The 72089-nt window shown below is 31.0% G+C and overlaps 2 protein-coding genes across 2 annotated transcripts in view; one reads left to right on the top strand and one right to left on the bottom strand.

The window, feature by feature from the left end:
- LOC134708544 (homeobox protein Hox-B5-like) overlaps positions 1-3294 on the bottom strand; it is an 8962-nt gene extending 5668 nt beyond the window's left edge. Inside the window, exons 1-2 of the mRNA XM_063569175.1 lie at positions 3194-3294; positions 2303-3104 (exon numbers count right to left, since the gene is read on the bottom strand). Of these exons, the coding sequence (XP_063425245.1) occupies positions 2303-2891 (589 nt within the window). The 5' untranslated portion in view covers positions 2892-3104; positions 3194-3294. The remainder of the gene's footprint in view (positions 1-2302; positions 3105-3193) is intronic.
- A 62664-nt stretch (positions 3295-65958) lies between these two features.
- Positions 65959-68951, top strand: LOC134705592 (complement C1q-like protein 3). Its single transcript, XM_063564313.1, has 3 exons — positions 65959-66075; positions 68237-68302; positions 68554-68951. Exons 1-3 carry the CDS (start codon positions 66000-66002, stop codon positions 68949-68951), a joined length of 540 nt encoding a protein of 179 aa, XP_063420383.1. The 5' UTR covers positions 65959-65999.
- Positions 68952-72089: the final 3138 nt, after the last annotated feature.

Raw genomic sequence — 72089 nt, 5'->3', positions numbered from 1 at the left:
AAAAATGGATATCTATCATTACATTCGCTTTTATTTCATTTTGTTATATACTTCTAAATTAATGTATTTTTTTCAAGGTTTTCAGCGTTTGGTTTATTTCAAGATTTTGCATTTACCTTAACTAGCATTTTCTTTTTAATACAAAAAGAACTTACTGAAATATTATCCATATTAATATAAATATTTTGTGCGCATTTGTTTTTCTTAAAAATGAAAAGAATACCGCTTCTGATATTTTTTTCTATTCTCGAATATTTAATTTTATGACACATTAAAAACATATATACAGTAGAATTTATCTCATCTATTAGGAATTTGTTCAGGCATTAAATGTTTCCTTTTATAATTTTCAAACGTTTCATTTTTAGCCTCTACTGTGATAGAAAAAATACTATCAATGGGAAGTTTAAAAGATATTTGTAACAAAATGTTATTTTTTAAAGAAAATGACTCAGAAAATTTGGAATTAATAGAAAAAAAATGTACTTTAAAAACAGGAAATTGTTTTCTTTTCGGATGAATTTAAAGAGAAAACCCATATTTTCGTTTATCAGAGACAGCAAAGTTACAGAGAGAAAGAAAATGCTATTTTGAAACTTTCAACTCATGTGATTTTAAGCATGGTATTTAAACAATGAAGAACCATACATTATTTAAAGCATTGTATTTTAAGCATTTTAAACAGCTTATTGTGTCGATGTCTAGTTATTGATGTTTTCTCTGTTACGTTTTATTATTTATTTTAGCATAAAATTCAATCTAGATGCATCACCGTTCAATTGTGTAATCGCATTACACGGGATGAATCGCAATAAAATTCACAATACCTTAGCGTAGAAAATCACATAAATAACTGCTTTTAGAAGGAAAGGCTATGATTTAGACTTTCCATAGCCATAGGTCCCTTTCAAAGGTTAAGTCGTAAATAAGTCTACTTTATGATTATTTTACGGCTAAAGTGACCGTTATAGGACAGTTGACCAATGCATTTATTTGTACTCGTTTGTTCTATCTTCGCACCTCATAAACTTTATATAACGGTACAATTTATATGTATAAATATGTGTTATATCTTCCACGTTTAGCAAGAAATCTGCATAAAGGAATTTAGTAAACAAAAACAATGGAAATTTATAAAATACTTAAGCCCGTCTATGCAGATATACGTTTGAAAAAATAGAAAATAGAGTAAAACCTCTTTGTAAACATTTCAGCCCATGCTTCAAGCTGCTTAAAATTATGTTTTTTAATTTAAAAATCTATTTATAAAGCCTTATATTTTACTTTAGGTAGAAGGACATATTCGCAATCATTTCCTTGTTTTTAAAATCAGATATTTTTCTGTTTGTATTGAGTAGTTGGTTTGCTGTGTCACTGACGCAGATCCCTCAAATTGTTTTGTTTATTTTGCTTATTTCCCTAATATTCATACGATTATACTAACTACGTGTCACAAAACCGTCTACCTAAATTTATACCATGACTACAAATCTTACAGGGGTGCAATTTCTTTTCTCGTTTTCTTTTCAGTATTGAAAAAATTCATTTAATAATAATCAAAATATAAGTAAAACAACTTGTATTTCCTTTGGTCAATTTCCATTATATATTTTTTTTTGTATGAAATTTAAAATATATTTTCTTAAGAATCAAACATTTATGTATATTATGAAGTAGAGTTATTAATGGTTTTTTGTTAATAAACATAAGTCAGTGATCTGATAATAAAAGCTGTTACAAATATTATGCAAATGATAACTATTTATCAACAATATCTTTATTTTGTCTGTCTGTTTTAGTGCGTTATAAATATTTTTTTACGATTTCCTACAACTTTTATACCTTGTTTTAGAGAGATGTGATATACATCATGCATATATTTAACATTTTGTTTCAAGAAGATCAAAAGAAAAATATTTCCAAAATAGAAAGTGCAAACTTATATATGACTAGCAAAAACACAAAATCAAAAGAAACTAATTCGTTTTTCTGAAAAGATGATGAAAGATTGAATGATGTGTAAAACACTGAAGCGAGGCCGTTGAAGCCTTGTTTCACACTAGCTTATCGCGGTATTAGCGCTGCGGAAATAATTCTTTAGCCATTAAAATGAAACATTTAGTTGATTTACTGCTTTCCTCTAAGTCTTTGAATTTGACATAACATATTTATCAAGAAGTTCGAAAGCTGCTGGTTGCTCCATGTTGCATTAACTTTAATGCAGAAATAGAATTAAAATGTACCCCCAACAGAAAATATAACAAAAAAAATGAAATCTTAAATTGAAATTTTAATATATTACCTCCATTCATGGCTGCCCTCATCCATGGATAAACAGAAGACATCCCTTGAGTTGAAAGTCCATTCATTTGCACAGAATTTGAATTAAAATGTGGATGATGTGAAATGTCATGATGTCCCGAGACTGGGAGTTGGTGATGTTGGTGTCCGCCCGCATGTGTGTCCAATATAGGATAATTTGGTGGAGGTGTGGGAATGCAACTGTCCTCATTTTTTATACAATTAGGTCGATCATCCGGATATGACAAATTTTGTAAATTTTGTAGATGACTTAAATGGTTAAACGTATTCGTTGACTGATATGGAAACACGTTCCCACTACCTCCACTTTGAAAGTTTTGTGCTTTAGCTAAGTTCATAGGTTGGTTTGGCGGTGATGTTTCATGAAGTCTGTCGTACATAGAAGGATAACACTGATAGTTTCCTACTCCATAGGACGGATTTTCGTTTTCGTAACACATATTATTATAAGATGATGAATGAAAACTTCCAGTGTCCAAACTCTTTTCTGGTCGGTGGTAAAACATATCCGTAGGTCCGGAGTTAACCGGAACGTGTGCTGGTAAAATGTTATTGTAGTATGAACTCATATGTGTACAGTCTATTTTATCTTCTTAATGATTTGTGTTTGAACATTAAGGCAATCTATGACTTTCTAATATTTTTCAAATAGCCACCCCCACTAGCCGTCATACAAATTTCACTATTCAGAATGATGCATGTGACTTCTTGCTCCGACCAATCGAATTAATTCTCTGAAAGCACGTGATTAATGTCTTCTGCTATTCTGTCAATTGCTTAATCTGAAAATAAAATTTAAAATCAATGATTATTGGAGGATCATTTCAATAATATTCAAAATTGAGTGTATTTTATATTATATTTTACTTACAAGTTTTATGCAGTAGTTTGTCTTGTCAATCTCAATGTGTTATGATTGTATTTATGACCACAAATTATATTTATATTCACATATTTTGCCAGTAGGCAAACCTCATCATTTTCATGGTTCGTGAACACCACTCAACCGTGTCGTTATTGGAGAAGTCTAAACTAACAATATTTCCATTGAAATCATAATTCAATGAAAATATATATATGAATCAATATAAGGTGATCAAAAATGAATATTGTACATTTATACAAATCTAGAACAGGATACGTAAATTTCATACTATAATGGCTCAAATTTAAGTATTTTGAAAATGCACTTAAAAACCAATATCTAAATCACATTGCTTTCTTATACATAATGTTTTGAAACTGTTTTTGTCATCTTTTTGTTATTTAGGTCATATTTTTTTCTGAAGTTAAGCAAACATATGGCACCACATTATTTTTCATTTAATTCCCTATTTTCAATCATTTTACAAACGTTTATGATTTTTTTTATATGTTTCTTTGAAAATCATTGTATTTTCATTTGCGAAGGAATGATAACTATTAGTGATTGCAGTATGATATTTAATTTCAAAACAATCATTTAAACAATAAATTAATCGAGGAAAATTTATCGTAAATAGAATATAAATTTCGCATGAGAACGGTTGAAATGAAGTGTAAAATTATCAATGAAATTGTATTTCTACTTTCGTTTGTAGAATTTTAAATGATATGTGTTTTTTTCTTTCTTTCTTTCTCCATTTCACCTTGCCTCCTTTAGTAGGGCATATTTTAATAATTTTGATTTTAAAAATGCGAAGATTTTACTCCGAACTGATACAATGCCACTCATTTAGTCTCGTGCATACGTCTTGAGTCTTACGGTAAACCAGATAATGATGATGTACACCAAAATGCCATTTTGCATTAATTATTGATAATGAAGACGTCTGATCCTCATTTCTAATTTGTAGAAATAATTTGTAACCTCTACATAAACATAAAACAAAAGAAGAGAAAAGGAAAAATAAATTTTTGGACCTTTTTTTTCAGTCATAGCTCAATATTTACATTGAACGTTAAACAACCAACAATCAATCAATCGCGGTTTATTAAGCATTCAAAGTGTATTTTGTCCTTCAATTTACCGAATTTTCCCTTTTCGTAGTTCAATGACGATATAAACCATACTATTTGTGCATGTATTGTGTAATCCCCCCTTTTTCTGGTCTCTTATTTTTCCTTTTTAGATTTAATTATTATATGAATAAATATGAGAGGTAGGAAGCATTTGCTTCTTTATCCCTGTTCTATACATACTATATATAATGCTTACTTTCAGATCTCTCGCTAACTTTGGAAAAGGCATGTTGTCACGTATTTCAAACTTATATTTTGACAATGGCATATGCTTGTATTTTTGTATTTTTGGCTATCTAGAAACAATCTTATTGTTGAGATTTTACACTAATAAAATTACAAAGAAGCTAACAACGTTAAATATCGAAAAACTCGGCAGTTCTTCTCCTTTCTCTATTCATCTTTTATAAACAACATGCATAGCACAAAACTAATTTATTATCTAATGTTTGATGTGAAATGTACAAGAGCGATCTGCTGTTGTACATATCTTCTTTGGTTTGTACCCATCCGCTCTACCCTTCTTGAAAACATGGACAGAACAATTTTTCTCATTAATTATACATTTGTTTGTTTCTTTGAAGTGAATAAAACAAGGAGAATTACACATGGCTCAATTTAAAATGTTCGTTTCATTGAAAGAAATTAATTTGATAGATCTCTCGTCTATATAATGAATTTCATTACGAAACGAAATAGAGTATTTTGCTACTATCACGACATTTTTGGAAATTTATTATTAGTTTGTTTACAGATAATTTGTTGAAATTGAACCAAAATTCGAAGATTTGTATCATTATATTATCTATTAGTGTAATCTACCCATTCTGTTCGCTAATTTCAAAACATTACCAAAATTTATTTTTTTGGAAATATTATGTTCACGCTGTTTTTTCATATGTACCCAATAAGTATTTTATTACTTTTAATTATAATTTATATAATATTCACGATCATAATTTGAAAATTGTGCACAAACAATTATTTTTAATATACAAAAAAGAAATTATTATAAAAATTTCTGCAACTCAATGATAATTTATATTTACATAAAATGCGCACTTGAGTAGGAGAATGATAATCATAATTTTTATCAGTTTATTATTAATTATTATTTTATTGTCCTATAAATCTGTAAGGTGTAAATTGTTCACACTTTTTCTCTATCCTCCTGTCTTGCTCGCTGGTCACAAACGTATAGTAGCGGTATTTTTATTGCTGTGATTTTATTTCATTACATTTACGGATAATTATTATTTTATTGCTCAATAAACATGTAATGTCCCCCATGGGTGTACAAGTTGCAAACTTCACTAATTTCGTCTACTGTGTATTTTATTTGTGTATTTTATCAGTTTACATTACAACAATCGTTTTTCATCCGTTGACTTTCAGAAATTCGAGAAAGATGAAAGTAAAAGGTATCTTTTAAAATAAATTTTAAAGGTATAGAAATCTATTGCATTTTAATTAGAAATGTATTGCATTTTTAGTAATAGGAAATTATTAAAATCATTCTTTTAACAGGTAGGAAACAACAAAAACAATCTTTAAGGTGAAAATCAAACACACTTCGTTTCCAATTACTTCACACCAATTTTATTTATTTACTTAGTAATTTACCTATTTTCAAAATATTGAATAACATGAGATGTAAGATTAAAGCTGTGATCCTTCCGAAAGGCGAGGATTTTCACTCCTTTAATCAAAAGAAATAACACGTTAACAAAACGATCCTGTTTAGATTTGATTATCAACGGCTCTATCTATTTTATTTTTTCAATAGGATTACTCTAACCCTATAGACTTGTACCGATATTTCACAACAAGTTTTCCTTTCTGCGGTGAAAGGCGTTACAATACTTGAACAACAAGAAAATAAGATTGTGGATTTTGGATAATCGGTCCTTAACTCCCCTCTAGGTATTTTTTAGAATCCAATCATTTTGTCATCATCCATGTAATCGGGGTTATTCAAAAGAATTGTGTGATGTTTTAGCGGCTTGATACCTCCCAGATGAAAGGATTAGCACCACTCTATTTGATGTTTACATATATGTAAACATTCCCGTTAAGTAAATACAAAGTTGTCTTTAAAGATAAATAAAATAATGAAAATATATAATTGGAAAAACAGGTTTAGACACAAAATTAAAATAATAAGTCATGGAAATAAACAAATATTTTCTTTCCTTTTTTCTTCTGACTTTCTTTTTAATTGCAAAAGGTTCTGTTCAAAATTCGTACTGAAACCGATTAATTATTATACATAAATATGTTGGTTTTTTTTTTCATATTTTATCCTTCAAATACTGGAAAGATGTGAATGAATGTAAAATGTATATATATAAAAATGTATATCAAAATTAAAATTTAGTTATCTCCAATTTTTAAGATGCTCTAGCATACATGTACACATACACATACAAAAGGAACATATATTACCGATACAAAATTATTCCTCAATATCAAAACATACAACTAAATACCTTATTAACGTTCCTCTTATAACTAAATCTGTAGATATAATCCGAAAATAACTGAAATGGATATCACCTAGATTTAGTATGATTAGCTATACATTATAATCATCATTTACACAGAGTTGAAGAAAAATAACATTTACCTCACAAACCCCGTGTGTCCTTTACTATTAGTTAGAAACGATGGTCAAACGGTTTTATGTGTTCCCTTTTTATGAAAAATAAGAATTCATTTTATTGATATTCGAGCCTTAAATTATCACCAAAGAATATATTGGCCATTATGGGTCATAAGTCATAACGGAATGGGTCTCTATCAACGGAATTGCACTTAAGTGGTTTTCGGATAGATCTGCTTCAATCGTGCATTCTAAACTTTTTTGTGGACATTAAATTGTAAAATAAAATCCTTTTAACGAAAATGTATACAACGGGTAAGCTAATTTAAAACGGGTATTGAAAGAGAGAAAATGAAAAAAAATATATATTGTAAGATAAAACATGTATTTTGTTTGTATTATATGAAAATAATATCAATAATTATGCATTATGCTAAAAAAAAAGGGGGGGGGGGGTGATAGTTTTAAAAGTTTTAAAAGCACAGATATTATATGATATAAGTTCAGCATTTCATTTCACTATAATTTTCCATTTTATATGTGTTTGAATCAAACTAAATGCACTGTGTTTATGTTATTTATATGTTTTTATATTCGACCAAAAGCTAGTTTGTACTTATGCCGAATCAAAATAAAGTTTCGTATCTTATCTTATCGTACATTATTAAAATTATTTTCGCACTATATTTGTATTAATTCAATATTTATTCGTCTATTTATTTATTTATTTCTATGTGTATTTATTTATTCATTCATTATATTAATAAAGAAATAATAATAATAATAAGCAGTTATAAAGAAATAATCGTTTTCCATAGATTAAATATCTGAAAATTTAAAATTTTCTGCAATTTAATTGAATGTTGCAGAAAAAACAAATGCGTTGCATCATGGAGAGAAAATTATAAGAATTAAGCCCCCAACATGCTACTGAATAATCAGAAACACATTGTTTCTTTAATATTACTCAGATGAGGCTCCGATGCAAACCACAAAAAGCTGGAAATAAACTCCTTAAAAGAAGAGAAACTAATCTTATTCACGAAATAATTAATTAGTTTTGTCACAGTTTTAATTCGTGTCAGTAGTTTATTCGTCGGCGTGAGAAATATTCCGGATATGAAGAGCGATCCGTTGTTTGTTCTTTGAAATCAAACATCTGGAAGACTCTGACCAGCGACAGCAGAAGATAGATGTTTTTTCTGTCATTGTATTGGTCAACACATCGGCTGCAGATTAAACATAATGATCTTGATTGGTGTCATATCAAGATTGAGCAGTTTCTGAAGATCTTTGAATAAAACAAGTTACCAAGAAAATGAATCAACTAAGAAAAAGTTCAAAGAAATTAAAGAAATATCTTAGAACTTTTAAATATGCATTGATGAAATACAAAAAAATTAAATTAAAATCCTTGGTTTCCTCAATCTATGTAATAAGCAAATAAAGGTAGGAAAGAGAAACATAAACATTGAAGGAAATTATCCCTGTTTTAGTATTTATATAATTTATAATTGATATTTTAACAATCATTAAATTATGCATTCATCATTTCAAAAAAATCTTCATTTTGATTTATTTCCACATTTTTGCAAACAAACCAATAACAAATTATTGTTTCATCGTTTGTCCTGAATTAATCATAAACAATTTGCATATAAACAAATCTGATACGAATTTTGAAGAGATAATCCATATTGTAAAATATCATCGGAAATCAAGAATCTTCAAGGTTACAATAAGTCAAAATTGTTTACCTATATAGTGTTATCAAGTACACTACCTAAAAATCTCCGCTTACCCCATCGACAAAAACGTGTTCCTGCTCGGCAAGAATCTGTTTCATCAGTTCAAATCAGAAGCATTACCTCTAAATGGCGATGTGTAATGTGTTCCTAGCGGTAGATAAATGTCTTTTTCTTAATAGTTTGCAAACAGAGCGAATTCGATAAAAGAAATCGTTGGTCCTTCACGTACTTAGACAGATTCATAGAATTCTAGGTGCAACCAGGTGCGAGATGATTTCTCAATGAAAAAAAGCCAAAATATGTTTTTTGTAACTTTCAGATTGAAGAACAGTGATAACATTTAAAAAAAATATATTTTTTGATTTTGCTCTTCTCTCTTTTCATAATTCTTAAATAACAAGTTATAGTAGCATCCGTCGACTTTTTGTATGGCAAGAGTATTTGAAAATATTGAGCGAATCTCTCTGTGTGTGTGTGTTTGTGTGTATCATTTCATGTGTTATATATGTATTTTTATGTAGTCAAGTAGACAGAAATAAGACTAATTTAAATACTTTCTTTGCAAGTAATTGGTCGGGTGTCTATTTGTTTTGAAATAATAAAAGCTATTTGAATAACATAAATTTAAATATGATAAAACATTTTCAATCGACCTGTAAAACCTCACGTAAGGTTGAACATGTTTTTTATATCTTTAAATATATATACAAATAACTTAATTTAAAAAAAGCAATCTTATTCACCTTGGGACTTGTCAAGATTATACAATTGAAATTTCATACTATTTTTTTTTTTTATCTTATTGCAAAAATACATTTACCAAAGTTAAATGACGAAAAGCAAACACAAACACGTGCCTCCTTTAATAAAAGTGAAGACAGGACAACTTTACGAGAGCTGCAATGTCACAGAACAACGAGACTTGCTACATATATACTGACGACTATTCTCTTTAGAAGTTATCTCCCTTTTTTCAAAGTTCAGAGAACAGTGTTTCTTCAAACAAGCTTTCTATCCCGTTGAAATGCCGTGTTACTTGCTAAATGAGAATTATCGTTTGAAGATAGTCAAGTTCAATTTGATATTGGTTTTTTTTTAATTTACACACATTTCTCTTCATTGATGAATTTGTTTGAATGAATCGCCTAATTACTGCTTTTTCATTTAGAATTGTTTATTAATTTTTAATATCAAAACTGTGACGAACGTTTTTTTTCAGACACCTTTGAATTCAAATGAATCATAAAGGAGTATTTTTTTTTTCAATTTATTAAATCATCCGGCGTAGATGTTTTGATGTGAAAGCTGTATTAGGAACTGTTTTTACTAAATACCTGAGCTTAGTAAAAAAAGCAAGCACCAAACCGAAGCGTCTAAATTGATATTGAAAAAAAATATAAACTTGTTTGGAGTAAAAAGATAATGATACATAATGATTCTGCAATAACTAGCTAACGTGGAAAAAAATCGGTTTCGCATCCACTATAGAGATATCCCAAGGATTGACTTGATCATAGAAATATGGTACTCCATGGACTTTGTCAACCCAATGTCTAATAGAGGAAGAGAGAACAACCTCTGCAGATTAGAGAAGCCTATCAAAAACTCGTTGAGGTGTCAAGCTGTATATGTTGACTGTTGCAGTGAAACATATATATTAATGCCCATAAACAATATATCTTTTTTGTAAAGGCAGTCGAAATTCACTTTAATGCCCCTCAACTCATTTGGAAATAAAGAAAACTTGTTAATTTGTTGTTTTTCCTGAATCTGCATGGGCAATTTGTCACTATTGACGATAGGCAAATAATCTGTAAGTCTTTTTTTCTTTATACTTTATTCGCATCAGTTACATTTCGTATAGTACCATTACACATAATAGCATGATGGATCATGTAAGGACAGCCTGACATATTTATTTTCCAATTTTTTTTTTCAGAATGCAAAGTTTTTTCAAAAGCTGCTTGGACCCGTGTTCATATGAAATATAAATTATACTGAATGCACAATGAATACTCTATAAAGGGGAGTAACTCTATTATTAACAGAGAATATCTTTGTAATTCTCTCAGTTAACTTTCTTCCATGAACAGACAACATGAGAAGAAACATTATACCCTTTAGTCTTACGATGTGTACCCAACATGTGGAGCAGGATCTGCTAACCCTTCCGGAGTACCCGAGATCCACCCTAGTTTTGGGCGGGGTTCGTGTTGCTTAGTCGTTAGTTTTTTATGTGTCTTGTGTACTATTATTTGTCTGTTTGTCTTTTTATTTTTAGCCATGGCGTTTATTTTTAATCTATGAGTTTGACTATCCCTCTGGGACTTCGTCCCCCTTTTAGTCAAATAGCAAAATAAAATAGGTGTTAACCAATTGTATAATTTTTTTTTTGTGGACAGATGCTTAGTTGTTTTAATCTTTCGAAAATTCCTGCAGTGAGACTAAAGCGAAATGTTACGATGACCAGTTTTGTTTCTGTTTTATCTCAGTAAACAGTGTCAAAATAGTCGCAGTCCAAATTAAGTAACTTTTTCCTCCATATCAATTGGTTGGAAACTTTATTGCCTATACAACATCCCTTCCTCTTATTAAACTATGTTAAAACCCATTTTTTTTATAGGAAACTTTAAGACCTTACAAATTTGCACTCCTCTTTCTTTTCGCCATTTGAGTACGTTTGTTATACATTCATTTACAAAAACATATATAATATTTTTAAATTTTGGGAATTACGTTCTGGAAAGGAAAAGACACCCTTCGCCAATATTTGTTTTTTTTCTACATTTGCAAAGCAATGTGACATTAGGAGTGGGAATAAAGAGAATGTCAAAGAGGAAAAACTCCACCAAAGAGCAGAAAACCGCCGAAGTCCACAAATGATTCTTCAACGCAGCGAGAAAATCCCGCATACATTTAATTATTGTTTTGTTTCTTACGAGCATGGGCTGTGCTTATCATTGATAATCCCAATTGGTCCGTCATTAGTTAAGTTGATTCCCAAAAGTTACAACATTGTAAAGATATATATCTTATATATATATTTTCACACGAAGAAGTTAGAAAATGATACATATTTATGATCTTAGTTTATATATAATACTGTATAAAGTTCGATTTACAAGTTAACTACTGCAAAGCGGTATTATGGGGTACAATCAGTTCGAGAGTGGATTTTCAATGCTTTGCAGTTTAGTATTGTTCATTTTATTTCTTTCCAATAGTTGCTTTAGATACAAAAAAAGTGCATATGTAGTAAATCGGACAAGTTTAAAGTTAAAAATTAAATAACATAGCTATAATCACGTTCTCTGTTTTGGTTTGTTGTGCTTGCATCTGCTAAAAATGAAAGTCTAATAAAGCTTAGCGGAAATCAACTTCCAAAGCCTGTTATTTCTGTTGAGCTTTGAAAGTGTTTCACGTAAAGTAGAAATTAAACTCTAGAGAGATCTTAAATGGGAGCATTAGTCTAGCTCAAAACATTGCTAATACAGTACCAAATGCTTTGATATTGGTTTTTAATAGATTAGAAGTTTTTATGAAAGGATGTAGCTCTCTATGGCAAAGGCTGTCTGGTAGAGAGAATAGCAAATGTAGTTTATTGGTATGAGTTCTCTGTGTTATGAATGAGACCTTTTTGTTGTAATATATACAGCTCATCATAAATTTATATAGTGATATACAGGGTATAAATACACATTTCATACTTTCAATTTAATCTTTAACTGTTCCGTTTTAAATATAAATCTTGTGCAAATAATCTTGCATATTCATGACGAGAAAAAAAAGAATAAAAAGTCCCAAGGTACGTATTAAGTGGCATAGTTTGACAGGAATGAAAAGCAAGCACTCTAGATTCCAATTGGAGTAAGAGAGTATGCTGTACTAGGATAAACATTTATTGGGTTACAACAGACTACACAGGGATTCATTTGAAACGATTTGAGTAGTAACAAGTAATCGAACAGCGAGCTTCTTTAACGGTGAGCAATTTAAAGTTATTATAGAAGGTGCGGTATGAGTGCAAAAGAGACTACTAGCCATCCAAGTAATTATTTGTAAAAGGAACAATTATAGTTCAAAATACAACCTTCAACACAGAGCCTTGGCTCACACCGAACAACAAGCTATAATTGGGCCCTAAAATACTAGTGTAAAACCATTCAAACATGAAAACTAACAATCAGATCTACATATGAAATGAGAAACAAAAACACTTATGAACCACAGCAACAAACCACAACAACTGAACAACACGTAACTGACTTAGAATAGGTTCAAACAAATGCAGCAGGTTTAAACGTTTAAACAGGAGTAAACCTTCACCTTCCATGAAACAGCAGTATGCCATCATAACATGACACACTATGACATTATTTCTAAACGAGACATCGACTTTGAATGGCCCATTTCGACTGGAGGTGACTGTGTATATAAACATCCAACAGCAAAACGAACGTTTCTTGTAAAACATCGAGTGTTCTGACATAATCTAATGACTGACAGTATGTGTTAATACCAGTCAATTCTAGGTAAACTTTACTTGACAGAAGTTTAAATCTCATTAAGCCATTAATATTCAAAAGACCCGAGTGAATCGCATGGACTCTAAAAAGGAATGTGTGGATTTGGCTAGCGTGCACGATCGGTAAAAGCAGAAAGCATTTCTCTAATCTTAAGACTTAAGACTGCGAAAACTCGCCTCTTATGAGTTCAAACATGCACAGACACATAGTACATGTAGTATCGGTCAACCAATTCGTGATGGTGACCGCAACTGGAATGACCATTATGTTATTTCGACAGAAAACCGTCAACCACCCTAACCCCCTAAACAATAAAATGACATAAGATATTAATATTGTGAAAGTGCTGCCGCTCACAAACCAAACATTTATAAACTATAAAATCTTTTCATTTACTTTTGTATATAATTTTATCTACGAAACTTTGCTGTAGACCGTCATAGAAATATTATAAATCTTGAAGACGAAACAGGTAAAATAGACATAGTTTGTGATACCAGTTTATTATTTTCTAATTAAAGCTATCGCTATTATTTTTGACAATCTTTTGTTAGAAAATTAAATTTATCACATGTGTACCTTGCCCAAAAGACTCATCAGTGACGCTCGAATCGAAAAATGTTTTAAAGGCTAAATAGAGTACAAAGTAAAAGAGCATTGAGGACCAAACATTTCCTAAAATTTTTGCCAAAAACAGGTACGGTAATCTATTCCTGAGGTAGAAAAGCCTTATTTTTTTCAAAAATTCAAAGTTTTGTTAACAGTTATTAAATACATATATTTCTGTTAGGAATTTCAATTTTAAGTTTAAATGTGCTCTGCAGATGGAACACCACAACGAAATAAAACCTAGCACGAGCAAGCAGCCAATAGCATGTAAATGCTTTTAGTGAAAGTAATTATTCAATTATAAATCTTTTGTATGAAAAAAAGACTACTATTAAAACACACAAAACATTAATCACAAATGCCACTTGGTAATAACTATTGTATCAAGATCATCATATATATGTGCATACGTATTGCATGCAATGCTAATAGAACTTTAAAGTGAAATTTAATATGCAGTACTTTTTGCTGCATCATGTAATATGCCCGTTTTCATTTTTTTTTGGTTTTTAGATTTAATCAAAGCCAAGATATTAATGAAAATTGCTGTAAATTGTATTCTTACGAACCAATTTGATTCGATAATTAATTGATAAACGTTTCTGTAGACGGATGGTTGCTATGTACTGCAAAAAATGTATAAAATGTATACAATATTAGAGGCATGTATAGCATTGGTCTCTGAGAAGAATAATTTTTAAAAATCTATGAACTTAAGGTTCAAACACTGAACCCAGGGCAACACACTCTCTTACCGGCATACAGTTTAGTTCCCGTATAAGATAATTTTGAAATTTATGTTGACAAATAAATGCACCTGGTTGATTATTTATTTTTATTTTGACCACGACTATTAACTTTGCAGTATATCAAGTCTTGATAGGGGAAATTTATGTTTGCCTACCATTTGTAAATCATATTCTAGACATTAAATATGTACGTAGAGTGGAGAAGAAGATATAAAGATGCACACTCATATGTCATCGCGACGCTCTACTTGTAATACACGACATAAATGTTGCACATAGTAAATTATTAACTCCAAATTAACTTCATATTAATTTATAGACTTTTGTATCCTTGGGGATCAAACAGAGGATGTTTAAATCTTTTACCTACGTTTATTCATTGATAATAAGTTGTCCCTTAGGCAATTGAAAAAGCATGTTTTACAATTCAATTACACATTGATAAATTGAATTTTTTTTAACAATACAGCTATAATTCTTGAAGTGAAAATTATCTGATATAAATATATACCCTTTGCGTACCCCAAACAGACCAAAAACAAAGGAATGACCATAAACAATATTGGTAATTGAAACATGCACGCGCCAGTCGCGAGGCAGGTTTAAGGACATTAGTTACCTGCGCAAAGTGCATGTCATAACGTCAATCACTGTGTTAAATCCGGAACCAACAAGTCTACTATCGGACATGGACAGGTCCATACTACAACGTAAATCATATTTGAACATATGTAATGTCCAGTGTACTTCTTTGTCGGCCAAAGTTTCAGTTTGTGCGGCATGTCCTTTCGCGGATATAAGACATAAAAATGAAAGGTTGTCAACATTAAATGAACACGTTAAAACAAGGCGGTTTAGTTGACCAAGTTAGTCCTTACTAAGTTTGTCAAATTTATAATTATTATTGTGAAGTTTTGATTGTTGTGTTTGATTGTCTTCTATTATTGATACGTCAGTGTATATGATTAATCAAGTTTACCGTTAGTCTGTTGGACTGTATTTACAGCTACGATATTTTCCTTAAATAAGATGTAATTTATAAATGTAGAATGATTTCATACGAAAAGCCAAATTTCCGTTTATTAATCGTAAATATATGCATAAAAACCTAGATATTTTTGAAAGTTCAATTGATATTCGTTTGATTAATAACTATCACTAAATATTTCGTATGTTCTCGCATTTTTATCCGGAAACGCTATGAAACAACATCAAAACTTCCTATATAAAGAAGTTATTTTTGAATGATAATAAGGACTCTAGACATATTTTTTCTTTGTATATAATGTTGCATTTGTCTTAACGTGTAGGCAACGTCTACTTAATATTTTCCAAGTAACAAAATATATAGACAATATGTTAAGAGTCAGGACCGGAACTTTTTCACATATTCTTATCACATCAACTTCTTTCGTATGATTGCCAGACTCCCTAGGGAACATGCATCATTTAAGGGGCCGAGCTCTAACAAACCTGTTATAACCATTTCCCATTCTTTACACGTGCATATTCCTAGCCAGGGATCTGAAATCCAATGCATATCGTCGGTTGCTGTCTGGCCATTTTTGTGTTGATATGAAACATTGTCAATAACTATCTACACGCGGATCCAAAAATTGACATCGAAAAAGGGGGACTCTTGGAAAAAGGAGAAAAGGGACCATATTGTGACATAATTTTGCTGTAATTTTATCTATATTTTTTGGCGTCCATCTGTGTTATTTTGGGAAATATTTTTTTCTGAGTAATGTATTCCGAAGCTGACTTCAAATGCTGCTATTTGAAATAATGTATTTTTATAGGCTATAGGAAGATAAATAAAATTTGACATAAATTGAAACTGACAAGGTTTGCAGGGTTGAAATTGAAAATTACCTTGATTTACCACCTATGAAATCTGCATCCTGTAAATATTCTAAATCTATAATGGATTATTGAGAAACATATTAATCAAACCCACCGTTATTATTATGTGGTAATTATATAAATCGCCTACTACCACTAACTATTGATAAATAAATCCATTAGTGCACAATTCATGCACGGGTGTCATTAAATTCTAAACGGGGATTTATGAAATAAATGATAAATGTCTTTATCATATACTATTGTTTCTTCTAAGACGAAACCTTTGTAGAAGAATATACAAATTATATGACCTAATTTGTACCAATTTAACTAATGTGTGGATCTTCACATAATAATCTACTAAATTTGTTTAAAATCACTTTATCGTGGATACTAATGTTTTTCTATAATTGACAGAGATTGTTTCCCCTGATCATTAAATATCTATTATTTTATCTAACTGACAAAACACTCATTTATCAAATACAAACAGTTATTGGATGTTACGTAAAGTCATGACACTAGGGGATATATGACTTGTATGACTGGATTAAATACGTCTATTTTCTCGGTAACCAGTCGAGTCCAATATCCCTGCCTCTTTTTCATGTCTTAATTATTTTCAGTAGTAATTTATTATTTAATACGAGATATTTTTACTTAATTAGTTATATTTTTCAGAAATTTGACACGATTTATCAATTATAAAATTATAAAAATCGGTTTATATTTCTGATTATTGAAGAAAGGAAAATACAGAAATAGTTGTGGCCATTTTTGCCTGTATTTCGCCCGTTAGTCCGTTTGTCCAGAAGATTGCCCTTTCCAAACTTGTAATTATAATACAACGAAAATATCAGTGCCATTGCTCCAATTTAGCACGTACTGTAATCATGCACTACTCATCTTATCTTTTTTGTCCGAGTTATTTTTGCGGTTTCAACCACAAATTTTTGAAAAATTTCTTCAGTTTTTCTTTTTTTTTTATCCTGCATTTTTTCAGAAATTGCTTATCCTTTTTTGTAATTTTTATCCATCTAACGATCTGAAACTGAAGCCACATTGCTTAGTGAGCCAAACTACCAAATTTTCTTTTTGGAAGAAGGGAATATATCCTTATAATTGATGACAAAATCTAATTTCTCGAAAGATCCTACCACGCAATTTAGATTAAGAAATATCTGACAAGTGTCACAACAAGTCCGCCATGAATTGTCATGTAGTTAAAACGGTGTTGAACATTACTTTTGGAAGCTAAACATGACATCCTGTCAAATATTTTTTCCTGATTAAGTTTATAAACAATAACTGTGGTTTTTGTATTTCATATAACATCCCTGCAACCACTAATTTCTAGTACTCTACACAGATCATTGGTTCCATATAGGTCAAACAGATAACCTCATTTTGACAGGTATGCAAGTATTGAGAATGCATTTACATGCTCTAGAGGAATAAGAAAATGCGGAAACAAAAGTGTGGAAACAGGTAATTAACGTATAAGGAAGCTAAATATGTGAGGGCGTGCTTTCTGTAAGTAACGAATTTCACTTAAAAAAACATAAAAACAACACTTTATAAATCCCATGCGTCGGAAGCGTTTTTCTGGATTTACCGTCACCAGGAACGATAGAAGCTGAATACCAAAAATGTATTTGAACCGAAACAAAAAAAAGGGACCTAAAATCGTTTTGGCAGATTCCTATTTAATAAACATTAATTGTCGTCTGCACTATTTTATAATCAGACGAAATTACAATTCCGCCATGGGTATAACATGCGTATAGTTTGTTCATAGACCCTTTTATTGTTTTCTTGAATTTTACAGCGTCTCTGGGCAGCAATACGGTCTCTCAACAGTATTACAGGAGATATAAGCTAAGCAGGAGTAGCTCATAAACACATCGAACAAATTGTACGATACAACACGGCCTCAAATAAGATAGTATGTATATACCAATATAAAAAAAAAGAAAAAAAACACTTAATAAATTCAATCGTCCAAAGCCCTTTTCTGGATTTATCTTCATCAGGAAGGTTTAACGCCGAATATTCGAAAGACGATAATGTACAAGAACCAAAACAATTCAAGAGCTTTGTGACCTAAAAGGCCATAAAAAATGCCAAATCTTTCTAAGATAAACTCAAAAGGTTCCCTTTTTACAAAGCAATGCATTTCAACCAATTTTAAACTCTATACATGAAAAATGTTTTGAAACTGTTCTTAGATTATACACGAATAAGTAAACTACTGAATACATCTTTTTGCAGAATTCAGATACTGTCATGGTGTTAAAACAATAAAAATGTTACAGTTGTGAAATTCAAAAGATTTTCATCTATCTGTTATGCATTAAACTTCAAGGTACAAAAAAGTCATATGAGAGAGATTGTTATCATCAAGGAAGCTAGTACAAACACCTGTATAAAGAAACATTTCAGCTAAGTGTAGATAGGAACACTATGTTTCCTCTGAACAAGGACAGCAATTAATCTCAGCAACAATACAATAGTGTAGATAGGAACACTGTGTTTCCTCTGAACAAGGACAGCAATTAATCTCAGCAACAATACAATAGAATGTTGCCTAAGCATTAGCAAGAACACAGGAAACGGTATAGCTTTGATCAGAAGAATTACTTTATAAGATAAAATAACATTCGATAAAAGATGCTTTATCAAAAATGAAGACCACTTTATAACTGTAAACAGAGTAAGGCCATACGGCACATTAGTCACACTAAGGAAAGATTTATCTTCTGTAACAGTTAAACTTTTGTGCCACAAATATGTTGATCAATAAATACCATAGTCATTATTTTGAAATCTTCATCAGTTTTAAAATATCGTTTCCTAACTTCAATCAGGAGAGGTCATCAATGACTTTCTTTGAAGACACCGAAGTTATTAACAACCTAGCCTTTGTCCAAATTATTTAATAGATAGGTATGCAAGATGACCACCAGGACAGAGTGACCACTTTAGAAAAAGACAAGAAAACGGAGAAATTAGAAAGAGGTGTGATTATGAAATGATAAATCTTCAAAAGATTTTTTGTTATCACCTCAAAGACAATAGCAATAACACGACCACCGACTTTGGAAGACGACAGATTCAAAGAAAAGGGAGTGACCACAAAACAGTATGTCTCGCGAGTTAAAAAAAGTTGTTGCACAATATACCCCGCCCCCTATAAATGATATCAACCGTACTAACAATATCTTAATTTCAACATCAGACAAAGTATTAATAGCTTCAAGGCAAACTTTTTTGTGTTAAAAGTGACCAAATCCACAACTGTTGTACGAAAACAAACTCCTAGTAAAGAATCATTTTCACATTATCGACTTGTCAATTGTTAAACCTTAAGAAAGTAAGTTTATTACCATTTATCCGTTCACTTTTGATCAATGAACCGTGTCACGTGACACTTGATTGTCATCATTCCGGTCAATTTCACGTTCAACAGAATTTCCGATCTGTCGTTTTCGTCTGTTGCAGTAAAATAGAAATTAATATATATTTGTAAAATTAATTTGGAAGTTTACATGGATCAAATGTATTTCCATAAAGAAAATTTATTTTAAATTTGAATTGATCTTGAAATTGCGACAACACAGAAGAAAAACTAACATGTCTGATTTTATGCATGACCGTATACGATTTGCAACAGTCCCGCCTTTCGAAAAAGCAATATTTTCTTAAACACACATCAAAGTTCTATCTTTTTAAGCATTTGGAAGAAATAGGTTTTGTTTAAAAATAAACTTGTGTAAGTAAAATTCTTGGATGGTATATTGCTATCAAAGAAAAGTATTTTTTTTGAAAATTTGCAATTTCTTGTCAACGTAAACCTCTTGGGGGACACTACTAATGCTCCCTTGTAACAGTGAAGCACTATCGGAAATTACATTTGTAAACGGATTTAAACGGAACGGTTTCTATTAAATCTTAGGATAAAAACACAAAGTTTAAGATGAAGAAACATACAGAAGGATGATGGGGATAAAAATTAACAACACAAATAGCTATAGGTAGAAAAAACAATCAAAGTTAGCAATAGAAAATGAATTAAAAAGTATAAAACTTGGGTAAATATTTCTGAAGCTAATTATGATAGTGATGAATTATATATATTATATTATATAATTCGATATATGCTACAAATAAAAGTTAAATAGACATGTATCTGTGTCTGAGTGTTCAAATAAATATATTATTTTACCAAAAAAATATTAAAGAAGAACGCATTTCGAATAAAATGTTCAAATTTCATATGAACAGAAGTACATTGATGAAAACAATTCAATTATCAAACAAGAGGTCGTGCTTATAAGTCATTTAAGAAGCTGTCATGTACAATAGAAAAAAAACTAACATTCTGCAAATTGACGTGCAACTAAATGTAACATACTGTTTAAGGATCGTAAATTGTTAATACTTTTTATGATAATTTGTGTACTAAGTAACCTTAAAAACTTGCATACGGAAAGGTCATCAGACGATGCGACATCTTGATGAATTAGCAATTTATAAGTCCATTTATAAGATATTGATAAAAATCTTGGAAAGCATACCTTAAGCTTCTAGCGACATGCATGTGTACGATGGAAGTCCGTATTATAGTCTTTCAATAGTCGCCAAACAGAATGGATCAATTTTGACTTATTTTAAATAATTTTGTCAATTAAAAACCCATTTTGCTATATATTATGAAAAATGAATTAGATGCGATAAAGGTAAACGTTTGACACCTTAACTTGTCCAACTGACAAAAGTTAAATGACGTGTTTAAATAATATCAAAAGGTGTTTTTTTAACAGATACCATTTCAGAGGACTGACCGGGACGAATACCATCAATCATAACTTAATATATAAATATTTACCATATCCACACTTGATGACCGGGGGATATAAAGTTGTAGTTTTTATATATCGAAAGGAAAATAATTCAAGAATAGATAAATAAAATAATTCAAGAATAGATAAAAAAAAGAATTTTCAGTCATATGTATTAAAAAGAAATAAAACTATGCTTCAACATTTATAGTGCAATTTATAGTTGATACTCCAATTTAAGTAAACTAATTTACTCAGTAACAATACAAACATCAAATCATAGAAAAAATATAAAAAAGATGTGGTTTGATTGCCAATGAGACAATTCTCCACAAGAGACCAACTGGCACAGAAATTAACAACAATAGGTACCGTACGGCCTTCAACAATGAGCAAAGTCCCTAGAAAACCATGTATAGGATTTTATGTGTATGATCAAATGTATGCTGAGAACCAAACATTTTCTGCATAAGAACATGCCTGTATCAAGTAATGAATATGGCAGTTGTTATCCATTCGTTTTGATGTGTTTGAGCTTTTGATTTTGCCATTTGATTAGGGATTTTCCTTCTTGAATTTTCTTTTAAGTTCAGTATTTTTTTGTGCTTTTACTTTTTATGTACCCAGGAACGTGACTTGATACCTTATACTAGTAGTTGTTGAAGGTAGTGCTTTTTTAATTCTCATGTCAAAATAAATTAACCCCTACAGCAGGAACACATATATTAGATATAATAGTTACAGCTCTTCATCAGTCACATCAATAAATATATACCTAATACAATTTCAGATGGAAGAATCGTTCCTCCCTTTGAAAGACGAGGTTATTGCGGCTTTAAGAGAGATTTGTCCGTTTTCTGTATCGTAAATTGTTTTTTGTTTAATTCGTATTTTTTACGATTGTTTAAGGAACATCTAATTGGTCATTTATACGGACCTATTCAACCCCTATATATTTTCTATTTGTTTCTTTAATTATTTGTATCTTAAGGAGTTGACACGAATATCAGTAATATGGTCATTTTAGGAAACTTTCTGTTGACAAAACTTTTAATTTTTCGAAAAACTACGATTTTTTCTATCCCAGGAATAGATTACCTTAGCCGTATTTGGCACAACATTTTGGAATTTTGTTTCCTCGATGCTGCTCAACTCTGTACTTGTTTGGCTTTATAACTATTTTGATCTGAGCGTCACTGATGAGTCTTGTGAAGACAAAACGCGCGTCTGGCGTATTGAATTATAACCCTAGTACCTTTGATAACTAATCACGTTTACACAAGGGAATGTTGTAAAACAAATATAAGCCGTTAACGAACCCTGCGACTTAAAGAAGAATCAAATTTCGAATTATTCCTCCTATTTCAATTCAAACATTCTTTGTTTATATATGGTCTAAGGAAAATGAAAAGCAAATGAGAACATCTTAACCTGAAGATTCTCGGCTGCATCTATTATCAAACTCCGAAACAGTACTTAGCGTTGTATTTCACTACGCTTTGCAACGCTTCGCTACATTGACGTTTGAAAATTCAGCAAAGACACACCACTACTGTTTCAGAGTTTGGTTTATTATAATATCATTATAAATACAAATTGAAAACGATCCTTTTTAGGGTATATCGACACTATGCAGGCATTTTAGTCAAAAAGTTTTTTAATGTGTTATTACTACCTGATGTTGGATCCTTTTTTGGACGAAAATGAATAATCAACTTGTAACTCTAAATGAAAAGTACTGATAAGTGGAAAATAATATCCATGGTTACTGACCGTCTCTTGAATTGATATCGGCACTTGTTGATAGTAAAACATATCATAAAGGGCATTATATTGACAATCCAACATTTTCTACATAAGGAAATGCCTTTATCAAGTCAGGAGTATGACAATTGTTTTTCATTCGTTTGATGTGTTTAATTTTGCCATTTGAAAAAGGGACTATCCGTCTTAAAATTTCACTTAAAATTCGGTAAAAATGTTAATTTACTTTTTGAAGATTCAGGGAATATGTCGAATGTTTATTTCATAAATCAAAATATCTAACACTACAAAAAAAAATCACCAACATATATCAATCATTGTAAAAGTAGACGTTCAAATTGTGACATTGCAATAGAACAAAATAGGATAAAATTGAGAATGGAAATGGGGAATGTGCCAAAGAGACAACACCACTACCATAGAGCAGACAACGACAGGATGTTCTTTTAATCCACAAATCTTTTTTTTGTTGTAAATATACATTATTCATAATATTAATTTCTTAGATAAACTGTATAGTTATTCTCCAATACAAATCAGTATCATCACAAACCGTTCCAATGGTATCAATACAATTCGAGTGCAACTTACATGTGTGTTTGCATGATAATAGATAACAAAAAGATGATAGATTCGAGTGCTAAAACGGCATTGCAGTAATAATTAAATACATTTACACCCATCAAATTATACATGTAACACGATATTGCATTATATAAAGTACAACATGCAAAAACACTTGATTGAAAGAAGAGAAAACGGAAGTATGAACAAACCGAAAAGAACATTCATCTTCACGATAGCATAAAACACTTGTCATGTAATTAGAGTGTTATATTGAAGATGATGTAGACAAGGCAATTAAATAAGGTCCTGGAAGATAACTTTTTAAACGTAAGAACTACCACACTGACACACAAAAACAAGTTAAGGGAAACAAAACATTTCTCTAGGGCTTAAAAAAAGCGAATGATAAGACTTCCATGCATACCACACGTGTGTCGTGGGTCTTTGTGCCATGGCCTAGTGTAATAGCGCACCTATAGTCTGTCAAACTTTAAGACTGTGAATTCAAACCCCCTCGTGGCGGTTGTGTTTTATTCTGTTTTTGAATGACTATGACTGGCAGTTTTCCTGTCGAAAATGGCATAAAACACAAATAAACAGTTAACCAATCAATAATTTACGTCGAAATAACTGAAATCTGGTACGAGCCTGACCACAATTACTAAGGACACAAGTTCATAAAAGAACAATATATAAAATCGTCTACGGTCAATTTTATCTCAGGGAGTTGCAATAGTAGCTGCAATTTGTTCTCGATAGCGTTGAAGAGAAAAAAAGAAAAAAAGAAAAAATCTTTTCCAATATGTATATTTCTGTATGTATGTCATACCATGATATTGAAAAAATGTCTATCATGGTGAATAGCTTTTATAAAAGGAATAAATAAATACAGATTTTAGATAACTATACCCTTAAATCACCGAGCGTTATGAATATCTGTGGTAACTTGATATACCATAAATAATTTATCAATGAAACAAATAAATTCATTAATTAAAAAAAGGAACAAGTTGTTTAATTCAATTTTTATCGCCATCATCATTTATGTATGCCTAAATATTGATGTATATTTGTGGCTGAATATTTAATATAATGTGATGAATGTGTAGTAATATTTTGGTTAATCATTTTGTTCTAATATTTGATCCCATCCAAACATTATTAACACCCTTGAAATCTATTTTACCCAGCCTTTAACAAATATTTTAGTTTTAAATCGTGTTTGAAATGTTAAATAAAACTGAATGCATTCACAAATGACCATCACGGAGTGGTTGTGCGTTTAGAAGACCATTTGGGCTCGCGAACCTTTGAAACATTGATAGACCATCGACACGTCTGAATTCATATTCGTTATTTAATTGTGGTCCAATTTAAATGGAACGTTTTAATTTCAACGTGTAAAAGGCTGATAAATTACCACTGATAAAAACTAAATGAAATATATAATTGAATGTATTAATTGGTTCTATTTGTGAATATGGGAATGTTAAATGTATTTATTGTTACTATAGATGAGTTTAAATAAATAAAGCAATTATTCCACGGAAGAGTTTTGTTTTGTGTTTCATTCCCGTTCAGCAACTTTGTTTGTTGATATTTGTGCAACCGAAATCATATACATACGTAAACACTCATTTGGTAGTTCAGTTCGTACAGATTGTTACTAAATGTTCACAGATCTAAATAATCACTTTTCTTTTTGATGTAGAACATTATCATTATAAAAATAGACTATACGTTTGAAAATTATGATCAAGACTCGATAACAATATTTATGGGGCTTACTTGGAACGGTGCCATTGTTGAGCTGCTGACGTCAGGGAAGATAGCACTAGCCGGTGTTAGACAGTGAAGTGTTATTCAAAAGTAATGTTTGCGTATCCTTGATTGTCCATTCTAAACTAAACATTATGTTGTTATACCTATTTCTGGTTTTATTCAAATTTATTATTCGAGTAGTGTCATTTGTTTTATTCATTTTCAATGTTTAGAATCAGAGGCCATGACAATGCAAACATGCCATTAAACAAATGCTTATAATTATAAAGTAAGTAACAGTAGCAAATATAATCTGTTACAACAATCGTTATGAGATGATCTTTTGAATAAAGATAATTATTAACTAAATAATTATTATTCAAATATAGTTATGCCACTGTTCACAAATATAATAATACATTGTCATGGTTTACTACAACATATATTGAATCACCCTCACCCATATCGAGTTTTAAAAACATACATTTTCAATTAAACGAAAAGAAAGAGATTGAAATAATGTGACATAAAAAACATTGGTTTACTTATTTTCATAATTTATAGAATTATTCATATGTAAACAACCTGGATATGTCATCAGTATATTTATTGAAACATATACATATGAAAGATAACATAGATCAAATGCAAAGTATCTTTCAATTTAGATTAGGAAAATACTCACAACATGCCAAATATCAATTCAAATCAATATGATGAAAATCATTATAATAATAATTCCTCATTAATGTGCCCTGTCCCTTACATTTGTACAAGTACTCCTTCCAAGAAAATTGAAAAAAAATGTGTCAACTTTCAAATATTTAGCCAAAAAGAAGCTTTTAAAAGAAGGAGCTATTAGGAAAGGGTTTTTGGAATTGGACTAAATATGAATATAGACATGTGTATGTTGTTATTATAATAAAAGTAACTTGTTTTAATACAAATGCAATAAATACCATTTTTAAATTTTAAGATAGACAAAATGTATTTTATGATTCAATCGAAATTATGATTATGTATATACACTTTTGGAAAAATTATAAAAAAATATAACAATAAGTACTCTTCAACTCCATACTTTATTTGGCCTTTTTACCATTTTGTCTATTCGAGCGTCCCTATTGAGTCTTTAGGAGACGAAACGCGCGTCTGGCGTAAATTTAAAATTTCAACCCTGGTATCTATGATGAGTTTATTATACCAAACTGAAAGGCATATTCAAATATGGGAAAACCATATGAACTGACAAAATTAAACACTATAGACAAAGGAACAAGTGAAAACAACTAACGTATTTTCTCGATGTCAACAACATTAGTCTTCATCTTTTATAGATTTATTACAAAGTCGACCCATCCGGAGCACCTAAGATCAGCCCTATTGTTTAAAGGGTTCTTGTTGCACAACCTTCGACTTCTAAACATACGAAAAGGAATAAAAAATACGGGATTATCAAGTCCCCCTATATAGCAAGAATGTTATTCACACACGAAGCTAAGTCCATTGTGTCATAATCCTTACATAAAAAGTATTAAAAAGTAATAAAAAAGAAGAAAACGAAGTAATGATTTTTATTAATATAAAAAAGAAGATGTGGTATGATTGCCAATGAGACAACTATCCACAAAAAGCCCAAAATGACACAAACATTAACAATTATAGGTCAGCGTACGGCCTTCAACAATGAGCAAAACCCATACCGCATATAGTCAGCTATAAAATGCCCCGATAAGACAATGTAAAACAATTCAAACAAGAAAACTAACGGCCTTATTTATGTAAAAAAAATGATGAGTCTATGTTCGCTAAAACTAAAAGTGGTGAATATTTCATGAATACTTATTTAAATGATTATATTTTCGAATCCCTTTCAAATTTCAAATTAGTATTTAAAAATATATTAACAAAATTTAAACATCTCTAGCCGTGATACATTCCAGCCACAATTTTATGGAACAAATTTCATTAAATGTGATCGTCATACAATAATTGTGAAGCTAAATACATAAAAGTTTAATGAACACCAAGAGAAACATTGACGTTAACAGCAGGCCAGCACTATAAAAATCAAATCTGAGTTTCTGAAATCTACAATTAACTCTATCCTTCCGAAAATATCAACATAAAAGCACAGACTGTTTAACAAACAATGGAAAGTACGTTCTATTTTGTTTAAAACAAGACACTGCATGATATTTTATATTTTTTTTTAAAACAATTTTAATAATTTGTTTGTTTAGCATTATTAGGGTTTTTTTTACTGAGGAGGGTCGATACCTTATCTGCATTAGTATAATTACTTTTTTTGCAACTGGTATATAATGTTTTAGTATTTTATTATTTTTTGCATTGTAAATATATTTCCCTTCGATCTTTCAGGTCATACATGTACATGTATTTAATAAATACAGAATCTAGATAAACTAATTAAAATAATAAATACTTGGTTTTTTATAATTAATAAGCTTGCGCATTGAACACAATGAAAAAAATGTTGATAAGGTGTCCAAAATTTCAAAAGAAATGGAAAAGAAATTCTTTATTTGAACAATTATAGACCCTTGTAGGAGTTAAATTATACACCGAATCACTTTTTATCGTTCGATTTAAATCAATGAACTAAAACAAAAATGGAATAATTGCCATAAACCGTTATGCTTACTGTACATAATTTAATTTAAGGGACTTTACATTGAAATTAACATGGAGAAACAAATATAGCAACGTCACCATTTTTCGCGACGAATAATTAATGAAAATAAAATAAGAATAAAGATTATGTTTTACCTTGATAAAAGTTATAGAATGTTCTTTTATTTTGACTATTCATCAAAGTTTTCTTATTCTGCACTCAAACATCAAAAACAATGACAGCGCCAGGTGACAACGGAACAAAAATCATTTTCAAACGAAGAACAAGGATTTCTCTTGTTACTAATCAATTTCACTTGTAGTAATCTTCTGTACAAACGCTGTCTTATTTTCATCGAGACAACAAAATGTCGAATTTGGAGGCCAGTTCGGTACGTTCGATATTTATTACAGATATATTTCCGTTTTACGATCAGAAGTCCTTGTTAGATTCTCCGTCATCCAGTGCAAGTTCTAATCTTGTACTTTTCTCGTCAACTGTCAATAAAAAATAATGTTTTTATAATAACGCATAAACGTGTTTAAAGTTTGTAATATTTTAAGCACATGCATAACTTAATCGGAAAGACGTTTATTGTATAGTCACCTTGTTGTCATGGTAACGTGACCAATTGTTAGTCATAGGCTAGGGTTAATATGATTATGTTTTTATAGTGGGTGGGGGCTGGTTTTTATATGCTACCTTTTAGGTCCAAAAAGTAGCTAGGGTCAAACTGACACAAACTGAACACCAGAAAAATTTGCTAGGCAAACTTCTGTGAACAGTTACTATACATTAATTTGATAAACCATTTGGTTATTACGAGAAAAAAATATCTTCAGTTGAGCCCAAAACCCTAAAAGAGGGACGAAAGATACCAATGGGACAATAAACTGACAACGCCATGGCTTAAAATGAAAAAAGACAAACAGACAAACAATAGTACATATGACTAATATTGGCATACGAAATTAAACCGTACCTTCATAAAAGGGAAAAAATGCATTTGTTCGGTTTGTTAAGTTACATATGTCAATGTAAAAAAAATAATTGATAAATATAAATACTTGTCCGGAAGGAGATACATAGAACAGGTTTTGGAACGCATATTTCTGGTTATAAATGTCTTTGGCTATGGAAATATCAGGTTAGTGCAAAAGATGGTATTGAAGTAATTTTAAACACATCACGATATGGACTTTTTCGAAATATCTGTAAGCGTTCTTGTTATTATTGTTATTGGAAACGATTTTATCGCAATGTTCATTTGAATGTTTAAGTTTTCTTATCTTATTCGTTGACTTTACTTTCACCAGAATGATTTCTAATGCATTAAACTTTAGATGCAAGTGCGTGCTATTTGTATAGGTCTAATTTTGTTTATATAATTTGGTTTTTCGTGATTTTAACCACCCTTGAAATAAACCGAATTCAGACTTCTCTTACACTTTCTAAAACATTTTTTTTTTATTAAAAACAATAGTTTATCTTCTTAGGAGTTCAACAACAAAATAGAATCTTGCGTTACCCATTCAGTTGTATAATATAATAAATGAAATCTGATTACATTTTTTTTGGACAAATCAAAGTAACACAACACCTTATTTTTAACAACATGGTAATTTTTATACTTGTAATGGTATAAAACGTATTCTAAAAACCGCTTTGATCTGTTTAGTTCTCTAGACAGTAGACACATGACTAAACTTATATATATATTGATATATATATATTAATATTAGTAAATGATTTCAGTTTGAAAAGGTCATTTTCATACATACACTGCTCATATTTTCAGTACTGTTCAGATATTTGATTTCAGTCCATCCAGTATACTCTTCTTTGCATTTTATAGACAGGTAAGTATCTGTTTTTTTATTTGAAACTAACGGCTTCTGAAACTCAGTGACACAAACAAATACTTAGTAATATTTACTAGGTAAATAACTACAGTTGTTCATATCACGGTTGGTTCAAATTAATAGGTAGATAACATTATTAGGACTTATTAAATAATTGGAAAGATTTGTAATTTTTATAATCAGAAAGATTTATTCAACTGGAAATCTATTAATTATATACTAGTCAACAAAAGAAATGATACACGACTTTTTTTTCAAATTTAAGATTGAAGTTTTTCGTTTATAGGACCTATATTGAAGGTACTTAATGACCATTGAAATACAAATTCGTTCAAAACAAAATGATTTTGCTTTCATGACATCATTTGGCGATTTCCTTTATAGAAATTACATAAAACGACAATTTTAAAAGCAGAAGTTCAAAATAATGATGCCAACCTCTCATATTAAGGTAAAGACAATGTTTGCCATGAATTGTTTTTCAAAATTCATAAAGTTTATTTGTTTATTTGTAAGGCAAAGTTCGACTCCACAAGAAATCGTTAAGATGTATAATAGACAGTATGTATAAAGTGATTTTCATAAAACGGTAACAACCTTAAAAGTACTCCGAAAGGTACCAAACTTACTGTGTGTTGTTTTTACATCGTTCATCGTATTGATTCGAGACGAACACATTTTTTTTGTTTTTTTGCATATTTTGAGATTTAAAAAACAAATTTTTCACCAAGTTTAAAAAAAACCCAATATTTCAACTCATTATTTACAACATGAATATAACTTGATTAGCATATTACATATTTTTAAACAAATAAAAATGTATTTATTACTTTGAAAATTTAGTGTCGATTTTTTATCCAACTTTCCGCAAAAATATTTTGCACCCTATGATCGTTTTCAAGAAATGTAGTTACTTTCCGACAGGTTTTGATTTTCATTATCATATGTGCATGCATTGCAATGAAAGCTTTTTAAAATAGTGTATCTGATTTTAATTTATCTTAAATACTTTTCGATAAACTTTATTCCAAAGACGTGTATCATTTCTTTTGTTGACTAGTATATTAACGGTACCAATTGTTATGACTGTAAATTAACAAATGTATATAGTAGTTAGAATAAATAGAACCGATCTCAATTGACTACAGAATACGCAGTTTGTCATGAACAAAATCTCGTTAACTGGTCATATATAACTTATTATTAATTTCAACTTTTTATTATCCGTCCAAATCAAGATGAACCATATATGAAAAAAGTTCGGACAAACAACTTCTACTTAAAAAAAAACAACAAAAAAAGCAAAACAAACGAAATGTCAGCAATCGAACTATACCGGTCACTCAACCTGTTGAACAAAATATATGCAAACAAATTAAGAATTTGTCATGCTTTTAAACAGTTTTGACTTTTTCAACTTAACCACTTGAAATAACTGATTACCATGGAGATGACGGAAGTCTACTAAAATATTTTATATTTTGAATTAAAAACGTAATTTGACATTTATTCTTCAATATTGAACAAAACGTTACGTTTTAAACTTGAAATTTAATTCGGTTTATAAGAATGTGACATCTCAATCTTAGTTAAATATGCTGCTGACATGCGGACACTAGTGCATATCAAATTATATTACTGGACCAAGGACCGTTTTAATATATAGAGCGCACGTTGAGTTTCAAATATAAAACCGATTATTTTGGCTTAAAAGAAGATGTTTTATTTGTCATATACCACAAGGATGACAGGATGTATTAAAAAAGAGAGAATGAAAATCAAGATGAGACATACGAATGTTGAAAAACTTTCTGTACAATGCTTTCAGCTATATGAGCCTCACTTTATGTTGGGAAAACATATTCAGCACTCATTATCATAACTATAAAATTGAGAAATAAGAAAAATATGTCAACAGCAAAAATTGAAAAACAAGAAAAGATACAAAGGTTTCACTAAAATCCCATAATTAAAGTAAAAAAAAACATAACCATGCTAGAAGAAAAACTTTCCACAAATATTACGTAAAATTGAGTAACTTGTTTCGACCCGAGCCCTAAAGGAAGGTATTCAGATGATCCGATTAAGTATCTAGGTTCCGCTTTGGCTATGACCTACGTTCGAATAAACTCTTCATAGATACCCGGACTAAATTTAGAATATACGCCAGACGCGCGTTTCGTCTACAAAAGACTCACAAGTGACGCTCGAATCCCAAAAAGTTTAAAAGGTCAAATAAAGTACGAAGTTAAAGAGCATTGAGAAACAAAATTCCTAAAAGTTTTGCCAAATACAGCTAAGATAATCTATGCCTGAGGTAGAAAATTGATTAAATTTATCCAGTGGGAAGTAACTCGAAGATTACACTTTTGAAACAAATACATAATTATATCAAACTATTTTTAGCCAATGCCTGCCATTTGTATACATTATCCCCTTTTTAACAGAAGTGCCTACATTATCTTGAACACATGACTGATTACGGCGGGCCTAATCATAAACGAAGAAGTTTGACGTATATGTGTAATCTGTAGAGCATGATCTACTTACACACCCGGCGCACCAGAGATCAACCCGTTTTTGGTTTGATTCGTGCTGCCCCGTCTTTCACTTTCGTTTGTTGCGTTTGTAGACTGTATGTTATTTTGTGCTATTGTTTTTCTGTCATAGGGTATCATTTACGAGTTTAAATACCTCTTTATTATCTTCAATTTCTATTTTAATATGAATATGTGAGCCAGAAAAACAATCATGAAGCCTTAAAAAATGTACATCGAAAAAATGTTAAAAAGTAAAATAACAAAAATACTGAACTCCGAGGAAAATTCAAAACAGAAAGTCCCTAATCAAATGGCAAAGTCAAGTAATAAATCACATTAAATGAATGGACAACAACTGGTCATATTCCTGACTTGGTATAGGCATTTTCAAATTAAGAAAATGATGGATTAAACCCGGTTTAAAAGCGCCAAACCTCTCACTTGAATGAGTCGCATCAAATTTCATTATCTTGACATCATGGATGACAAAACCAAACAGACAAAATTACACCTACATTTGTTTACATATTTGGAATGGTTTATTCTTCGGAAAAGAGCTCCAACTGCAAACGCCTTTGTAACTTTATTCAATAGCCTTAGAACGATTGGTCTCTATTTCTTTCCTTTTTATTGTTTTGACAAGAAAACTAAGCATTTGGAAAATTGAAATATGGGGAATAAGTTTAACCGCCATGCCGAATATGTATAACGAGCAACACACGCTTTATTTTTGACTATGTACATTCTGTATACTAGTATTAAGTTTGATAACCGTTATTATAAAAAGTGCACCAAGTCAAAAATCCTTTTCAAATATTTTAAATATTTCCTACCGAACAAGATTTAACTGCTTTTCTAGATGCAATGTCGTTTTAACTATTTCGATAGTTTGCTTCTGAATAATTAGAAAATGTATATGAGTTCTTTTATTATTCTTTTAGTTTTATATTCTGTAATCTTGTTACGTTGATTTTAATAATTATACAATGAAAAAGGAAAAATTCGTTCAACACAAAAAGTCATATCCGTTTATCCCTGCACTAAAAACATCAAAGAGACCCTTGTCCTGTTATTTAAGTACAATTGAGACTTAATGTCCAGTTATATCATTGTTTTGGTAATCTGTATGCTAGTGTTACATAGTGTTTATTTAGAAACAATGACAAAAAACTTCCAAATCCCGCATCAAGCTGTGACATAAAGCGCTTTTCTGGTGAATACAGAGGTATAGATGCCATGGAGGACACTAATGCATACAAAATCAATGATTATAAAAGAATTTTGTAGCCAAATGTATTTATCATTGGAGGTGATTCAGTCCGTCGCTGGTAACATGTTACAAGGAAACTGCAAATGAATTGCTTGCATTATCATATAATTTCACTCAAATGGTTAAATGATGAAGTGCAGTGTTGACGAATATCAACTATAACATTGCATGTTTTGTGCAACAGTTCATTCGCACTTTTGGAAAGAGAATTTTCTTCTTATTAGCATATTTCAGCTTTTCTTGACTGAATTAATTTCAATCATTAGCATGTTTTGTAGAAATGAGTTATACGAGGCAACCTTTATTTACCTTTTTTTTTCAAATAACAGTGCTACAATATTTAAAGCCTAACATGAACATAGTATATTATAACACTATGTTCAACTCACCATTTATTTTCTTATAATGTCCTGTACCAAGTCATGAACATGACAATTGTTGTTGTTGTTGCAGTTCAGTGTTTCAGTTTCAGCTAAATTTTCCCGTGTTCTATCGGTTTTGTATATGACCCGGATTAGTTTTCGCTTACTAGTAATCGATTTTTGAACATTGATTAGCGGAATACAACTGTTGTCTTTAATTATACCCCGAACATCGGAAATCATCCACACGTTTTAAGCGAGTTTATTTCAATGTAGCAATGTTTAGCAGACTTCTATTTTATTTTAGCTTTTCTCCACGTTGTTTTCTACCTAGTTTTTTTCCAAATTTAGAAATTTAGAAAGTAACTTTTGGTGTCTACTGTATTATCAAAAAAGAAACATATAAAATGTGATATATAATTTTTCGAAGATTTATTTGCAATATTTGTAAAATAAACTCATTTTGAGATAAAGAATCGAAAATAAGCTGTGACAAAGACAAACCATCGTGCACAAACAAATATAACAAAAAAGAGAAGAAAAAGTGAAATAAAGAAAAAGAAAATAGAGAGAGAAACCGTGAATGTGCAAAAAACACTTCAATGAAACAGGAAGTATTTTGTTTTTTTCTGAAAAAAATAAGCGTTTTAAATCATTAATGGAACATTCAAAGAAAAACAATGCATTGAAAAAAATTTAATCTAACATTTCAAACGAAGTCAACTTTTGTATTTTGTAATGATGAATTGGAATGTATTTATTATTATAATAAATTATTCTGTATTTAGCTACACAACTGAGACATCTCTGTCTCTGTCACATGGGAAGAGCGAGAAGACACAACTAAAGGGGACGGATGGAAAGAGTGACATAAAGATCATCATTCGTCGAAACACAGACTAAACATTAACAAAAAGAAATCAAATAAAGACAGACATATAAAACTCACTGAAATATAACCTCGGATTCAGCTCATGTGCATCAGAAGGGATGGGACCGATAGAAACATCACATCGTTGAAAGGTTCCACATATTCGTCGTCATTTAATTTAGGAATTAAGATGATTGACATCTTAAAATTTACACATTTAGTCTAAAACCTTAGTTTTATTCAGAAGAATGCTTTGCAATATCAAAATAAAAAGATTTATTTTTACATTTCACTAATGAAGGATATATGTTATCCGAAATATCTGTTGATACTTATATACACTATTTCCTTTTAAATATTTGTGTTGTTTTGTACATATATACTAATGCTGTAACCTGGGTTTTTTTTTAGACGTGCACCTTGATGTGATTTTGAGTTCATAAATAGATACAAGAGGGACGAAAGGTACCAAAGGGACAGTCAAACTCATAAATCTAAAACAAACTGAGAACGCCATGGCTAAAAATGAAAAGACAAACAGAAAAACAATAGTACACATGACACAACACAGAAAACTAAAGAATAAACAACACGAACCCCACCAAAAACTAGGGGTGATCTCAGGTGCTCCGGAAGGCTAAGCAGATCCTGCTCCACATGAGGCACCCGTTGTGTTGCTTATGTGATTACAAAACGGGTAAATAGTTTGATTCGGTAGGTCAAATTCATGAAAGGGAAGGGGATTGTAGTTACGACGTAAGGAACATATCCGATATCATTTGTGAAACTTTGTCTCTTGAGTAAATATTTTCTGAAAACTGAAGGGTTTTCTTAGGTTTGATTATTTGTCGAGAAAAAAATATATACTTTATATATATATTTCTAACTAGCATTATTTTAGATCCCCGAGAACATATTAAATAAAAGATGCATTGCCAGCTGTATAATGAGTTTTATTTCAGACCATCTTTTGATTATTAGACATTTGACAACCTATACAGTACCCTCAATGGTAAGGGTTTTTGCAGATTCTTTACCTTATTTAAACAAACATATATAACCTATTTCACATTATAAAACACACATTTTGTTTCAAGTATTTGCAACTTTTTAAATCTTTTTTTCCCACATGTAAAGTTTATTATTTAGAAAGATTTGTTAACAATTTGTGATAATTGTTAACAATATTGAACAATTTAATCCAGAGAAAATGATCAATCGCAATTTGATTTAGTAACGGTATCAAAAGGCTTAAAAGATGGTAATTGTTTGATAAGTAATTTAGTGGATCATTTATCATATTATATGTATAACGTCATACTACCAAGATAAATGGGTGATCATGATATGGGTAATTGTTTTTCTATTATTAATATTGTTACTTTTTTTCTTGTAGGGTTATAGTCAAAAGGTCAGGTTTTCTAAAGAGGCTTGTAATGCATGGAATGAAGGATGTCAATGACTAAATTCTGGTAAAGATACATGTTAGTAAGCCTAAGACAGTCGGCTACCAAATGTTATTAAGCCTAAGACAGTCGGCTACCAAATATATATGTCTATAGAGAAAAACAAAAATCTTCAGCTACGTTTTAAGCTTAAACAAAATGTACCAATGCCAAATACACTCATCATATATACCAGAACTAAATTCTGGTAAAGATACATGTTATTAAGTCTAAGACAGTCGGCTACCAAAAAAAATATGTCTAGAAAGAAAAATTAACATTCAGCACAGTCTTCAACTCAGACAAAATGTAACAATGCCAAATGCAGGACAATATGAGAGCAATGAGGTTAGATAACATTTAAGCAATGTTTTTGGGATCTGAAACTAAACCTACCAAAGTTTAAAAATACAAAGGTAAGATAAGGATGCTATACTTGAACGTATTCGGCAAAGACAGTTCTGTTACAATCTTTTGGCCCAATTTATGCTTGTGGTTGATCAAAATGCGCAAGTAATTGTAGTTAAAGCATTAATTTTAAAGCTTATCATGAACATATTGTATCTGATCGAAAACCTATTGCCATAATAATCAATTTCAATATATAGTATAGATTTTTGCGGTTAATTCTTGTCAAGTAATAGTACCATTTATGATACTTTTTAGTCGAAATCATTTATTCATGATAATTATTTTAATACATATGTTGTTATTTATGTTTCCGAATGACTTTAAGTCTTTACCACATTCGACTTTCTACATTCAATATCCAATAATTATTAATACTTTTTCTGAAGGTACTACTAACGTTTTGTACGGTATATGTTTTAAGCGTTTAGCGTATAATATAACACAGAAAACAAACAGTTAAACCTCGAGGATGTCTCAGTGCAACAGTATGGAAAAACGATTTTAGATATCATTGCTATCGCCGTGGTTTCCGCTCAATTAGACTCCCGGAGAATAAAGACCTAGGTTTTTACACCTACTGTTTTGTCGACAGGCATGATACATTGGAAAATTAAAGTTTCTAATATCAAAAGAGGAAAAGTCTTCTGTTGTTAAATTTCATGTAATCTGTTTCCAGTACATTTGGCGGCGAATAAAAAACCAACAACATAAATAATTTTCACAGTTTACGCAAACATAATACGACGTCAGTATGTACAAGACGACGTGTCTATATCCGCAGTTTTGTTATTGTTGGGGGATTCTTATAGTACATATCTATTAGAACATACAGTCCTTCACCTCAAGTTCCTTGCGATAAATTATGTATCAACAATTAAATACTCGATGAAGCGTAGTTGTGGATTTTGTGGTAACATTTGTTGATTCATTCGAAAAAAAATCCTTTGACGCCTATGTAACTGTATACGTGTTGTATAGTAACATTGTGACCGTAATTTATAAGAAAGGAAAAGGGCAGACATGGATATAATTTCGTTGTCTTCCTTTTAAACAAACATTCTTTGAATTCTTAATAAAAATGTCAAAAGGTTTTACACAACTAAAAAAGTATGTTTGATCATTCACCATGAGGTGCAATTAAGACTGAATTTAGTGTTATATTCCTATTTTCCTACCAACAAGTCAATTTCAATACAAGTGGAATGATAGTCTTAATGGTACCATCCGTTCAACAAACCTGTTCATTTTGTTTGTGTACTGAAATGATTTTTTTTTAACTACGACGAATGCGTTTGGAAAAATGAAGTATATACGATTCTGAATGTATTCCAAATATTTACCATTATTGCATTTGCACCTTAATCGTTATTTTTACAAAATTGCACAAAACAAAAGTTTAAACTATTTTTGCTGCAAAACGATTAAACTTTAAGTAAATGCAAACATACATGTAAGGTGTCGCGTTGTTTCGACCTATTCCTCAACCACTATCAGATACCAATTTCCACAGCTACGGCTCAATGTAAAACCTTCAATAATGATCAAAATCAATATCGTATAGTGAAGCCATATGATTACCATTATATTTAAAAGACAACACTTGCAGCTCGGTTAAAGTCAATCGCATCAACAACAAAAAAACAATACCACTTGAAGACGGGAACCAATGGTTTTCATAAGACAAAACACTTGTGACTGTTGAAAGGTGTTGAACATGTTTTATCCAAAAACCTTGGTGTGTACCAGAATAATGTTACAATTAAGTTAAAAGGGATTTTCTAATCGATAAGATCATACTTAGCACTGAAAAATCAAATAGAAAGGTACCGATTTCACAATTCTTGTAGTTAACATACTTATTGCAACTAGTGAATTAACCCTATTTCCCGAACTAAAATATCACAGATTTTGTATATAAATTAAATAAACACAGGCAATGTTAGAGCACTAATTCAAAATCCGTATTTTTTCAACCATTAATTATAATTTTACAGCTTTCTGAAACAAAATCACATGCTGTTTAACTTCATAGAAACCAGGTACCAGGTATATACTGACTATGTAACAGGCTACGTTCTATATAGTTACATTGTGACAGTTAGTCATAAAAAAGGAAAAAAAGTTTTCTGGAAATCTTAAAATTATTTTACTTCGAAGCGCATAATTCTTTAATTCTTAAAATCAAATTTATTCTCATAATGTTCTAAATACATTTCTCTTTCACGAAATTTTTTTTTATATTTGCAAATTATTTCTTTAGTATAAGTAAGCAAATGACACCAAAAGCACACTTTTGCATTATAGTGGGGATAATATTACATACGTTCTAAATTGAAGGCAGTGAATCGCTGGTTTTACACCAGTACTGAATTTACTGCAAACTATAGACTAAAAGACATACTGGTTCATCGTTCAGACTCTTCAGATAGTGTTAAGATCAAAATAACAGGTACAGATTAAAACTATTTTACTAATGGCTGGCCAGGACTCATTATACATCTTTAATTATTTTAAATAGAGAACTGATTATTCAGTAAAGGATTAAACCATTAAATAAGTCTTAATGCATATGCGAGGGGTAAAAGTGCTTGAGTTTAGTATTCACAAATAAATTTTACACACCTGGCAGGTGAACATTGTGGTTTTCATATTTGCTTTAACTATTGTCATTAATCCTACACGTGTAAAATAATTATGCAACCATTTTGAAAATAATGCATTTGATAAATGGATCTATATCTGTTTAATGGCATATTACCTCATATACTATCACGACAAAATTAACCTTTTGTGTAAGTACTATGAGATCTATTGAAGAGTACCAATTTTCTTACAACCACAGCTGTAGAAGTTTTATTACTTAAATGTTTTAATATTGTTATTGGGACATTACTGGTTGCATGTCAGCTGGTTTCTAACAGTAGCGATATTCTGCTTTTTTCATGCCGACAAACACGTTACGATGACTCAAAGTTGACATTGATCGTAAATTAGCCATTATTACCACCCCACATATAATTTTGAAACTAAATAATAAATCTATATTTAAAAATAAATTTGCACTTTAAATTAGAAATAAGCAGAAAGCAATACAAACAAAGAATGATATGTTCTGTTTAAAAAAACATGGTATTAACAGACAAAGGCGATGTATGTGGGCCATTCAATCTGAAATACTAATGATTTTTGAAAATATTCTTTCATAGATGTAAAATTGAACAGCACTTTTTTGCGTTTGAAGTGATATCACCTTTTTTTTTAAAACTTGGATTGATAGGTTAACACTATAACAAATGGTGTCTTCATTTTTGGAGTACCAATTGGGCGCGTAGTTAGTAAGTTTGAGCCAAGAAAAATAGGATAAGAGAAACAAGTCCACAAAACAATATACAGAAAATTTAGATTTGAGCAAGATCTATATACAAGTGTGTTGCAGAATGACAATCAGTTCCTGGTCCATTGTGGCTCCTGATGTTTTGGACGTGTCTTGTGAATGGCCTATGGTGTATTAAAAACTGAAAGTATAGAGTGGCTATAACAAATCATTTGTTAGTTGGAATTTGCCTGGTGAGGTTTGAAATGTCTTATTTTGAAGAAATTACACTATAAATCATCACCTGAGAGTTTCTAGTAACATAGCTTTGATATGACATATTGATAATAAGATACCATCTTATGTGATAAATAAAAGACTCGTTCAAATGTTCAATCACATATTGTCAGGATTTTTTAACGTTGAAAAACATAAATCTTCCAACAAAGTCGCACATTTCTGTAAAACGTTTCAATATTTACTTCTCATTTGTGTGATGCAGTCATAAAGAACAAGCAATCGCACTTATTTGTCAAAATGAAGTTGCATTGCAAATTAAAACACATTACATTTATCAGGTAAAGGTTAATTTATTGAAACATTCATTCATTCATTTCAGTATTATAATTGGGTTTTCATTGTTTACGGTCATGTCTAGTTGTGGACCTTAGAACACAAACTATTCATTTTCTACGCATGTCGAAAGTTGCTGTTTTCATTGATCAATTATCGTAGAACACGTTTTCAGAGGAAGTTACGTGAAACTGAAAGATAATTGGCCAACAAGATATACTAGTATTAGTAAACCCTGCAACAACGACTTGAGTTTTTAATTAAGGTTCAATTGAACAAAATGAAGCCACCTTATTGACCGAGTTACATTCTTTGGAGGGGTATTATTCCCTCGAAAGTATATATTAGCCTATGGGGAATTAAAGATATGCAGCCATGCAGGATTGTGGACGTTGAAGTCGATGCACTATGAGGATTTAGTGCTAAGATCCATGCACATTAATACATTAACAAACGAACCAGATTTATATGGATCCAGAGATGATATACCACAGCTATACAACATAGCTGGCGGAGTTGTTAAAACTGGTTGGTGTCTACACCGACATTAGTAGGTTTAAATCGCTTTTACATTGTTAAGATGAATTCAAGATGCTTATAATTATAGTTTATATACCTCTGTTAATGAAACAAAAGTGAAAAAGAAGAGGAGCTGACTGAATTAATTTGTCCGTATGGTGTGCATATGAATATATATTCTTCATTTTAGTTATGTATTCGTGACAATCTGCCAATGCAGTTATCAATCAAAATTACAAAAATAGTAAAGATTGATCAAATAGATGTTATATATATAAATAACCAATCATTTTTTTGAATTGTTCTTGAAATAGAAATTGTCTTTTTTCTAAAGGCATTTGCATATGCATTATGGTGTTTTATAACTTTGGATCTAAGCAGATTCACATTGTGGATTTGTAGTTTTTCATTAATATGTGGTAACGTTTTACTTGTATTTCTTATTAAGATACATTCGAATATAAATTTTGTTTACAGGCAAAGTCCTAAACTCATGAATCTTTGGCACAAAGTTTATTTTTTCGATATCAAAATACAGAGATGTGGTATGATTGTCAATAAGACAACTATATCTAACTCGAAAAATGTCTATCAGGACGATGGTGTTAACAACTACAGGTAAAAAGCCTTCAACGATTAGCAAAATCCATACCGTATATCAAGCTATAAAAAGGGCAAACATGACAAAATGTAAAACACAATCTGGGAAAATAAATATGGCTGACCACAACCGATAACAACCACTGCTTTGAACTGGCTCAAACTGGTTGCTGAAACAATTTGAGTTTGCCATGTGACAATATCGTCTATTTTCTTTATTAAAATGTCACCCCAAGTCGGCAATGTTTTTGTTGAATATGTAGTCTCCACAATATTATGCAGCAAAATAGATCTCTATGTCGATAAAACCGATAATTGTACTTGAAAGGTATACTTGTCTACCCTTCCAGTAGAACTAAGATCGCTGCTATTTTCAAGTGTTTGCGAATTTAACATGATTGTCATGAATTGGTCACTGCATATTTATGTGTCTCTTTAACAATTGCTATAAACAAAAATCGAGAAACATAGATTTTTTTTAATTAAACTGTTAATATTCATATACTGTATTCATATATATTGAATATTTGTGTAAAAAGAATATATGGTGTGACTGTTTGTGAGATAAAAAAAATAAATAATACTTATTAAAAATGTTGGTAAAAAATTTAGAATTTGCTACAAACCATCAAATCTGATAAGAATACTACATGTATGGTAAACGTTAACTCGAAAGCGACCAATAAAAAAGCCAAACTACAGACACAAATATGTCAATTTATCTAAGAAACATAACTTTCATTAATTTTTTTAATACCATAACCTGGTCCATAATTCACCAGTACCAGTGAAAACCGGCTGTTTTCATTGGTTCACTGTGCACACTAGATACACGCTTCACATTGTTATTTGTGAAATATTTTTAGGTATCTGTAGAAAACTTGACAATCTTTACAACATTATAGTTGATATTCACTTCTTCTGTTTTTCGTATAAAAGTGTTGAACTCCAAATTGTTATCCACCATCGATCTTAACAATTGCAACAATAACGTTGTAAAAGCCCTCAGAAGTTATCTCAATAATGGAAGAAAATTATAGGAAACAAATGTATCAAACCAACTAACAGATGAAATAGAAGAGGGAACTAGCTATAGGTATATGTCATGTTGTCTATATCAAAATTTAATATTTCCGAATCTATTAATAAACTTTGTTTTTTTAAATAACTTTTGAACTTTTTTTTTTTTTAACTTTCTGCTCTATTAAAATATTGGTTCCAAAAACAAGCAAACGGAACAAACAAAGAATCAAATATACTATATGTAGTTTGAAAACGAAATATTTTCACGAGGTATTTATTTGTTTTTCGTTGTGATTTTATATTTAAATCATAAAGTGAATCTGTCGGAATCGTTATTGAAATGGAAAAAAAGATATAGGGTAGATTTCAATGTTGTCGAAAGTGAAAAATCTAAGTTTAAACGCACAATATTTCAAACAGTGACGCAAATATACCTATCCTAACCCATGAATATGCTATTTTTCAATTCTGTGATTCATTTACCAAAAATGCTTCGTTGCTTATAAATATTATATTTATATTTTTAATTTCAATTAAAAAATATTCAACATTTATCATTTTGAGGTTAATTTATTGAGGCAGTTATTCATTCAGTTTTAGAAAACAGAGTTTTGTCATTTAAATAACGATGCAATAATGGGGGTAACTGTATTTCAATGGGAAAACAACTATATATTGTGTAGTTTATGGAACTTGGACCTCAAATTGTTTTTTCTGCTGATATTGGTATTTATATATTTGTCAAACAATATATGTTGTTTCAGAAAAACCAAAACAATTTCGACTTATATGCAAAAAAGTGCACAAATGGAAAATTAGCGAAAAATATCCATTTTTCAAAAACTTCTGAATCATAATATTCCATACTGATATGATTTATAACACACCTTTTTTTAATTTGTTCGTTTATAAATTTTGAAATCATACAGAAACAAAAGTACCAACATCCTCAAGCAAAGTTGACCTAAATTATGTCTGCTTGTTATGTTTTATTGTTATTTTTTGTCAAATTTTCCGAATCCTCTGGTTTTATCCATTTGAATGCCTAAAAAAAATTTCCACATGAACATCCATTTTTCTTTTTATAAAAAGTTTTACATGTATAATTATAAGTAATTTGTATTAGTCTTATAAAAAAAATATTTGTTAATAGTATTTGCGAACATAAACTGATCAATGATAAGCTATGAAAAATCAAGAGAGAACATTTTCCCGCCAAAATTCCAATGGCTAATATCTCTCAATCAAGCACATCGACCCCTATATTTTTTTTGCTTTTTTGATTCCTCAATTTATTCCCTATCAATAAATACTAGTTTTGTGAAAAGTTATTTATTTTGAAACTGAGCAGCGAACATCCTTAAATTGTTTTTTTTTCTGAAAGCTCTTTAACTGTTTCGGGTTTAATACACCCTTAGCTTTCAAATATTCGGTTTAAGCTCTCAATGAACCTCAGTATAGCGCATCGCATGATCTGTATTAACTATTGTTCTCATCTCCCTTTTTTATTCTCAAAACGTTTGAAGTTCAAACGGCTTCATTTTGTAATAAGAAATTTCAAAATGGGGAAATCTGATGTAAAATGAAATGTAGAAAGATAACATACCATAGGAACTGTAAAGTTTTGTGTACTTGGTACGTGTAACAAATACAGCCATAACCAACTCGTTGAATATGGATATAATACAGTTATAAGGAACTGGTTTTAATCAGTGATATAACTAGGTAGAAACCAGGCCAGGGGCGAATTACATTGCAATTTAATGCATTACATTTCTTTTACAAAACCTCCATTATATTCAAATGACATGTATTTTGGAAAGAATTACATTACAATTACATGAATTTTGGAAAGAATCACATTACAATTATTTTACCTAAGAAATGAAATTAAATTACAATTACTTTACTATAGTAATGCATAACATTACAATTACTTTACCAAAGTAATGCATTATATTACACAATACATTTTAGAAATTGTAATATCAAAAGAAATATTTTATATACAATATTGTATACTGAAATCTTGATAACCCTTATAAAGGGTTTAAAAATCTAAACAATATGGGTGTTACATTTAATTATCATTAAAGTTTCAAATGTTTTATTTTTCATATGTATTCTGTCTGGTCCTAACATTTTTTCCTCCAGCTATACTGAATAACCGCTCAACTGGTGCAGATTACGCGGGGACAGACGCATATGTTGATGCTATTTTAGCTAGGTGTAACACCAGGGTCATCATTTCGTACATAAGAATTTCCCTTACAAAGCCAGGAATATGACAGTTTTTTGAACATTCGTTTGATGTTTTAGAACTTTTGATTTTGTATTTTGATTAGGGACTTTTCGTTTTGATTTTTCTTCGGAGTTTGTGATTTAACTTTTTGCCATTATTATAAATTTATTTTCGTTTTCTTGTATGCAGAAGGCTTTTACCATTTCGATGTATTATCACTCATAACACAAAATAGTTTGTTTTTTGGTAGTGTATGAAGTAGAATAATCTTCATATTCATGAATAATGTTTACATTTTTTACATTGTCTAGAAGTAAAGGGGGAGGGTTGAGATCTCATAAACATGTTAAACCCCGCCGCATTTTTGCGCCTGTCCCAAGTCAGAAGCTTCTGGTTTTTGTTAGTCTTGTGTTATTTTAATTTTAGTTTCTTGTGTACAATTTGGAAATTAGAATGGCGTTCATTATCACTGAACTAGTATATATTTGTTAAGGGACCAGCTGAAGGACGCCTCCGGGTGCGGGAATTTCTCGTTACATTGAAGACCTGTCGGTGACCTAATGCGGTTGTTTTTACTATGGTTGGGTTGTTGTCTCTTTGATACATTCCCCATTTCCATTCTCAATTTTATTTGAATCTTGTACATGCAAACATAGCAGAATTCATTTCCTAATTTAGATATAGTGAACAGTTATGGCCAGAATTCCTTTCAATGCTCTATTAGACCAAATGTCTAAAAGAAACACAAAGTAGGGAAGGGATGGGGTGGGGATAAAATTAGTGTTCTCATACCTTAACCTAAGAGCATCATTGTCAATAAAGCCAATATCTTAAAACAAATAAAAAAAACCAATGCACAATAAACTATAAACAAGGCAGTCATTAACCTCATTAAATTTAACAAACATGATTTAGAAAGTACATATATGTTGTGGTTGTTGTGGTTTTGTTTTGCCTTATTGATGTTAAATCAATTACTGAAAATTATGGACAAATAAATGTTATAATATAAATGTGTCTTCGGCAAAGTTTGCTATGACAACCGTGTTTGGTAGCTTTGATATACTAGTAGTCATTTTAAGGACTGATCTGTAATATAACATATAGATATGAGAGCTACTAAACGTAAATCAACCAATCAAAGTGTTAACCTACAACTTTTCCAAAGAAGAGGGTTGTAGAATCGAATAAATGAGCTGGGGTCAAACATTGTAATAATTGGATAGACTTTGATACAATTCAAAACAAAAACAAAACTCGAGATATTACAAAAATCAGATACAGTGTTGTATACGGCTAGCAAAGTCAAATTAACATCAACATTTGAAGTTCACTTTAAATTGCAAAAGAAAGTGTTATTCAAATAAAATAATGTCAGAAGGCAATAGAGATTCAATTGTCCGGCAATATACTGTCAAATTAAGGGTAGAAATGACCATGCTGAAAAAATACGTTATTCACATTTTTATGAAGAAATTCATTGGATAAATTCGTTCGAACTTAAACGGTTGCATGCATCTACATTCAATAACTTCAACAAAAACAAAAACAAATTTAGCACAAAAACTAATGTTGATGTTCTTACATGTGAATAGAATGATTAACAGGTTCACAGTAGGATCAAAATATATTTACTTCTAAAATTTATTGAAAAAATATATAAAAAATATATGCAAAAATAAAAAGATAAACTAGAATTATCATGAAGATAAACAAATATCGGAATCATGTATGACTTATGTGTAAATGTATCAAATGAAAATATATCTCTTTTCTACTCACCGAGTCGCAGAAAGCAATCATATTTGAGCCTAAATTAACGTGACTTATCCTATAACTCATACAACTAAGTCTCGCGACTCTCACATAAAGTTGAAATGAGAGACACTCTATATGGATAATAAAATTTTACATTAAGACATTTACAGTAGTAATGTGTCTGGTTCGTACAATTTTTATTAACATTAACCGCGACTTTTTACATATGTTGATGCTAATTTGCATTTGTAAATAAGTAATTTATATTAATCGAAATAATCTTTATATTGTGCCGTAAGGGAGACAACACGGCTCAAATCACCTTAATGAAAATATTATTGTCTCTCATAAATTTCCTCTTGCTGTTAATATTAAGTATAACCCTTAAACAAATTGAGTTATTGACTACACGGTTGTAAAAACTCGTTTATAGCATTTTTATCAAGCTATTTCAGCAAAATATTGCCTGATTTTATGTCCATTTAATCACAGAGTCAATGGGTAAAAGCGTTAACGTGAATTATAGGAGCGTAAAAACTGACAAGAAATGTAATAGGCCTAGCTTTATTTTCGTATAAATTTGACCTTGTTTCGGTAATTTATATGTAACAATTTAACACTTTCAATAAAGATGACAGCTGTTTTAATAAATGTAAATGGGTTTACCTGAGTATTTTAATTACTGAAATTTTAACTTGTTTTAAGACCTATTATTGTCGTTATAAATTTCAACAAAATTTATGATACGAAAGGCATCATACATTATATCTTAAGTACCTCTGGTATTTTGTATAGTTAATTTTCAATAGAAAATACAGTAGGGAATGAACACAAACTTAAAACAAAACAAATTAGATGACATACAGTATTCGAATCAGAAAGTTTCAAAGTATTAAAAAGTTTAATGGTTTTTAATTCATTTTTATACGATTCTCAGTAGTCTGCACTTAGTTGCTGATTTATAACAAAACTTTCTAAAGTTTTACTTTTAAAGATTTTGAAATGATAAAGAAACTTACGTTGAAATTGACTCAGTCAAAATTGACCTAACATGATTTTTTTAAATTTTTAATGTCCTTTTAGGTGATATATGGCTTTAATGTAGGTGAGTCCAGAATAACGATTCGAAAGCATGAAATTTGTAACGTATTGTTTTTTCATATTTTTTTTTTGCGAGTTAAAACATAATTGCAGTGACATATGTCTATATAAGTTTTTCGCACTGTATGCACGATCTCATAATAACATACAGATCTAGTTACTTGTATATGATTGCTTTTTTTGTAATATAAAAGTATTTCCACAAAGCTTGTTCAGTCATAAAGCATACTTGGTTTAAGTATTTTCATCTAGAAACATAGGTCCTTTGTAGCATAGGAGGAATAGTTATCAAAAGTATCAGGATTATAATTTTATACGCCAGACGCGCGTTTCGTCTACATAAGACTCATCAGTGACGCTCAGATCAAAATAGTTAAAAAGCCAAATAAATACAAAGTTGAAGAGCATTGAGGATCCAAAATTCCAAAAAGTTGTGCCAGTCTTTTAGTGGAAAATAAGTCCGGCACCTTCACCTTATTAACCCAAGGTTGCAGACCAGCATTCGAATCTTTTAAATTAAACATTTCGAGTATGGAATTTCTTGAATTTCACCAACGCCCTTGCAAATGAACTGATATATCTTAAAGTTCCAAAATCACAGAGTAGTATAATTGAACAAACTAAGTGCTTGTAAGCTTTTGAAACAGCTGTTTTGATCTAGAACAGAGAACGTATCGACATCGGCTTCGTTTTTGATACATCTGTTGATGAAGCACCATAATAAATCAAATCATATCATAACTAAGAGATTACTTAAGTTATTTTATAATATCTTGTATATAGTTTTACTTGAAGCATTCAATTTACCTTATTACATAACAGTAATTATTTGCGTCAGTGTTGTATGATATGTGGTATTATTTACCATAATAAAACTTTTGATTCCATGCTAAGGGGTTGGAGTTATCTGCAGATGTATAAGATGTTCTGAGAAGAGAAGAAAAATGAGCAGCTGCCGAGACCAAAGTGGTTACTTAGCATGATATAATTTATATCCTGGATAGTATCAAGAGACGCGGAATTGAATAAAATGACCGTGAACTATTAACTTGTAAAGGTCTTGTAGATGCTATTCTGCAGATAAAAGCATTCATATATGCCTGAAATAACCAATGTTTATAAGATTTGTATATCATATTTTATCAATTTGGTTCTCAAGTATAATGGACCGTAATAGTCTTGAATTGTCTTCTTGGTTTCCTTGTAGTTGTCTTTCTAGAATTGGGTGTTCTTGCCCGATATGGTCGACTGTTCTAGGGTTTTCCAGAACTTGCCTTTGCGCATGATAACCTCTGGGTTACTGACTTTTTGAATTCTCTTAATATAGATATACTTTTTTTTTTGGGGGGGGGGATTACATAATGATTATACAAGTACATTTTTACATGCAGTACATTTTTCTTTTCATTTTAATTGTTGAAAGCTCTGTAAAATAATAAAATTCGTATTAAAGATTCTATTTTTGAACTCATGACTATGCGCACGGACATGTTTCATGTAATAGAATTCCTCCTTCTATAATGAATAAAATACAATGGAGGGAAAAAGTCAAATAGAAAAATCAACGGATACAAAAATCGAAAATGTTATCCTCAACAAATGGTTAAGTGTATACAAGATAGCTTTATGTAATGCAATTTCAAAAGGACATATGAGCGAAATGTTCAGTTGGTAGAAATCAGCAAGCAGAGTCACTGACACAGCAGTTGAAATGTATATCATGCAACAACTCACAATTCCCCCATTTTGTCTATGTAGACCATGTGTCGTAAAAGTAAAACACACTATAAAAAACATACAGAATGCAGCTACTAACAGGATAACCTCTAACTGCATGGACTTAAGCAAAAACAGTCTGCAAAATAATTTGCAAAGCAGAGTCCAATATTAAGCCGCATATTTTGGAAGTTATATCATAGCTTCAAGAATAAATCATCGATATTTTGTCATGTTATAAGATTATGAAATTGATTTTGAATGATTTGCATAAATGTCTGTTATGTGCATTCACTTCAAAGTACAAGCAAATGCTGTTTAAAGAACCCACTTAATATTTGCTAAAAACTGTATGCAGATTCGTAATAATTATTAACAAAAGCCAACGATAAGCATTGTTCATTCAATAAGTTTTTTTAAGATTAGCGTACTATTTCATAAACTGATCCAAACATTGATTGATTGGTGGTTGTTCACTTACAATGACCAGTGGCAAATGTTTCATTCATTTTTGAACCAGTCATAGCAATAATATGTTGCAGTCCTGTGCTTTAAGATACCAATATTATATCGTATTAAGACAATCATCTCTTTATTAGTTTGTGACAGTATTTTTCACATAAATTAAGTTCCAGAAATAATTCTGGGAAACAATAAGCTGCGGTCATCTCGAACCACACAAATCAAATCCGTGATAAAACGAGATTTGCATAGTGTATCGGATGCCGTTATAGATTTTTCCATTGATCCCATTATCTTACAGAATATTTCTTTCATCTGTATTCCAGAGTTTCCTTTCCTATGATCAAAGCGATGATTATGTGAAATATCCCATTTATTTCTTGTGGTGATATAAAACCCGGAACGAACATCGGACTAAAAAGACCCGTAAATCACAAACCAATTTGCACTACCTAGCGATTTGTTTACTGTGCGATAAAAATTCAATCTCTCGTATCTGATGGAAAGTTATGTAGAGAAATCCCACTTTTATATTCCTTAGATTTATTTCTTTTTAGTCAAAGTTTAAGACTTTTCCCACATATCATTATATTTTCGTTAAAAAAGGTCGTATTTTATCTTAAAATAAAGAAGACGTTTTCAGAACTCGCATTTCAAAAAACTTAAAAAGACAAAAGTGAAATTCATAAATCAAAATTTATCGCATGTAACGAAATATTTAGTGTCATTTTTATTTTCAGCTTTTAAACGTTTGGGTGAACAGCGAAGTGGAGGAAAAATGAAATCACACAAGCGTTTATGCGTATCGGTATTTCGCACCTGGTTCAAAACACACAGATATCATCAAAGATATGAGCTATATGAATATTAAACATTAAAATTGTTTGCCTATAGAAATACAGCATGAGTATTAACATCTGAAGGATATTCTAGTCAAAATTAGATAAATTTGTTTATACTAAATAACCTTCATAAAATATACTGTCCTAATTTTCAATCGTTTGGCCTTGTATTGTGAACAAAAAAGCGAAATCACTTTTCTCAATCATTTTTTTCAGAAAGAAGTTAAAAATTGCAATTTCATTTAAGATTTTTCTCAGTAAAGAATTGATAAAACTAATTCAGAATAAAATAGGGTCTAAAAGAATCACCACGATTATACATACATGTAACATGTATATCGAACGATATAGATGTTTGTGGAACATCTGGAAATCTGTTTAGATACTGTTTTACAAACAACGTTATTCTGATTATAGACAGTTTGTCAGAGTAATGAAATATTCCTTTGATGTTTAGTAAACATTGCTAGGTTATAACATCAACAAGGTTTTAATAATTGATCACTATAAAAAAAAATAGAAATTTTATAAAAGATAAAATTTTAAACGACAACATCAATTATAATAATAAAATTAAACAACATATTGTTTGAAGACGTTTTCAGATCATAAAACTTCGAAAAAAGCATAAGTATCTATTCTTTTGAGGCGTAGATTTTAAATCAAAATTGTAATCAATTATTTGACATCTGTGTATTCCTTTGTGAAGAATAAATATGTTTTTATTATCATTAAAAAAGCATGTTTAAGATAAATATCTTTAAGATCATTTTGCCTTAAAATATTTCCATTCATTCTGTTTGATCAGCTTCTAGAGACAAATATACATGCTCACATGTTTTAATCCTTTGATGACGATAACTAATACCTACGGTTAAAATTTAATGTCTTCTAAACAATAGCCAACACCTCGTCTTTTCAATTCTGCTTGTCAATCTTTTGAATGTGATAAGGATTTATGTATTTTCTATAATTATACCGTCCATTTTAAGGCTTAACCTTGGGTCCCATTTCTTGCGCAATCGACAGATCGCTTGCTCCGATGGGTCATATTAATGGACAGAAATTAATGATAATGTTTCTTAGAACAGTCGGAAGTAAGGTGTTAGCTAATGGACAAAAACGGTTTCGGACGTCAGCTTTGTTTTCCGGCTCAACAAGCCATTTGATGAATAGTTTCTGTCCTGCGCAACAACAGATGAAGAATTTTTATAGTCCAAGTTTAAAATTCTCTTTTCCCTTTGGCTATGTTTTATGGAAGAAAAATTATATTCTAAATTAAGGGATTACAGCCTTAGTCCAAGATCTTGACCAACGAACGATTTTGGCTATTTTTTTCTTCAAAAGTTTAATACAAACAGAGACAAGTGGAGAATTTGTACAAATTTTATCACATTTAAGTTTAGTTGACAGTTTTATCAATTAAAACATATTTATCTGTCTAAATGCCCCGAAGAAGACATATATAATATATACCTTTTTCGCACATATGGTTAAGAATTTGAATACTAAACATAGATAATTTATGTGCATACAATTAATTTACTTGACAGAGTATTAACATACTTTTTTTCTGGAAACATAAATTCAAAATTAACTTTATTTGATATCGTTGTGAATATTTTGTTATATTAAATTCTCTTGTTTTTATTTTATTGTATGAAAAAAATAAAATTACTATTCGTTGTATTTATTTTTTGCACTGAATAGTTTTTGCTATAGAAGTCAAGGTATGGATACGAATACATCATATGCTGGGCACAATTGTCATAAATACATATTAGCAGATATATAATATATTAGTTCTTTCACTTACTTTCTTTTTCATTAAGATGAATATTTTAACCGTTTTGCAAAAAAAAGAAACAAATCAACCTAACTGCATAAATGGTCGAGTTAACGCACTGACAAATTCTATCAGGTGCGAAAACAATGAAATATATCTGAATTGATACTTTTTATGATATATACTTAATTCAATATTTTAGAATTAATCACGAGAACACATGTCCGTATATAGCATTCACCCCCCTTTTCAATAGATGTGTCGACTCGTAGATAGCACTTCTCTTTCCTTTTCAATTCCATGGCCGTAGATTAACATTCAATATTTGTGTTTATTTTTTTTTGTGTATGAGAATATCGTTTTGTAGTTGTTCATTATGTGTATTCGCATTTATCTTTTTAATTTTGATTCCCCTGTAACACTTCTGAGGAAATATTTCTCAAGCAAGGTGTTATTTTTCAACAACATTTCGATCGACCTTCTTTCATTTTTATCCTTTTCTCAAGGTCGTTATTTTTTCACAATAAAAGAATACAGTCAAAAGATGTGTATTGATATACTTGTGAATGAGACGTGTTTCATCTAAATGTTAACATTAATATATATACTTAGTTTGGATGCAAGATATTGATTCTGAAACACATTTTGGTATTATACCTGTTAGATTTAAGATAAGATATAGTTACTATTTAACAGATATTGCTGTCTATATTTATTTACTCTTTTCAATTATCAAATAAATCTCGTTTTTCATGTTGTATATTGTTTTCAGTTTTCTTGTGGATTACTTCCCTTTTTGACGAGTTCAAGCATTTTCTTGGCTTTCAAAAAATAAGTTTTGAACGTTTCGGATAAAGGTCGATCCACCAAAAAAAACGATCGAACGTACGCAAATGTAAAAGAATTATTTTCATTTAGAACTTCAATGCAACTGATCCATATAGAAAAGTGGAATTGTTAGATTTAGCAAAAAATCAAAAACTTCATAACTAGGAAACATGTGTTTTATATATTTCCATCGTAGTTATTCCTTTAAGAATTTTTGAACGTCTATAAAATCTGAACGGGGAAAAAAAACAAAACATCTATAGTATAGCCAAGTGTTAATTGTAACCGAACAACTTACCAGACATAGGTGCGTTGGTTTTAAGGATCAAAAGGATAGGCGAGTAAGCAAAGTTGGTGATATAAAAAAGAAGATGTGGTATGATTGCCAATGAGACAACTATCCACAAAAGACCAAAATGACACAAACATTAACAACTATAGGTCACCGTACGGCCTTCATCAATGAGCAAAGCTCATACCGCATAGTCAGCTATAAAAGGCCCCGATAAGACAATGTAAAACAATTCAAACGAGAAAACTAACGGCCTTATTTATGTAAAAAAAATAACGAAAAACAAATATGTAACACATAAACAAACGACAACCACTGAATTACAGGTTCCTGGCTTGTGACATGCACCTACATAAATAATGTGGCGGGGTTAAACATGTTAGCGGGATCCCAACCCTCCCCTAACCTGGGACAGTGGTATAATAGTAAGTCATTGGCAGTTATACGGAATATGTAAAAAGCCGATCCGACAATATTTGTCATATTCTTCTTATTTTCTTGTTTAGTTGGTTTTCTCTATGTCTTGCGCGCAATTTGAAGGGTCATGTTGTTTAACATCTGTTGTACCGTCCGTCCGTCCGTCCTTCCTTCCGTCCCTTTGCAAATGTATAAAAGGTATTCCACATAACTTTTCCTACATAGATATAGGAAGATGTGGTATGAGTGCCAATGAGACAACTCTCCATCCAAGAAACATTTTATAAAAGTAAAACCATTATAGGTCAAGGGACGGATTTCAACACAGAGCCCCAGTTTGAATGTTAGGTATTTTTCACTTAGCTGGCTGTTTGTACATGCATTGACGGTATGCTTGTGGTCAGGGTCTTGATTTTTATTAATATTTTACACTTTTGGGAGATTGTTGAAATTTGTGATTTTCGAAGTAAAACGCAAATTCGAGTCAAATCGGGGAGCATGAATTTAACAGTTAATGTCACTTTATCAATATCCATATCTATCAAATTTCTACTTCACAGTCACAAAGGATTTTTGTATCTAAACCAAAGTAAAACCTACCGCAATGCCTTTACTTCTGTTCAGTTCTTCTGGTTTCTGAAAAACAATTTGCAATGATTAATTAGAAATAGCATTTTATCAGAGGATTGAAATATCTTGAACTTATACGCATCAATTGCAAAGACTTTAAAGAGATATACAGAAATGGCGGCAATTTATATCGGTAGAGGTGTCAGACCACCAATTGCTACCTTCAATTTAGAACGTATGTAAAAGTAGCCCTACTCTGACACAAAATAGTGCGTTTGGTGTCATTGTTTACTTAAACCAACCAAAAATTTGCAGAAATGAAACTTTTGGTGTAAGAAAAATATATTTAGACCCTTTTGAGACAAAATTCACTTGTCTATGAGTTGGCATTAAACATTCAGGACAAATGCGCTGCATAGTATACTAATTTAAGATTTCCAGAAAAACAGGGGTTATTTTTGGAGTAAAGGCAATTCTTTCGTATTGGATTTTAAATATGGGTTGTAAATTGGCATGTAGAAAGGTGATGCAGATACAATTCAGTATATACCTGGTTTCTATGAAGTTAACTTAAGGTAACATATTTAGAAAGCTGTGAAAATTACAAAATTTGGTTGAACAGATAGAGATTTTTAATTGGGGGTCTGACACCTAGAGGAATACGGAGTGCCCGGAGAGAACCACCTACTTTCAATGGGGAAATTGACAATTTTAGTAAATTAAGGCTGAGGTCGAACGACCTGCACGGCTGAATTCAGACTAGTACCTGTTTGAATGGTTTAACACTAGTCAGACATTATAGCATGTTGCTCGATGTGAGTCAAGCTCCGTGTTGAATGCCGGACTTTGACCTATAATGATTTACTTTTACTAATCACGATTTGGATTGAGATTTGTCTCATTGGCACTCACATCACATCTTCCTGTATCTAGCAGTACAGTAGTTAGTTTCTTATACCACTAGACCACAGGGACCTTTAAATGCAGTCGATGATCATGTCAGACAACAGATATAAAAACAGAGCGTTTCAGTAATCTCTCTGATTTTATTTTCAAAATTCGTGACACTTTCTATGAGGTCATAAAGCAAAATTCGGTGGTTATTTTTAAAACAATGTTCTTTCTTTGAATTAGATCTGTAATTGTCCAATAGAAATTAAAAAGACCATACCAAGCGAACAATTAAAATTATACATTTAAAAACAAAGGAAAACACCACTGCGAAATACCTCATACAAATCTTCCAAAAAAAGACATTAATTGAGTATTTTAAAATGCATATCTGTGCTTCAATTGGTACGAATTGCAGTTTTCAGTCGAACACAAGAATCACACAATATATTTTCTAATGTAGTGCAATGTTAACTTTCAACTTCTAATCATAATGTCACTTATCCCATACAAAATTAAACGTTTGTAACTTCAATTAATTGTTTGTTAAAAGAAGAAACTTTCAATCTCTTACCAGTATACATCTATTGTTCTTTCCAGTTATATTTAATGTTTATTACTGCTATAATTGACTCATTTACACCCTATTTTAATGTTTAAGATTCATTGATGTTTTTAACATGTTTATTGTACACATGTCACTTATATATCTTTTATATCTGTATGCAAGTTACATTGATTTGGAATAAAGTTGTTGAATTGATTTGGTATGTAATAGTTTATCCCGATCTGTGATATTTTTATGTCTCCAAACTAAAGATTTTTCAACATGCTTCAGCCGTTTGCTTTAAATACACATTGATCTATTAAAAACAAAATAAAAGTGTGTCATTTTCATAGAAATGAATGCCACGCGAGAGTTTTGAAGTTTTTACCACTCTCAGTATCACATATATCAGAAAGTACACCAACACATCCCTAACGAATAAATACTTATTAGCGCGATTGTTTTTGTATTATATCAACTCAACGGGTCTCACCTGTGGAACATGATCTACTTACACTTCCAGAGCACCTGAGATCACCCCCAGTTTATGATTGTGTTATTGTTGCTCATTCGTTAGTTTACTCTGTTATGTTTTGTGCAATTTTGTTTGCCTTTTCATTACTTTTTTTGACATGGTATCTTTAGGGTGTTTTCGAAGTATGAAATTAAAGATCCCATGCGTTTGCGGTCTGTGATATTAGGACACCAGAATAGTCTGTGTCTCAAATATCTACAGAAACGTGCGTTTGAGGTCTGTGATATTAGGACACCAGAGTAGTTGTCTCATCTGTAAATTCATCGATTGTTTGCTTTTCCCTATCCGATCATTTTAAAGAAATGAGGAGGAATCTAAAAATAAACAACTTTGCACCAGACACGATGAAAATGAACATTCTTCAACACAAAACACAGGAATCAAACGTGAACATAAGTGAAACATATATTAAGCATTGGTAGCAACAGATGAAAGTACATTTTTGTTTATCACAAACCTAGTCAACGAAAAAACCACACTGTGGTAGGATAATTGCAGTCCAATAAAATTATGAATGGAAATGGGGAATGTATCAAAGAGACAACAACCCGACCATAGAAAAAAACAACAGCAGAAGGTCACCAACAGGTCTTCAATGTAACAAGAAATTCCCGCATCCGGATACGTCCTTCAGCTGACCCTTAAACAACTATAAACTAGTTCAGTGATAATGAACGCCATACTAATTTCCAAATTATAAACAAGAAACTAAAATTAAAATAATGAAAGGCTAACAAAGGACAGAGGGCCAGAGGATGACTTCTATTCAAATCAAGTCCCTTTTCTTTGACGGTTGTCACTTTATGAAAATCCGCAAAACTCTTGACCAAGAAAACTGGCACAAGCAAACTTTTGATCGCAATATACCCATCACAGATACTAGTTATCATATTTGTTTAATTCGTACTTATTACAAAATTTAACAAATGATTTAGCTTCACTATTATAACTGTTGCTGTTAAAATTATCTTGTTTTATCTTCATTGGGAAAGCCAACCCACTGTTGTAATAGTGTGAGAGAAAAATAGTTTTTGACTTTCCCGCGTTTTGGTTGTTCTAACCTTTGGTCAAACCGTATCGGATAAACACGCAGATTATTTCAAAAACACGACATTCGCGCACGGAAATAAATCAATTGTAAAATGCTGCTTATTATAATATTCAGCAGGTTTTTAATGCGACTTGCCAGCTTAATCATGTTTTAGGAGTTTCATATCGTCAAACATTTCCTGTCTCCAGCGAGTACTACATCATGCTATATTGCACATGTAAATGCAGTTGTACTGGTGATAGATACGATAAATAGTCAGATAAGTAATACTCCTAATACGGCCTTCCACAATGAGCAAAGCTCATACCGAATAGTCAGCTATAAGAAGCCCCGAAATGACAAATGTAAAACAATTCAAACGAAAAATACAAGTGAAACTGCGAGCTACTGCTCACTGATGATATCCCCGCCGCAAGTGGATAATATAAATAGTGTAAAAATATGCAAGTGTTCGGAAACCAAATTTCAGAAATCCTTGTATTGTAGTTCCTGAGAAAAATGTGACGAAAATTTTCAACTTGGCTATCATGTGTAAAATCATACAAGTGTTCGGTAAACAGGAAGTTGTCAAGTGATCAATCTGAAAACGCATCACACGGTAAAGCTGACTTAGATAAACCCTGAAACCAAATTTCAGAAATCCTAGTATTGTAGTTCCTGAGAAAAATGCGACGAAAAATATTCATGGGACGGACGGACTGACTGACGGAAGGACAGACAGAGGTTAACAGTATACCCCCTTTTTAAAAGCGGGGGTATAAAAAACAAATATGTAACTCATCAACAAACGACAACAATTGAATTACAGGATCCTGACTTGGGACAGGCACGTACATACAGAATGTGGCAGGGTTAAACATGTTAGCAGGATCATAACCATTCCTAACCAGGGACAGTAATGTAACAGAACAAAAAAAACCTTTAAAAATCAGTTGAAAAATGATTAACTCTTCAGATCGATACAAATAGAAATACATTTTACAAAAACACAGAGTCGACGTGGCCAGCTACTTGTATATCCCAACAACAAAAAGACACTAAGTAATGATCTGAGAGCACTTGTAGTAACTAACAACTAGTTCAAAACCACTAACAACTTAGTCTGATATTAAAGGGGGCGCGCTTAGTGCCCATTGGAATATCTACAACCTGTCGATAAACTGAACGTCCGTGTAGTATTTATGGCATACCATCAACCCATTGTTGGCTGCTTTGTCGGCTGATACAAATACAAACTGCTTTCACATTTCTTGAATATAAATAAAGAAGATGTGGTATGATTGCCAATGAGACAAGTGCACTCTCTACTAAAGACCAAAATGACATAAAAATTAAAAACTATAGATTATTTTACGGCCTTCAACAATGAGAAAAGCCCATACCACATAGTCAGCTTTAAAAGGCCCCGAAATGACAAATGTCAATTAATTCAAACGAGAAAACTAACGGCCTTATTTATGTACAAAAAATGATCAAAAATAAAATATTTAACACATAAACAAACGACAACCATTGAAATACAAGTTATTAGTAACAGGCACATACACACAGAATGTGGCGGGGTTAAACATGTTAGCGGGGTCCCAACTCTCCCCTAACTTGGGACGTTGGTGTTACCGTACAACATAAGAACGAACTATACAAATCAGTTGAAAAGGCTTAAGCCGTATTTGGCACAACCTTTTGGAATTTTGAGTCCTCAATGCTCTTCAACTTTGCACTTGTTTGGCTTTACAACTATTTTGACCTGAGCGTCACTGATGAGTCTTATGTAGACGAAACGCGCGTCTGGTGTATTTAATCATTATCCTGGTACCTAAACTAACTTATCAATCAGCACATATCTAATATCCACTATTAACTCATCAAATGAATAAAAATACAAATACTACAAATACAAGTGTAAAACTGACAGATAGATAAAAGCCACTAACAAATAATAACTCCAACGGAAATTCAGTTTAAAATAATTCAGATATAAAACTCTAAAATTCAGAGCGGATACTTCTTCATAAAGCGGCATAATCAAAAGCCTAAACACACCAAACAAATGGATAACAATTGTCATACTGGCATTTTTGTTATGTCGAAAACAGTTGAGTAATTAAAAGATGGTTTGATATTTTAGGTATTAACATCATATCATTTCTAGAGTACCGTATGTGGTTTCAAAGAAACTTTGAGGCCCGGTTATTATTGCCAATAGTTGCGACATTATTTGAGTTTTAATGTAGCATTTGGACGCATTAGCTGTACAACTTTCGTTGTAAGGACGCCAAGCCTTATATACTTCGATATTCAGTAAAGTGAAGGGTGATCAAATTCCTCAGCTTCGATTGAAATTTCAAGAATACATATAATTTTTTTCTGGATTTCTTCTTTATATGTGTCCTGGGATATATGTAGGGTTTTAAATTGTCGACACCTTATTCCGTTATCAACCAGACAATATAATGATAAAATAAAAACACAAACTAAACTGGATCAGGCTTTGTATGCTGGACAATAACAGTTATTTGTCATGTAGGTAGTAGGCCTTGGAACATTTGGGGGCTTAAAAATAATCTATTCATTTGATATTTTTGTTCTGGAATGTATTAACGATCTCTTTAACGACTGTAACCCACTTAAAACAATATCTCTGTCTTCTGTATATTATCAAATAACTCAGTTTTATAGACATAACCACTACCTGCCCACACATACACCCGACAAAGGCTCTGTGACTCAGTTTGTTTTATGATCAATTCCGCTGCATTATATATTAAAGAGTTCCGTGGTTGTTCGTTTATGTGTTACATATATGTTTTACATTGTCTTATCGGGGCCTTTTATAGCTGACTATGCGGTATGGGCTTTGCTCATTGTTGGAGGCCGTACGGTGACCTATAGTTGTTAATGTTTGTGTCATTTTGGTCTTTTGTGGATATTTGTCTCATTAGCAATCATACCACATCTTCTTCTTTTTTTTTATATAAACATGGCATTAAAGATTAAAACCGATCGAACAATCAATCCGTCGGAATATATGGCTTATTTATATTAGTCTTATTAAAAATGAATTCCTAAATCAGAAACAACACCAAATTAATCATTGTTTTAGTTCCGTACTTTTTAAACATAAATAATTTACAAATAACATTAACGATACTAGCTTTTACTCCGCCAGATGCACATTTTGACAATAAATATGTCAAAATATACGAACATCCAAACTGATTAGATTATAAACCAAAAAGGACACAAAGTATAGACAAAGTAGGACAAGGAATCAGAGCATTACTTGAGGGATATATATTCCTCAATATAAAATAATTGCCAAACTTTTGGAACAGAAAATTTGAATTACACAATACCCGTATTTGATGCTAGTTCCGACGTTCGGGCTAGAGAATTAGTGTTACCCTCTGAGACTTACAGTACTTACTTGATAATTCTGGATTCTGTTTTAGTTTGTTTCTATAACTTGGAGATACAACAAGCCAGATGGACGTATTACAGTAATATTCATGTTTTTGATAGCGTCATAATTTATTGTCTCAATCATATCTTTCTTATAGTGACGCGAGTGGTTAAGCGCAATTATGTGTCAAAATTAGAAAGAGAGATTATAACAAACATGTTATACAATTCCTTAAAGGGAGATAACAATTCTAATCAGCTAATTTAAGAGAATAAGTGCTAAGAAAATGGTCGTTATATCAACGAATGCATATACAAATGAATAAAAACACCCTTACGCAGTAATGAAACCAGAAATCTATTTTTAATATCAAAATTATACAAATAAATAACCGCGGACAATGCTAGTAGTCTGTTGTTATTTATGTATTATTGTCATTTTGTTTATTTTCTTTGGTTACATCTTCTGACATCAGACTCGGACTTCTCTTGAACTGAATTTTGGTGTGCGTATTGTTATGCTTTTGCTTTTCTACACTGGTTAGAGGTATAGGGGGAGGGTTGAGATCTCACAAACATGTTTAACCCCGCCGCATTTTTGCGCCTGTCCCAAGTCAGGAGCCTCTGGCCTTTGTTAGTCTTGTATTATTTAAATTTTAGTTTCTTGTGTACAATTTGGAAATTAGTATGGCGTTCATTATCACTGAACTAGTATATATTTGTTTAGGGGCCAGCTGAAGGACGCCTCCGGGTGCGGGAATTTCTCGCTACATTGAAGACCTGTTGGTGACCTTCTGCTGTTGTGTTTTTTCATTTTGGTCGGGTTGTTGTCTCTTTGACACATTCCCCATTTCCATTCTCAATTTTATAAAAATTCTGTAGCAAATAAAGGCAACAGTATACCGCTGTTCAAAACTCGTAAATCTATTGACAAAAAAAACAAAATCGGGGTAACAAACTAAAACTGAGAGAAACGCATTAAATATAAGTGGAGAACAACGACACAACATTAAAATGTAACACACACAGAAACGGACTAAGCATTAGACAAAATCCGATGAGAATAACAAATATAACATCAAAACCAAATACATGAATTTAGGATAGAAAAGTACCGTGACAAGTTTTATAGTAATTTGAAATCACACTCAAATATAAGAGAAAACAAACGAAAAAACGGAAACACAACGTTAAAATGTTACACACACAAAAACGAACTATAACATAACAATGGCCATTTTTCTGACTTGGTACAGGACATTTTTAAAGAAACAAAATGATGGGTTGAACCTGGTGTTGTGACATGTCAAACCTCAAAAGCTTTTCTGAAGTAACTGAAAACAAAAATCAAAAAGCTTTTCTGAAGTAACTGAAATCAAAAATCAAAAAGCTTTTCTGAAGTAACTGAAATCTACATCATGTAAAATGAATACTTTAGTGAAAATTGTTTTTATCAAAAGTACACATAACAGCTTTCTGTTGATCCGATTTGAAATAAGTTGTCTTTGGGTTTGATAAAATGTTATGTGTTTATATTTGATAGTTGATATACCTTATGTGGTGATATCTGGAATATTTTATTTATGATATACATACAGTATTATACAGATTTTGTGCTTGTTGCAAGTCAGGAACCTCTGGCCTTCGTTAGTCTTGTATGTTTTTAAATTGTTGTTCATTTATATGTTTTAAAATTTAGTATGACGTTACTTTTCTCTTATCCAATACACAATGAAGCCGACTTCTGGTGCTGGATTATATCGCTGTGTTGAGGACCGATATGTGTCCTTCTGTTGTTTTCTTTTCTGCTCTTTTGTCGTGTTGTTGTCTCTTTAACACATATTCCATTTTCATACTCAGTCGTCATTAACTCGTGAGGTTGAGAAGCCACAAACCAGATTCGACCCACCATTTTATCTTAAAATGTACCAAGTCAGGTAGATGGCAGTTGTTATCTTACAGTTCGTTTCCGTGTGTGTGTGTGTTGTATTGTCGTTTGATTTTTTGTTGCACTTCAGTGTTTCGGTTGTTTCGTTGTTATCCGCCTATATTTGATGTGTTTCCCTCGATTTTAGTTTGTAACCCGGATTTGTTTTCTCTCAATCGATTAATGACTTTCGAACAGTGTTATACTACAGTTGCATTTATGTATTCACTAGTACTCTAACAAAAGAAACATCTTAGCGTAATTTTCAATGGATATTCACAAAGCTGAATCTGTGCCATAAGGAACACTGATGCTGGTGATATTAAAATATTAAAAATTATGATTGGATGAAGAAATCTATAAAAAGCCCAACTACTTCACTGTAAAAATATATTACAAAAAACACCACACAAGCAATAAAACAACCAAAATAAGCATGATTATCTAGCTAGCAATGAAAAAAGTTTTACGAATGGACTTCAATAGTTTTCTCGTTTGAATTGTTTTACATTGTCTTATCGGGGCCTTTTATAGCTGACTATGCGGTATGGGCTTTGCTCATTGTTGAAGGCCGTACGGTGACCTATAGTTGTTAACGTTTGTGTCATTTTGGTCTTTTGTGGGTAGTTGTCTCATTGGCAATCATACCGCATCTTCTTTTTTTAAATATTCAAAATAAATTTGAGAAACTTAAAAAAGAAACGAGCGTTTGATTGCAATCTGCATGTTCAATGTATAATTACAAATATACACACTTGTTTCAGATAATACACATAGTCTTTTAGAGATGCTGACGAAGATGAATAAAGAAAATTCAACTATTGGTATGTCTAATTATCCTGTTTATCAAACTCATCGATATATCTACAATTTTAAGAAATTATGAAAATATCTCAATTGTTCGGAACCTTTTAAAACAATGCAACAAATTTTATAATGATATGCAAGAAAGCTGTCGATGAAATCCAAAATACAGACTACAACATGTGAAAATTCAAAACACATATTATCGTATTTGGTCTGACAACCTCACTGTAAAATCCAATACAAATTAAGACAAACGTTGGTCACAACAAGTAAAATTGAGAATGGAAATGGGAAATGTGTCAAAGAAACAACAGAAATTGCTCAGTTCGATAACGTCTGAGTAATCATAGATCCCAAACTACGAGAATGATAACCGAACTAAAAAAGGACCAACTGAATAGACATCAATTGTTTTTGATACTTTTTACATGAATAACGATGACTGCATACATTACTATTTAGTTTTTTCTTCAAAAATTGAGAGTCAAACTACAGTGTGTTTTTCAATATGTTAGTGTTCCTGCTGTTCCTTTATTTTCCTCTTTATAGTTGATGAGTTTCCCTAGGTTTTAGTTGTAAAATGTAAAAAGTAAAACCACAAAAATACTGAGCTCAGAGGAAAATCTAAACGGAAAGTCCATAATTAAATGGCAAAATCATATGACAAAGCACATCAATAGCGAATGGACAAGAACTGTCACATTCCCGACATGGTTCAGGCATTGTCAAATGCAGAAAATGGTGGATTGAACCTGGTTTTATAGCGCTAAACCTCTCTCTTGTACGACAGTTGCATCAAATTTGTTAAAACCCATATTTGTTTTCTCTCAATCGATTTGTGACTTTTGAACACCGGTATAATACTGTTTCCTTTATTTTGTAATAATTTAGATTTTCATACAAGCTATTTTTTAACCAGTTTGATGTTTAATGTTGAATCTGGTTTAATCCCACTATTTTTGGCTGTATACATTCAAACGATTTGTTTGTAGACAGGGTATGATTTCGGTATTAATTAAAGATTCAATTTGTATCAAGAAGTAACACGAAGTAAACTCATTATATAGATGTATAGAACATTGAAAACATTACATTGCTTGATCGATTAATTTCATCTTAACAGCAACTGAGAATTGTCTCATTTATATTTAGGTCTAGAAATTGTTAAACAAAATCACGCAATAGTAAGGGGGAATGTTATGTAATCAGGGCAAGTAAGTTGGACTTTTACGCGGTGAGTTATTACAAGGGTTCTTGAACATATCTCTCTTTTTACACAAGACATTCAACGTCCACATTTCGACCGTACGTGGATGCAAGTTTATACACCCACACACTCAAAAGAATTATATACTTTGACAAGGGTTTAACTACCGGTCGGAACACAGAAAATACCAAATTTCTCTATTCCTTTCACCCTTGTGGTGAAATAGAAGATAATCAATGTCGCATGCGTATTCACAATATGATAATTTGGGGTATATCTAAAACTTAATTTATCACACTTAGGACATGTATGTATGAGATCTCTCAAACATAATAAACCTTGTTACTTTCGTGTGTTTCTTCCCTTTTCTAGAAATCTTTATTCCAGCGGACGTCATTGTTCAATGTCTATTATATTTGTTTCATAATTAAGCCGCTGGGTCTCTTTATTTGACCTCTTCACATTGGAGACTTCTATGTATATTATTAATATTTTGCTCATTATTAAAAGCTGTTATTGGACCTGTAATTCTGTAATTTAAATGTTTTGTATTATTGATTTATCAAACCAAGATCAAGACACAAATGGTTCATTTTTTCCCAAAAATGCAAAATAATGAAATATTTAAAAGGAAGTCTCGAAAGACAACTCAATATTGGAAAATAGAAACAAAAACTAAAGGTGTGTAATTAGTTCTTGGAATTTCCTGACACACTATCAAGACCATCTGGTTCATAGGAGCGTCGTGTTTCAAAATAATAGGTAAACATATCTATTTAACTATCAGTGTTTATATTTTGCAATATTTCCAACACATTTTGAGTGGTACTATCGAACAAACAGTTGAAATAACGTAATGATGTGGTTCTTGTACGTTTTTGGTTTGATGACATGTTTTGATGTTGCAATTGGAAGTTGTTATCGACAAAATGGTTAGTATCATTTTTGAAAATTGGGTTTTCAATATTATTTCCTTTTTAAAAAAAACACATCATATATACACCTTTGCATTTTGTTTGGCTTTTGCACTTTATTTTATATGAGCGTCACTGATGAATCTTATGTAAACGAAACGCTCGTCTGGCGTTTAAAATTATAAGCCTGACACCGTTGATAACTATATATGTACAACGTATATACTTTAAAAGACTCACCACTGATGCTCGAATCGACAAAGTCAAAAGATCACAAATAGAGACCGATGTTATCGAGCACTAAGGACCAAACATTCCCATAGGTTTGCAAAATGTAGGTAAACTTATCTATTTCTGTGGTAGAAAATCCTCAGTATTTCGACAAAAATCCACTTTTTAACTATATAATCATATGCAATAAGTTATCAAAGGTACCAGGATTATAATTTAGTACGCCAGACGCACGTTTCGTCTACATAAGACTCATCAGTGACGCTTATATAAAAATATTTATAAAACCAAACCAGTACAAAGTTGAAGAGCATTGAGGATCCAAAATTCCAAAAAGTTGTACCAAATACGGCTAAGGTAATCTATGCCTGGGATAAGAAAATCCTTACTTTTTCAAAAAATCAAAGTTTGGTAAACAGGAAATTTATAAAAATGACCGTTAATTGGGTTAATGTGGTTTTAGCTTTACTAGTCGTTTAGTTAATGTGGTGCGTCGAACAATATTGCCAATATTGAGCACATGAAATAATACAAACTCTTTATGTATAAGCACCGACATCGCGTATCGTCATCAATAAAGGCAACAGCAGTATACCGATGTTCAAAAGTCATAAATGGATTAAAAAAAACCCGAAGAAAACACATATAACTATATGAGGAAAACAACGAACACATCGTTATGTTAATTGTTGATAATAATACACAAATACATGTAGCAAACATGAAAAGTTTTCGCAATGCAGGTTTAAAAATGCCCTCCAGTTTTTCTTTGGAATAGAAAAGTGACTAGTTTTTCATTATTTTGTCGTTAGTTGTGTAGAAAGTTTCAACCAAGACAGAAACTATGTTTTCCAAGTTGATTTGCTTTCCTTTTGACAAAACCAAAACAAATTTATTTATTGAATCGTCAAATTCTAATACACGGACTATTGAGCTCTGTAACGAGCATCTTTAGAAAGTGTTTACTTGTATGCCAAGTTCAAACGGGACAAAAAGAGGGAAGTATCAATTTTTAAACTGTGTGACGGGCAGTAGTAGGAAAAAATGCACCTCAACTTTCTACGCCACAAATTTTAAGTAACTTACTCCAAGTGCAGATTTAAGTTCAAAGCCACTTCAGTTAAGAATTTATTCATATCAACACAGAAGTATTGACTACTACTTTTTAAATATGTCAAGATCGTCTAACGAATAACATTCTATGCTGTAATATTAGAGGATAATGTTTTGATTCTAGATATTAAAAAAAAATACATGCACTTTCCAAAACAAGGAGGGAAGGGACATCATTCAATTGCAGTTTTTCATCTGTGCAATAAACTCTAGAAACAATTCAAAAATTTATAAAATAAAGGCACATTAAACTACGTTCAAGAGGACTCCAATGAAAATAGTTATAAATACTATATGAGTAATACGAGAGGAGTTTACAGTATATTATAAAAATGTATGCTATGTAAATTTTAGAATTGTTTGTATGCACATTGAACGACAAACTTATGTGACGTATAAAATTTTCTGAGGTCAGATACTCAAATCAATGAATGTGTTCGTAGATAGTAGATGTGTTTGTGTTCTGTTAAATTGTTCCTTTTAAATTGTTATCCGATGATGACTGATGTACCCATATTTTTACTAACGCATCAATGTACATATAACGGAATTTGATGATAATGTCATTAAATTGAGAGGGTTAGCGCTATAGAACCAGGTTCAACTTACCATTTTCTATTTGAAAATGCCTGTACCAGGTCAGGACTATGACAGCTCTTGTCCATTCGTTTTTTGATACGTTTTGTTATTTGATTTTGCAGTGTGATTATGGACTTTCCGAATTGATTTTCCTCTGACTTCAGTATTTTTGTGATTTTACTTTTTACATTACTTGTGTTTTAACTAAGAACTACATGAACATAATTAATTCAAAATAAACACATTCTACCTTCAGATTTAACTCAGGGTCTTCTTGATATGTTGTCGAAAATTAATAAGAACAACAGACATCCAAACATAGGTAAGTCAAGTCTTTAGACCCTGTTAATCCAATTCATGGATACATCTTATTTTGCAGAACATTCTAAAACATGTAACTTTTCTTATATAAAAAGAAAATGTTTGGCAAAAGAAAATCTTGCGTCTGAAAATTAAAAAGAGTGACTTGTTTTTCCTTGATTGAAATGTGATGTTCTGTTTACACGCATATATACTCTTGATTACTACTTCTTAAATATGTCATTTGTATGTTTTCTTTACTTCTTTTCACAGATTCTAAGACAAGACCAGTATTTTTCGCTTCACTTACAAAACGCCCTACAACTGTGCATGTCAACGAAATTGTAAAGTTTGATGACGTCAGAGTGAATAGAGTAAAAGCGTATCAACCTTCTACAGGAGTTTTTACAGCACCAATTGCTGGTATCTATGCTTTTAATTGTGTAATTTCTGCAGAGTCCGGTCAGAAATTTGGATACCAAATGAATAAAAATGATGCAGTGTATGTTAATGGATATACATCTGACGCTAATTTTGGATCCCAAACTACAAGCGTGATCATCGAACTGAAAAAGGGGGACATAGTGTATATCAAACATAGACATCAGAGAACAGAAACCATTGCCGGTAACAACTATACTTACTTTTCTGGATATTTTTTACATGAATAAAGATGACTGATGAATGTATATGTTCTTTTTGGTTGAGAAATAAACTCTGCGATAACCAATGTTGTTATTCTAATTTCTGTACATTTTCTTTGTTTATCTATTAGTTGTTTTATTTTGTGTTGTTTGAAAATGAATCTTTTTTGGAATAAACGGGGAAATTATTATTCAATAACTATTGATTACTACTTGTTTAATAGTAATATCCCGTAAGTTTAAAGTACTGTAAATAAACTGAAATAGCAATCAATCAAAATTCATTAAAATCTGAGGATGGAGATACAGGTCCAACTGTACAACTTCTATGTTTTATATTAGTATTTTTTTTTATTTTGTGCTCTTTTATAAGACGACTCTGTGTTTTGAATTAACCTGAAAATTATGGAATCCAGTTGACTAATTATGTATATTAAAATTACAAAATTCATCAAATAAAGACAACAGTAGTACAGCGCTGTTCAAAATTCATAAATTGATAAAGAAAAAAAAATCCCGGCAACAAACTAAAACTGAGGGAAACATATCAAATATAAGAGAACTACGACACAACAGAGACACAACACCGAAACGTAACACACAGAGAAACGAACTATACTAGTCAACAAAAGAAACGATTCACGACTTTGAAATAAAATTTATCAAAAAGTATTAAATATAAAACAAAATGAGATACACTATTTCAATCAAAAAGCTTTCATTTGCAATGTATGCACATGTGATAATGAAAATCAAAACTTGTCGGAAAGTATCTAAATTCCGTGTAAACGATCATAGGAGCAAATTAGTTTTGCGGAAAGTTGAGAAAAAAAATCGACACATAATTTTTTAAGTATTGAAAAAAATTCAAATTTGTTAAAAAATATTCAATATGCTTTTTATCAAGTTATGTTCATGTTGTAACTAATGGGTTGAAAGATTGTTTTTTCAATTTTTTTTGGGAAAAAAGTGTTTTTTGAAATCTAAAAAAAATCAATTTTTTTTTTCATTTTCGTCTTAAATCAATGGATTAGATGTGAAAACAACACACAGTAAATTTGGAACCTTTCGGATTAGTTTTAAAATTGTTACCGCTTTTTGAATATCACTTTACACATACTGTTTATGGTAAATCAGTTGATAATGTATTCATTTTAACGATTTCTCGTGGGGGCGAACTTTGCTTAAAAAATAAACAAAGAAATTGCATGATTTTTAAAACCAAATTGATGGCAAACACTGCCTTTACCTTCAAATGAGAGGTTGGCATCATGAATTTGAACTTCTGTTTTTAAAATTGTCGTTTTATGTAAATTTTGTAAAAAAAACAAAATCGCAAAAAACGTAACGAAAGCAAAAAAAAATGTTTTTTTAAACGGATTTATATTTCCATCATGATTAAGTATTACTACATTCAATGTTGGTCCCATGAACGAAAAACTGTATCTTTAATTTGAAAAAAAGTCTGTATCGTTTCTTTTGTTGACTAGTATATATTGGAACAATGGCCACTTTCCTGACTTGGTACAGGACATTTTATGAAAAAATGGTGGGTTGAACCTAGTTTTTCGGCATGCCAAACCTCCCGCTTTAATGGCAGTGTTAATTATAACAATAACATTACACGACAGGGTTACAATAAATAAACAGATAAATGGGAGAAAATATAGGAAAATATTTTTATGCATCAGACGCGCACTTCGTCCACACAAAACTATGCTCAGATGTAAAAAGTTTGAAAGTCATAACAACTACCAAGTTAAAGATCGCCGCGGACCAAAAGTTCCAAAAAGTTATGAGGCCAGGATTATCCGCCTGGGACAAAGCATCATTATTATAAAAAATAATACAGAATAATACATAGTTTTGCAAAGAGTAAATTTTATAAAATGACTATATAATTGATATACATGATTGACCTGAAGTGGTGACTAGCTATATTATACTATTAATGTATGGACTTTTTCATATTGGCCTTGTAACATGCCCGAGGTGTTGATAATGGCCAAGGATGGTTGTTATGGCCCTGAGGCAACGCCGAGGGCCATTACAACTGTCCGAGGCCATTATTTATATCAAGGGCATGTTACAGAGCTAATATGAAAAAGTCCATATATTGATACTTTTATTTACCAACTATAAAGGCAACTTCGTTCAAGAACAGTCTTCCGAGTCTCGGATCCAAAATTATACAGCTATCCACAAACTACAACAGGACCAATATAGAAAAAAGCCAGTTTTATAACATTTTTATTAAATCGTTTTAATTCTTCGAATAAACAAAGAGTAAAAAACGTACCGTGAAAGAAGAATTAGATACAGGAATTTCATAGTTGAACTTCAACTTGTCTTTTCGCATGGGAATTTGGTCAACATTGTGACTGTCAGATGTAATTTCTGATTTCTCATCCAAGTACTTAATTTTATGCTATTTAAATTCATTTCATCTAGCAAATATAAAGTGGCTCGGAAGAATAAACCAGACGGTTTACCTTTTCTTAAGTCTGCATTCTGAGGATTGAACAACGGAAATGAAACAGTAAGAATAATCGAAAGTCGTACTCGAAAAAGGCTGTGAAATATTTCCGTTTCAAGTCGTTACAAAACAATGAACATCATTTAAACTTGTTTTTATGATATTAAGTTTTAAAAAAATAAAAGAAATGTAGAAATAAACGAAATTTTGATTTAATCGATGTCCCGTTTCATCTGTTCATAATGCATGACTGTGATTTCGTAATGCACGGGTGTGATTTCGTAATGCATGACCGAGATTTCGTAATGACTGGCTGTAGCAATTTCTCCCGTTCATAATGACCAGATGTCGAATTTTCCTTTTATAAAGCATGGGCATTCCTATACATATTGTAGTAAGTTGGTTAATAATACAGAATAATACATAGTTTTGACATATGACTATATAATTGATATACATGATTGAACTGAAGTGGCGACTAGCTATATTATAGTATTGATGTATGGACTTTTTCATATTAGCCTTGTAACATGCCCGAGGTGTTGATAATGGCCAAGGATGGTTGTAATGGCCCTGAGGCAACGCCGAGGGCCATAACAACTGTCCGAGGCCATTATTAATATCAAGGGCATGTTACAGGGCCAATATGAAAAAGTCCATATATATTATATTATATTATAACCAACTAT

This window comes from Mytilus trossulus, chromosome 2, assembly GCF_036588685.1.
Source record: "Mytilus trossulus isolate FHL-02 chromosome 2, PNRI_Mtr1.1.1.hap1, whole genome shotgun sequence".
Lineage (NCBI taxonomy): Eukaryota > Metazoa > Mollusca > Bivalvia > Mytilida > Mytilidae > Mytilus > Mytilus trossulus.
This window is presented reverse-complemented; position numbering and strand designations above follow the sequence as displayed.

Excerpts from the sequence above, each read along its gene's own strand:
- LOC134705592 (XM_063564313.1), top strand. The coding sequence starts at position 66,000 with ATGATGTGGTTCTTGTACGTTTTTGGTTTGATGACATGTTTTGATGTT. Across the intron at positions 66,076-68,236 it reads AAGTTGTTATCGACAAAATG|ATTTAACTCAGGGTCTTCTT; the intron begins GTTAGTATCATT and ends TTCTACCTTCAG. Across the intron at positions 68,303-68,553 it reads CAACAGACATCCAAACATAG|ATTCTAAGACAAGACCAGTA; the intron begins GTAAGTCAAGTC and ends TTCTTTTCACAG.